This window comes from Brassica napus, chromosome C5, assembly GCF_020379485.1.
Source record: "Brassica napus cultivar Da-Ae chromosome C5, Da-Ae, whole genome shotgun sequence".
In the NCBI taxonomy this organism is placed as follows: Eukaryota; Viridiplantae; Streptophyta; class Magnoliopsida; order Brassicales; family Brassicaceae; genus Brassica; species Brassica napus.
In genome coordinates this window covers 30,760,603-30,832,691 of record NC_063448.1, presented here as the reverse complement: position 1 = coordinate 30,832,691, position 72,089 = coordinate 30,760,603, and the positions used below count along the sequence as shown (strand labels likewise).

At 37.9% G+C, this 72,089-nt stretch overlaps 2 protein-coding genes across 3 annotated transcripts; both read left to right on the top strand.

Annotated features, from left to right (window-relative positions):
• Nucleotides 1-47,857: 47,857 nt before the first annotated feature.
• On the top strand, nt 47,858-63,165 carry LOC106426443 (GDSL esterase/lipase At2g19050-like). 2 transcript variants are annotated; one of them, XR_002658605.2, is made up of 5 exons: nt 47,858-49,374; nt 49,810-49,934; nt 54,122-54,282; nt 57,467-57,703; nt 62,824-63,165. XR_002658605.2 is itself a non-coding variant. In XM_013867163.3 (2 exons), the coding sequence occupies exons 1-2, from the start codon at nt 49,176-49,178 to the stop codon at nt 49,887-49,889; spliced, it is 279 nt and encodes a 92-aa protein (XP_013722617.1). In that variant the 5' UTR covers nt 47,862-49,175; the 3' UTR covers nt 49,890-50,119. The 2 variants fall into 2 exon arrangements, 1 of the variants encoding a protein (XP_013722617.1); XM_013867163.3 differs by lacking the exons at nt 54,122-54,282; nt 57,467-57,703; nt 62,824-63,165 and having other exon boundaries at nt 47,862-49,374; nt 49,810-50,119.
• Nucleotides 63,166-63,940: 775 nt separating this feature from the next.
• Nucleotides 63,941-69,784, top strand: LOC125587889. The gene is made up of 2 exons (XM_048759189.1): nt 63,941-69,114; nt 69,190-69,784. Exons 1-2 carry the CDS (start codon nt 68,723-68,725, stop codon nt 69,329-69,331), a joined length of 534 nt encoding a protein of 177 aa, XP_048615146.1. The 5' UTR covers nt 63,941-68,722; the 3' UTR covers nt 69,332-69,784.
• The last annotated feature ends 2,305 nt before the right edge of the window (nt 69,785-72,089 follow it).

Below are 72,089 nucleotides of genomic sequence, written 5' to 3'. Positions count from 1 at the left end.
ATGTGTGAAACTTATTAGTTGTATTGTTACTTTGGATGTTGTCTTATTTCTTTGGATGTTGTCTTATTGTCCTGGATGTTGTCTTATGTCTTATGTCTTATGTGTGGAACTTATCAGTTGTATTATTGCTTTGGATGTTGTCTTATGCTTTGGATGCTGTCTTATGTCTTATTTCTTATGTCTTAATGTGTTAGTCTTCTGTTACATAATGCAGACTTCTTTTGTAGTCTTCTTTTGCAGAACGCATACTTCTTTTATAGTCTTTTTCTAAAGAAGACTAATGCGTAAGTCTCTTAGTTGTCTCAAAGTTGTATGTTTGGTCGAATATGAGCTAAAAAGACTAATATACTGATAAAAAGATGATGTCTAGATAGTAATCGAGTAGCAAACTTCTGTAAAAGTCTTATGTAAAAGAGGACTAATACTTAAGTCTGCTGCAAGCAAATTACATAAGTTTGTTACAACCAAAAGCGTGCTACATCAGCCTGTTACTCACAGCACAATACAATAGTTGTGGGAACCGAAATTCGCACTGTCGATTTCCGTTTAAATAAGGAAACTAGGAAAACCCTAATTTCCCAGAGGACCCGGATATCTGCTAATTACCACACGTCAAGCAATCAGAACACGAGAATAACAACGATAAAGTATAAGAAATCGAAAAAGAGAGCAAAGAAGATCTTATTCCGAATTTGCGTATGAGTGTTTACAACAAGGTATAAGCCTGGGCTCGAGAGCTGTCGGCGAGATTCCTAGTTCTAGCAACCCTAAGACGGCTAAACCTAATTGAGTCGCAGCTCGAAATAACAAAAAACGGAAAATTGCCTAAATTGCTCTAAGTGCTAAGTTTGCTCTGAAAAAGTTCTCTCCCCATGCTCCTCGCCTAGGACTCCTTATATACTAGCTCCAAGGACAGTTTACGCGTTTACTCTTCTGCCCTTAAGCCGTCATAGCATAAAAATAGAGATATTCCATTTTTCCCGATCTTCACAATTATCTTCAAAACTTCCGTATTTATCCGCGGAAACTTGACATTTATCCTTCCTTGTGGACCAAGCGTAAACCGTGCTGTGGTTTACGGGCTTTTGGTTAAGAAATCATAGGATGGGCCTCGAGTCGTGTTTTAGGTCCCTTTGGGCCGTCTTCCGACTCAACACGTTTACTACGAATTCTTTCGATAAAGAACGAACTTTCCGCGGTTATTAATTCGCAAAGTTTGATCGATGATTTAGAATAGCGGAAACATAGACTGAGCTTGCTACGGTCTTCGGGAGATAGCATTTGATGGTTTGACGAGAATGCATGGATTGATGTCTGTCGATGTTCGGAAGGGTTCAATCGCTACCCAGCGACCGAACTTTGGCTCGAGCCTGGTTGCTACGTAGCGACCGAGCGGGACGAGCGCTCAGTCGCTACGTAGCGACCGAGCTTGGCAGAGCTCAGTCGCTACGTAGCGACCGAGCTTGGCAGAGCTCAGTGGCTACGTCGCGACCGAGCTTTGGCTCGAGCTCGGTCGCTACGTAGCGACCGAGCGGGACGAGCGCTTGGTCGCTACGTAGTGACCGAGCTTTGGCTCGAGCTCGGTCGCTACGTAGCGACCGAGCGGAACGATCGCTCGGTCGCTACGTAGCAACCGAGCTTGGCCGAGCTCGGTCGCTACGTAGTGACAAAGCGGGACGATCGCTCGGTCGCTACGTAGCGACCAAGCGGGACGATCGCTCGGTCGCTACGTAGCGACCGAGCTTTGGCTCGAGCCCGGTCGCTACGTAGCGACCGAGCGGGACGAGCGCTCGGTCGCTACGTAGCGACCGAGTTTTGGCCTGAGCTCGGTCGCTTCGTAGCGACCGTGCTTTGGCTTGAGCTTGGTCGCTACGTAGCGACCGAGCGGGACGATCGCTCGGTCACTATGTAGCGACCGAGCGGGACAGATGTTCGGTCATTGCGTAACGACCTGTTTCGAGCTTTCGTCGGACGTCTCGATTCTTTCTTCCGTAAAGCTTTTTCGTAAGGAAGAATCTATTTCGAAAAGTACCCTTCGAAGAAATTCTTATTTTCTTCCTCGGACGTTTTGAATGTTAAATTTGTCGTAACCGTTTTTGACCCCAACAGTTAGACCCCCAGCCCGTTAGAGTTGTGACTCTAGCGGGCGGATAGATGACTTTGACAAGGTTAAGCGTATTGGACGAAATTCACATTTTAAACTCCGCGGACAAAAGTTGTCGAGACAATATTCCGTACCCATACTTCTATAAGTAGTGAGCTCTTGTCATTCATTTTCTTCACACTTTCCCTTCTTCATTCCTTCAAAAACCTCTCTAGTTTCATAACTTTCCTTTCAACATGTCTTCCTCCCAAGGTGATAAGAGAGATTCCGACGTCGAGATGGGCGAGGCCACTTCTCCGGCTCCAGTTCTAACTTCTCCGGCTGAAGCGCCGGCTTGTGTTGCCGATCATCTTTCTCTCCGAGAGAAACTAGTTCGTCGCCAAGCCGAGAAAGAACTAGCTCAAGCTGGCTCCGAGTTCCCGTCTTCTTCCGCGCAGGTCGTTGCCCCGTGTCAGGAGACCGAGGTCATGGCTTCTCTTCCGCAAGCCCTACCTCCGGGATCTTCCACGACTCCGATCCTTGTCGAGGACAAGGAGAAGGCCGCTGACTCTATGCCTCCTCCTCCAGCCAGGAAAGAAATCGTTCTGGCATTGCGTGCTCCTAGCGCTGTCCTGGCTACTCAGCCTAAGAGCCGCAAGAGAAAACTTGCCAAGAGTGGTGACGGGGAGAATTCGCAGCAAGGTGGATCGAGCCTAGCATCGGGACTTCGCGGAAAGGTTTGTCTCTTGTTCGAATTCTCGATCGTCTTTTGTGCATTTTTTCTCGGGCTTAGTCTTAAGAATTTTTTTTTGTTCGCAGTTCATATCATTGATCGATGGGATGATCAGCGAGTGTGGTTCTGAGACCTGTCGCCTTTCCGAGGAGTTGATGGAGCTTCAGGGCAGATGGTCTGAAACCGAGACCATGCTGACGGCTGTCAAGGACTCTCACTCTGCGAAAGTGTCGAAACTCGAGGTCGCGATAGGAGAGCTCGAGAGGGACCTTGGGAAGACGGCGAGTTCCTTGCTTAAGGAAAAGAAGGCCAGGAAGGCCAAATCCTCGGAGCTGCGTCGACTCCAGCGTCAGATCGAGGGTGACGCGGGACTAGCGAGCTGCGGGATCCAAGAGGCTACGGATGCCCTTCGCGCGGAGTTTCAAGCTCGCTTGGCAAAGATTTCTGCTTCCCTGGGTTCCCTCGAGTGTATCCAGAGCAGGGATCTAGCATTGGCGACGATTGAGGGCGGGATGGCCGTGGTTCGGTCGTTCCAAAGTGAGACTCCCCCGACCTTGGAGGCCGAAGAGGCCCGACTGTCCGGCTGCAAGGGAGATATGGCGGCCGAGGATGGAGATTTTGGTCTCATCCTGGCCGACCTGAAATCCGCGTGCTTCCTTCCGACGTGTTCAGAAGACCCAGAGGGGAATGACCCGATGGTCGGAGAAAACGGAGGTGGCGCGGCTCCAGGCTCAGACGAGGCAGCGGGTGAAGAGGGGGCGTGAGTTCTGAGGATGACTTGGGTTAGATCTCTTGCGAGAGATTTTTTTTATGTTTTTATGTTTCGGCCTTGAATGGCCTTGTTTGTATTTCGGGACTGGCCGTGTGTGGCTTTGAATCCCTGCTGCTCCGCGGCTTTCTTTTTATGGTAATCGGATAGCGCTTTTTATGAGTTTGTGAATAGTGGGGAGGAAGGTGATGAGTTGTCGTCTCATATCCTTCTTCGATTGTGAAATGTTTTATTCGAGATCTGTTTCAAGAGTTCTTCCGCGAGGTGTGAACTCTGCGGGGGTGCTGAAGATGTCGAACATAAACATAGAGGCATGGTTTAAGAATCTCTTATCTTTCGATATCATGCCTTCGAGATGTTAGAGACCAGTGCGCTGGGTTTTAGGGCAAGACCTAGGTTTACTTTCGGTTTAAGGAATGTGCGGTGACTAACCGGCTATCGTTTTTCCTGTCGCGATTTCTTCCTGATTCGTATCGATGTAAAGTCCGCGATAGGTTCTCGGCTTATACGACTTGTTTGATACGAATCGAGCATCTCTCCGGAGACCGGAAGTGCTAGACCAAAATTTCGGATTTCTTTTATAGCGCTATTATCCTTGTGTCGGATGTAAGAGAGTCATCTCCGTGAGATGGCTATGTCTGTTTCGGACGTTTGTGAATTCGATGTGATCAGCATCAGACTTGGTGGCGAGTGCCGTTGTGTTTGAATATTTTGCGCAAAATAAGTGTTAACGTGTGCATATATATGTCTTTTTTGTAACGGAGGATTCGTTTGTTCGGAGGAAATAACCTTTGAGGCATCTTTTACGACGTCTCGCGATGCTAAAGGTTGCTTCTCCCAAGCAGCCGACTAATTTCCGAAGACCTCGTTCTGATTTTACGGGTGAGGATGTTTTGATAAGTCGAAAACACAAAGAGAGTGGTAAGAAATTTTTTCGATTTTTGGGAGTATACGAGTATACGTACCCACTCCCCCCTTTTTAATGAGGGGGGGACAGCTGAATTTGCCTTTCGACAAACTGCCTACGTACTCCTTGCGGAGATCAAGCCGTCTCGTAGTTCAGTGATTGCGGGTTAGTTTGTTTAGTGATAGTATTTTTTGAGATGCATCGCGTTCCAGGTTCTAGAAATTTTTATGCCCTGCATGTTGGCTATTTCGTAAGAACCTGGTCGGACGACTTTTTCAATTTTATAGGGACCTTCCCAGTTTGCTCCGAGTTTTCCCGCGTTTTGTTCAGCGATGTTTTGGAAGACTTTGCGAAGGACCAGATCTCCCTGATTGAACCTACGATTTCGCACATTGGAAATATAGTATTTTGCAGCGGCGTGCTGGTAGTTTTGAATTCGGATGAGCGCTCGATCTTGGCGCTCGTTAATGAGGTCGAGATCATCCAAGAGCATAGCATCGTTGAGTTCCTCTCGTTCGGGTAATAACCTTTTTCGAACACCGGGAAATTCAGCTTCCGCAGGAATCATGCATTCCGTGCCGTATACCAGAGCGAAGGGAGTTTCTCCCGTTGCTCGCCTTGGGGTGGTACGGTGAGACCAGAGGACTCCCTCGAGTTCGTCGGCCCATCTGCCTTTTTTGGCCTCTAAGCGTTTCTTCAGTCCGTCGAGAATGGTCTTGTTGATTGTTTCAGCCTGTCCGTTGCACTGCGGATATCTGGGAGTTGACTTGTTGAGTCGTATCTTCCATTTTTCCCAGAATGCTTCGAATCGGGTGGAGATGAACTGAGACCCGTTATCGGTTACGATCTCGTAAGGAACTCCATGCCTACAGATGATGTTTTTCCATACGAAATTCTTGACTTGGACGTCCTTTATACTTGCGTACGAGTCCGCGTCTACCCATTTTTAGAAAAAGTCGGTAAGGACTAGAAGGAAACGCTTTTGCTTTGAATTATGCAGAGGTCCGACAATATCCATGGCCCAGCGCATAAAGGGGTAGGGCGATGTGATGGAGGAAAGAACTTCGGCTGGTTGTCGGATGGTTGGTGCATGCCTTTGGCATTTTTCGCATTTTCGTGCGAATTTTTCGCAATCTCCGATCATTGTCGGCCAATAGTATCCATGGCGTTTGATTTTCACGGCTAGTGATCTTCCGCCGGAATGGTTGCCGCAGGAGCCGGAATGTATTTCCTCCATTACTTTTCTCGCCTTTTCTCCTTCCAGGCACGTCATGAGTGGTCCGGAGAATCTCCATTTGTAGATTTCACCGTCCACTGTTACTTAGCGTGCGGCCTGTGTTCGGATCTTGCGAGCTGCCCATTTTTCGGCAGGTAGTTGCCCGTCGACGATGTAGTCTCTAATCGTCTGAAGCCATGGGGTATCACAGCCGTAATCAGATTGCTCTGATGGTGGTGGTATGATAATTTCTTCTTTGTCGTCTTGGCCTTCTATGAGATTGACGACGATTGGTGGTCCGATGCTCGGATGTTCGATGAACTCGACCGGAATTACCCTTTTGAGTCCTGGATCGGAACTTGATGCTAGGGCCGCGAGGGCGTCCGCCTGGACATTCTCGGAACGGGGGATCCGCGTAAGGGCAAAACAGTCGAAGTCTTGAGCTAGACCTTGGACCAGTTTGAGGTACGCGTCCATCCTTTCGTCTCTGGCTTCATAATCTCCGCTGAATTGACTGGCCACTAACTGGGAGTCGAAGTAAGCGTGGAGATTACGTATTTTTAATCCGTGAGCCAAATGTAGCCCTGCGATTAATGCCTCGTATTCAGCCTCGTTGTTCGAGGCATGGAATTCCAGCCTGAACGATTGTTCCAAGATCTCGCCCGTCGGAGAAGTGAGACGGATTCCGATACCCGATCCTTGCTTGGATGAGGATCCGTCGACGTGGAGGAGCCATGTGGAATTTGGTTCCTCATTGGTTATTGTTCCCGTTGGAAGTTCGACCAAGAAGTCTGCGAGCACTTGTGATTTTGCGCTTGTCCTCGGTCGGTATTCGATGTCATACTCGCTCAACTCGACCGCCCACTTAGCCAATCGGCCTGATTGACTTGGGCTATGCAAAATTGTCCGTAAGGGAAAAGTCGTGAGGATGACAATCGTGTGGGATTGGAAATATGGTCTTAGTTTTCGGGCCGATGTTACGACCGCGCATGCCAATTTTTCCATCAACGGATACCTAGATTCGGCATCCAGCAAGGTTTTGCTTATGTAGAAAATAGGTTTCTGCTCCCCGCGTTCTTCCCTGATGAGGACTCCGCTTACGGCCGTTGCCGACACAGCGATGTACAAGAATAAAGGTTCCCCTTCCACGGGTTTTGCGAGGACTGGAGGAGTAGCTAAATAGCGCTTAAACTGTTGGAAGGCGTTTTCGCACTCCTCCGACCATTCGAATTTTTTATTTCCTCGTAGGACGTCGTAGAAGGGCAGGCACTTATCTATTGATCGTGAAATAAATCGGTTGAGCGCTGCGATTCTGCCGGTCAGTCTTTGGACTTCCCGCTTATTCTTTGGTGAAGCCATCTCGATTAGTGCGTTGATCTGTTTTGGATTTGCTTCGATACCGCGGTATGTGACCAAGTAGCCTAGGAATTCCCCTGATGCCACGGCGAATCTACATTTTGTCGGGTTGAGCTTCATGTTATGGGAATTTAATTGTGCAAAGCATTCTTCGAGATGTGACACATGATCTCTTGCTTTGAGGGATTTGACGAGCATGTCGTCGATATAAACCTCCATCGTTTTTCCGAGTTGTTTGGAGAACATTCGGTTCACGAGTCGTTGGTAAGTTGCACCAGCGTTCTTGAGGCCGAAGGGCATTACCTTATAGCAAAAAGTTCCGCGATCGGTAATGAACGCAGTCTTCTCGCGATCGTCGGGGTTCATCCTAATTTGATTATAACCTGAGAAAGCATCCATGAAGGATAAGAGTTCGTTGCCCGCTGTTGCTTCTACCAATCGATCGATATGTGGTAGAGGGAAGCTATCCTTTGGACATGCCTTGTTTAGGTCAGTAAAATCTACGCAAACTCGCCACTTCCCGTTCTTCTTTTTGACTACTACGGGGTTGGCGAGCCAGTCCGGGTATCTTACTTCTGTTATCGACCCAACTTTAAGCAATTTTTCGACCTCATCGTTTACTGCGGCAGCACGTTTGAGTCCTAGCTTCCGTCTTTTCTGTTTGATGGGTTTGAATGTTGGGTCGATATTCAGCTCGTGACATGTTATGTTAATGTCGATCCCCGGCATATCTTCCGCAGCCCATGCGAAAGTATTGAGGTTCTTTTTAAGACAGGTTACGAGTTCTGTTCTTAAAGGCTCGCGGAGATTGGCTCCAATCTCGACGCAGCGTTCTGGGAAGGCTTCGTCGAGACAGATCGTTACCACGGGTTCGCATGTTGGCTCGCGTTTTTCATCTAGAGCTGCGATGCTGCGAGATTGCCAGAAGAGTTCCGCTGAATCCTGACTTCGCGTATCTTTGCTGGCGGTGTTTTTCCCCACTTTTCTAGGAGTGATTTCGAGGATCAGTCTCTTTCGTTTTAGTTCTGCGGCGAAACAAACCTGTGAAACTCTCGGATTTCCCCAAATTACCTCGACTCCGTAAGGGGTCGGGAACTTGAGGCAAAGATGGTAGGTTGATGGGATTGCGCGCATGGTGTTCAGCCATGGCGTTCCCATGATAACGTTGTAAGATGCGGGACGGTCAACGAATAGAAACTCTGTGACGTTCGTCACGGTTCCGGCTTTGACAGCGAGACTAATCGATCCATAGGCCATGGTTGTTTCCCCCGAAAGTCCTAGCAGTGGGCTTGGGCATTTCGTGACTTTGGATTGATTGATCCTCATCTTTTCAAGAGTGCCTTTGAAGATGATATCGGCCGAGCTTCCGGTATCGATTAGCACTCTAGCGACGTCGATATCTTGAATCATCAACTCGATAACAAGGAGATCGTTTCGAGGTTTGGCTCGATCGCCCGTTGCTCCCCCCTTGAATGAGATGACGTTCGCACACGTCGAATCTTGCATATCGTTCCTGATCGTTGAGTGGCTTTTGCGGGTTAGATTGATCCGTACCCCCCCTCCTTCTAGCGCCAAACTGTGGGAACCGAAATTCGCACTGTCGATTTCCGTTTAAATAAGGAAACTAGGAAAACCCTAATTTCCCAGAGGACCCGAATATCTGCTAATTACCACACGTCAAGCAATCAGAACACGAGAATAACAACGATAAAGTATAAGAAATCGAAAAAGAGAGCAAAGAAGATCATATTCCGAATTTGCGTATGAGCGTTTTCAACAAGGTATAAGCCTGGGCTCGAGAGCTGTCGGCGAGATTCCTAGTTCTAGCAACCCTAAGACGGCTAAACCTAATTGAGTCGCAGCTCGAAATAACAAAAAACAGAAAATTGCCTAAATTGCTCTAAGTGCTAAGTTTGCTCTGAAAAAGTTCTCTCCCCATGCTCCTCGCCTAGGACTCCTTATATACTAGCTCCAAGGTTGGTTTACGCGTTTACTCTTCTGCCCTTAAGCCGTCATAGCATAAAAATGGAGATATTCCATTTTTCCCGATCTTCACAATTATCTTCAAAACTTCCGTATTTATCCGCGGAAACTTGACATTTATCCTTCCTTGTGGACCAAGCGTAAACCGTGCTGTGGTTTACGGGCTTTTGGTTAAGAAATCGTAGGATGGGCCTCGAGTCGTGTTTTAGGTCCCTTTGGGCCGTCTTCCGACTCGACAAGTTTACTACGAATTCTTTCGATAAAGAACGAACTTTCCGCGGTTTTTAATTCGCAAAGTTTGATCAATGATTTAGAATAGCGAAAACATAGACTGAGCTTGCTACGGTCTTCGGGAGATAGCATTTGATGGTTTGACGAGAATGCATGGATTGATGTCTGTTGATGTTCGGAAGGGTTCAATCGCTACACAGCGACCGAACTTTGGCTCGAGCCCGGTTGCTACGTAGCGACCGAGCGGGACGAGCGCTCGGTCGCTACGTAGCGACCGAGCTTTGGCTTGAGATCGGTCGTTTCGTAGCGACCGAGCTTTGGCTTGAGATCGGTCGCTTCGTAGCGACCGAGCGGGACGATCGCTCGGTCGCTACGTAGCCACCGAGCTTTGGCTCGAGCTCGGTCGCTACGTAGCGACCGAGCTTTGGCTTGAGCTCGGTCGCTACGTAGCGACTGAGCGGGACGATCGCTTGGTCGCTACGTAGCGACCGAGATTTGGCTCGAGCTCGGTCGCTACGTAGCGACCGAGATTTGGCTCGAGCTCGGTCGCTACGTAGCGACCGAGCTTTGGCTTGAGCTCGGTCGCTACGTAGCGACCGAGCTTGGGCTCGAGCTCTGTCGCTACGTAGCGACCGAGCGGGACGGACGTTCAGTCGCTGCGTAACAACCTGTTTCGAGCTTTCGTCAGACGTCTCGATTCTTTCTTCCGTAAAGCTTTTTCGTAAGGAAGAATCTATTTCGAAAAGTACCCTTCGGAGAAATTCTTATTTTCTTCCTCGGACGTTTTGAATGTTAAATTTGTCGTAACCGTTTTTGACCCCAAAAATAGTCTGGTACAAAAGCCTACTACATCAACCTACATATATCCGATGAGGAAAGTCACCAAAAAATTTCATACTTTCTCTCACTTCTACCCAAAGAAGTGGATTAACCGTAGTCATAGACACTGAGATGCTTGTAAACATCTTTCTCTGTGTCGTTTTATGCTGGTCTCATCAAATATCTCACTCGCCATCTGAGACCTGATTGTCTTGATCTTCTTATCACACAGCTCCTGAGGTGGAAATGGCATGCCAAGTGCATAACATTCTATATACTTCAAGCAATAACTCCACAGTCACCACTTTGTTTGTTTTGTGGCACCCCGGATTCACGCTCATGTGTGAATCAACCGTGTACAACTCCTTCTCCCCACCGATAGATAACATATGCAGCATGTACAGTAGCATGTGTGCAATAGGCTTTACGGTCTTAGCAATTTCTGCATCCTCAGTGTAAGCAACATCACTATCCCAGATCACTATGTGTCTCCTCGGGATTGATATCCAGCAAGCTACCCAATGATCGTTCTTGACAAATAATGGCGCATATATATCATCAATCTCCAACGCCCATGTCTTATTTGATCTGTTATACGCTGTTTCCTCGCCTGTGTAGTAGTCTAAGGCGTCATGAGGGAGTAGTTTACCTAAGCAGTCAGGATTGGCAGGAGACGCCAGAAACTCTGAGTACTTTGCTGTCCACATTTGAGTACATACAGCATCTAATATGCAAATTCTGTCGGACCTAAACCATTCCGGGTGCTTTGTGTATCGGAAAGAGATTAATTCCAGCATCCATGTGCTGTATTTACAACATTAGAGACTCCTACATCAGAGAAATCTACATGCGAAAGAAGTCTACATGAGAGAGAATTCTACATACCGTGTCAATCAACCATTTGTAGGAGTTAGTAGTATGTAGAACCAATGACTTGAAGAACCAGGCACCTTCTGTCGCCATTTGCTGTCAATAATCAAATTTAATAAATAAAACACTACCAAGTCCTTTATATAAAGATAAATTATATGATGTTAGATGACTTACGGGTCAAGTTTCACCCAATCAAGAAGAGCATAGAGCTTTTGGCGATCAACACCAGCAAATGGGTTATATCCCTGGCCTCGCTTCGGCTGGTTAGGTATGATAACTTTTGCCGTGATGTTTCCATCAAAAGGAGAGTGCTGAGTAGCAGCAAGCCTACGTTGTCTCTCACTCTTAGCATGGGCCACAATGCAAGCAGCTCTCAGTTTACCAACTTGTTTCAGTTTTTTCACAGAACCATAATCAATGCGTGACTGTTCTTTATCTACTACAACAACACTTAAGCCTCCATTCTCATTTTCACTCTCACTCTGCATTTTTTATCAGCAGATAGAACACATTAATAACAACCACTAATAACAAAATGCATCCTTTTACAATCTTATACAAACCAAAAGAGAACAATCAAAATGCACACGTTTTTCAAACCAAACAAGCTAATATTCCAAGGTTCCAAAACAACATGAAAAAGGTTCCACCGTTCCAAATGCAAATGCAAACAAGTTATTTCTTTTTCACTGATTTTTTGCCCCTTTTCGGATTGATTGGTTTGGGAGATGTTTTGGTACTAACCACAGTGGCTTGGGTGTCTCAAGCTTTGGCTCTTGTTGTCATTCTGTTGGGTTTGGGAACTGTTTCCGCAGCTTTGCTTTCCTCAGATTTGCTTTCCTCAACTTTGCTTTCCTCAACTTTGCTTTCGTCGTCTCTGCTTTCTTCAGCTCTGTCCTTCTTAGCTTTGTCTCCATCAGATTGTTTGCCTCAGGTACATCAGTAGATGAACCAGCTTTGGTCTGGTCTTCCTTCCAACCTTCACGCACAATCTTCTCAACAGCTCCCATCTTCGCAGTAAGGCCCTCAATCATGCGGGATTTGTGTCTTCAGAGTATTCTCGCATCTGCTCAGCCCCTCAACCATATTAGAAGTCAGGCCAGTTAGCCAACGAACTATTTCTGCTTTCATGGTCTCCGTATCCACGCCAGGGGACTCACGAGCCTTCTTGCGTGATTCTGCCTCAGACTGTGCAAGAAGAGGACACTGTCTTCTTGCTTTGCACCATCTGGCCAGCTTCTGTCTTCATCGGATGGATCTCCACCTTCACATTTGTCAACAATTTTGTTCCGAAACACAAAACCCACACACAAATTTATAATATTCAAGCGAAGCCTAATTTTAAGACATAAAAAATTTACGCAAAAGGAACAACCCACACCCTAAATGGATAGCCAATGTTCATGCATAACTGATTTTATAATATAATAAAAATGATTATTTCTATGTGTTTGGCTAAATTTATTGAAATAGAAAGAGTTTTTTTATTTAGTAAAATAATTATATTGATTGAAAAATTAAGTGACAAAAAATGTAATACATTTTTATTATTTTAATTTAAGTTACTATTTTATTCATAAAAACATGTTTTTGAATTATGTTTTTGGCTACGTAATTTTTCACCAGTTAAAACTAAAATTTTAAAAACAAATTAGTAAAAAAAAACCAAAAACCGAACGTTTAACCATAGGCAAAATCCATTATTTTACATTTTTTATTTTATAATTGGCACAAAGTTAATGTTTAAAACTAATAAATAAAAATATGCACTATTATTATTTTGATAATATAATTAATGATGTTATGTATTGTTAAGGTAATATAATTAATGAACTTCTTAAACTGAATGAAATATGAAAAGACAATTAATGTAATTATATTAATAAAATTACTAAAATGACAATTTTTTGATCAAACCTTTCATTCATTCAAATAAAAACAGAGTTTACTCCATTAAGGAGAAGTTTACAGACGGAAGCAAAGCTGATTTTGCCACTAAATCAGCAACATAGTTTTCTAAACAAGGGAAAATTTAAAAGAGATAGATACCAAAGGTTTAACTAGAGCATAAATGTCATAGAGAACACTTTGGAGCTTAAAGTCAATCTTCTTCGCGTTGGTTCCAGGATAGAGAGGTAGCTGCCCAAGTGATGGTGAATGAATAAGTTTTCACTGCTTAACTGTCCCTGTAGATCTCGGGTGCATCACTGGTAGTCTGGTGAATCTGGGATTTCACTATTTTTACTTCCGCGGCTATCTTCGTGATTTAATCACAGAGGTCTCGAATTTCATCGAGATCGTCGCCAGCAGTTTTTCGCGTTTGTCAGCATTTGCTGCGAGTGATTCAAGCATGTTCCTCGACGAGCTTCTATTTGTTCAACCAAGAAGACGTTTTATTCTTCCTCGGATGAACGAAGAATCCATCCGATTCGTGCAGCTCCAGGTCCTTCTTGGATGCACGTCTGCGTACTCGTCCGAATGATCGGACTGATCGCTGGGATCCAAGTTGACTCGTTCGATTTCATTTTCGTCGGCATCCTGCTCGTGAGGCGGAAGATTTTCTGAGTCTTTCCGTGTTGCGACAGAGGTTATCTCGTTGGAATTTTGTCATGACGTGTTTCCCTGTTTGTCCACCGGAGTTGCGAAATCGAGTCTTCTTCTGTGGACTCTGGTGGATCCATGTGGAAGGACGACCCTGGTTCTCGCTGTCAGGGTTTCGACATGTTTAGAGAGAGTGCTGATGACCTTATCCTCTTCTTCCGACTTTCTCGAAAAAGTCGTGAACATCTTCTTAAACTCGTCGAGCACTGTGGTGTTGGTATCAGTGTTGACCATGGAGATGTTCGCTGCCGGAGTTTGATTAACGTTGTCGCTGATAGTGGTGTCGTTGCAAGTTTGTTGATTCTTTTGATCGTCTGTAGACATACTGACCAAGTGTTTTGCGGCTGTGAGTTAGATTGATCTGTATCCCCTCCCCCCTCCTTTTAGCGCCAAACTGTGGGAACCAAAATTTACACCGTTGATTTCCGTTAAATTAGGAAAGGTAAGAGAACCTAACTTTCCTAGAGGTCCAGATTTCTGCTAAGCCAAACGTCAAGTAATCAGACAACGTAAACAGACGAAATCATAAAGTAATATTCCGAATCTGCATGTGAGTGTGTACAAGAAGGTAAGAACCTTGGCCACAAGAGCTGTTGGCGAGTTTCCTAGTTCTATCAACCTAAGACTGCAAAAACCTAATTGAGTCGCAGACGAAGAGTTGTCTATTGCTCTAAATGTTAAATTTGTTGTGTCTCAAAGTTCTCCTTTGCGCTCTCACCTTGGCATCCTTTATATATTCCTCCTAGGTCGGTTTGGGCTTTCCTTTTCTGCCCCCGGGTTGAGTTTATCTCCTTGCAAAAATATTCTATTTTTCTCGATCTTCACAAGTATCCCTTCAAATTTGACATTTATCTTCAAACTTGACATTGTCTTCTTTGGTGAATAAGAGGTAGACCATCATAGTATCCTTGGGCTCAATTTCGTCCAAAATCGTAAGTGGGCTTTTTAGCCGCGTCTTAAACCTTTTCGGGCCGTGTTTCGACTTAACATTTTTACGATTTTTTTTGAAAGATCACCTTTGGTATGACGTCGGTTCTTTTAAGAATAAGTCAAATTAATCGTATAGTCGAGAAATTAATGTGTTAAGTTAACCGTCGACGTTTTACACGATCGATTTGAACTCATACGAGAAAACAAGTCTTGACGATTTTTATCGCAAAGTTCCAACAGTAATTCCAATCGAGACGAAACAAGAGACAGTGTAGCCGAGGCTCGAAGAAGAAAGTTATGAAGACGAGACGAGAGTGCATGACGTCAATGTGCGGTCGTGCTCGCCATATGGCGAGCGAGACGATGCTGTCCTGGTCGCCGTATGTCAAATTGGTTAAGCCCGAGGTTAAATTTTGGCTATCTTCAGGTGATTCGGATTGTTGGGATATGATGATCGGCCTTTTTCCCGTTTCAATGTTTGTCTCCCGGAAGCCACTTGCCAATATATTGGACTATATATTCCGAAAACTTCTCATATAACTCTTTTTAAACTTGTACGAGGCTTTTAGTGTTGATTTTCTACTTCTCTTTTTAGATGAAATATTTTTCGGGAATTTTCAGACGTTGATTTCGTAGTGACCGATTTTAAGCCCAACAAGGAGTTGATTTACCATGAAGTTTACCACTTTTAGACCATCATATATGACCTTTTTAGAGTAAATTATATGTGTTTGGACTTTGTCTTAATTTTCAGATCCAAGTATGCTTTAGAGAACTTTGATGATTATGGAGCTATTTGAGGTGTTGAACTGCACATATACTTCATAAGTTTAGCTATGTATGGAGACCTTACCACTGTGAGATTGAGCCCATATGCTGACGCAAAGTATATCTTTGAGTTAGCTTTCGAATTCTACCGGTTTGAGGTCAATCATAATCCTATAACATAAGTTATTCATGTTTTACTGAAGAGTGGTACTTCTGGCTCGCTAGAGGAAGCTGTGGAAGATATGAAGGAGTGTCTATCGACGACAAGCCTTTGGTGTCAATCCACACTGATGCGAGAAGACGAGTCGAACTTATTTCATGACCGACTTGGGCCTAGATGTCACCAGATAATACCAGAATGCCCCTGGACGACCTAAAACTCTATTTATGTGTTTTGTTTTACTTTCTATTGTTCTTAGTTTTATATATGTTAGGAGGGAGAGGAACCCATTTAGAGTCCTCTTGGAACTCCAACTGGTTTTGGTTTTATATTTTATATTTTATATCTATTATTTCTATAATTTTTTGTGCAACTATCCTGTCTGAGTAGATCCACCTCCTAGATCTAGGTTTTCTAGGGGTTCTAATGAACTTCTAAAATATAGAATTGCTAGGATGATTTATTGTATCCTTCACAAGATTTTTCTCATTGCTTGTTTCTAGAGTAATTAACTAGAAACCTGATCATAGGATAGTTAGGCGCACGCGACATCATGGTCAATTACCTGAATTGAATCATGATGTGCTAGGTTGTGAGATGCATGTGAAAGCTGGTTTAGTTAACCTAGTGAACAAATCGAATTGGTTCTTAACGCTTGTGTAGAATAATTGTCGATCGATACTAACTCTATAGTATCGATCGACACTCATTCATATGTTCACATGCAAGAGCTGTAATCACATGATTTCAGGCATCTGATTAGTAAGCGCATGCGAGAGTTGGTTTACATGCTTATATGAATTTGAGATCTAGGATTAAACCCTTAGCATCTATAAATTGTAGTTCTAATAACCTGAATGAAACCCAAAGTCTAGCAACCCTCATTCCATCACAAACAAACTCCTAAATTTACTTTACTACTATTTACTGCTTTATATTATTTAACCTAGCTTGATCTGAAACTCAAATCTATCGTGTCAAAGATAGAGTCTCTGTGGATTCGATCCTCAAGTACTACATTGAACCTCTTATTTGGGAGAGTAGCTTGAAGATTAATTTGAGCATATCAACCACTTATCCAATCGATATGTACTCCCATTTTGTTATTCTGGTGGTTTTTATAAGGAATTAATAAGTTATGTATTATTAACATAATTTTATATTTTAATAATTATCGACTTTTGTGGACTTGTTTGGAATGGTTGGTAAATTTGGATCAGTCTGTCGATAATCCTTATGAGGAGATTTTTGGTGTACCTCTAACTAAAATTAATTTTAAGCTGATGGATGATAGCTAAGTACTATTCTTAATTTAAGTAACTCATAAACATCAAATAAACATTTTTTTAAAATTAATATTCATCTTATATGTATGTTATTAATTAACAATACTACACAATGGCTGTGAGTTGTAATTCGAAGCTTCAAGACAGCTTGCCTGCTAATTGGATATGAAAAGTTGATGGTTGTAAATACCACAAACCTTTCTTAGCTTTGCGGTTGTGGCGAGTAAATTACACTACTGAGCAAGGTGAAATTTTAAATCATTTAAATATTATTGACATCTATTTAACATAGTCTATTCTTTTTTTGTCAACCCTTAGCATAGTCTTTAAAAGATTTAAATTGTTGTCAATGTTCAGGAAAAGTCATGATTACATACAGTAGGCAATGTGCTAAATTCGAATTCGATCCAACATGGATAGTCCTTTTATGGTCGAACGTGGTGAAAAGTGATTGTCCTTTTAAAACCTCCTTACTATAGACTAACTTATAATATAACATATCTAAAGTTTTGTTGAGTACATGAGTTTGCCATTTAAACATATGCAAATTGAAATCTAATCATTTCTACCTTTATTTGCGTGATAAGATTGGCTCATTGCGGTAACACTCGTGCGACTAATTAACAATTAAATAACTCAAATTTTGATATATCAGATTAATTAACTTTATACTTATACACATACATGATATAAACATAATATAATTCTTCATGATCGGTAATATCATATTCTACGTGATATACTGGTTGTCATACGAGATGTATAATAAAACACGTAATATACGAATAATATAAACAACTCTTCATGAGGAATCATAGAAATGTAAACATCAAATTAAGTGGAAAAAAATCTGATACAAACATTTGATTACTATTTATCAACATGTATGAATTATTTATTGCATACATATATATAATATAACTTTAAACATCAATGTTGAATAAAAAGTAAATAATATTTTGAAAAAAAAAGAAGTAAATAATATTTAGAAAGCCAAAAAATGCTGAATCATAAAACTGTATTTATCAAAACTACAAATATATATATATATAAGTAATAAAAGGAGAATATAAGGAAAATCAACTAATCAGAGAGCCCGAAGTTGCCACGTCGTCTCATTTATTTTTTTCATTTTTTCGTAAAAAATGAAAAAAACAATGCGAAGGAAAGGATCGAACTCGGGTTAGTATGACATAAATATAGGACGGTTACCACTAAGCCATTGAAACTTTCTTCGACACATATACAAGAATCACTAAGTATGTACTCACAAACTCTTTTGTTTTGTAAAAAAAGTAAGTAAGTGACTAAGCTAATATATTCTTTGAGAGTGTGAGAACATTGACAAATATGAAAAATCATAGATTTTTGTTTTCGTGACAAAGTTAAGAACTTTGTAAAAGTAAGTTTAACATATAAATTTTCGTGACAAATATGAAAAAGCATAGATTTTTGTACAATTTTGATAAAACAACTCAAAACATAGTTCTCTAATGTCTTAATAAAATATTATTTAAGGATGCAATAATTAAATATATCAATTCAATAAATTTTGTAATTTATAGAAAAAACAATAACACTACAAATTTTGAAACATTTGTTTAACCTATCGATTTCTTTTCATGAGAATCCAACGAAACAAGATAAAAACAATTAGATTTACAAATATTTAATTACCATTTTATTCAATTTTTATTAATTTCAAATGGTAATAATATATCTCTTTGAAGTTACAAAAAAGAATGTTCTTTCTTTATTACACTAGCATTATATATAGATTTTATATACAAAAATAAATATAATATAACAACATAAGCTTGCTTTCCCCGATTCATATGAAAACTTTTTAAGTTATCAACCAAAGCAAATTAACTAAATCAATCAAATTGTTAGAATACAGCAAATTAATATATAATTTTATTTTAAATTAAATTATTTAAAAAGTGTATTTTCATTAAAAAAATAATACATAAGTAAAACTGATTTGAAGGTAATTTTTATGACATATATATATATATCAATTCTGCGAAAGAAATAGAAACTTAATATGTAAAAAAATCTTAAATACAAAAAACTCTAAAAGTTAACAAAAAAAAAACTAATAAAAATTAAACTATAATATTGTTGGGGTTAAAAACGGTTACGACAGAATTACCACCCGAAAATCCTCAGAGATCGTATTTCCGAAAGAGATAGTAAAAAGAAGGATACAACTTTCGTAAAATATAACCAATACGAAGTTTTTACGAAGAAGTATCTTTGAAGATTCAAACCAATCAAACCAAGCTCGGTCGTTGCGTAATTACTGCACATACACGCCGTCCGGTCGCTACGTAGCAACCAAGTCCGGGCCGATATCGGCCGCTGCATAACGACCGAACGTCCGACCTACTCGGTCGCTACGTAGCGACCGAGCTCGAACCAAAGTTCGGTCGCTACGTAACGACCGAGCTCAGCCAAGCTCGGTCGCTACGTAACGACCGAGCTCAGCCAAGCTCGGTCGCTACGTAGCGACCGAGCGCTCGTCCCGCTCGGTGGCTACGTAGCGACCGAGCTCGAACCAAAGCTCGGTCGCTACGTAGCGACCGAGAGCTCGTCCCGCTCGGTCGCTACGTAGCCACCGAGCGCTCTTCCCGCTCGGTCGCTACGTAGCGACCGATCTCGAGCCAAAGCTCGGTCGCTACGTAGCGACCGAGCTCGAACCAAAGCTCGGTCGCTACGTAGCGATTGAACCCTTCCGAACATCGACAGACATCAATCCATGCATTCTCGTCAAACCATCAAATGCTATCTCCCGAAGACCGTAGCAAGCTCAGTCTATGTTTCCGCTATTCTAAATCATCGATCAAACTTTGCGAATTAAAAACCGCGGAAAGTTCGTTCTTTATCGATAGAATTCGTAGTAAACGTGTCGAGTCGGAAGACGGTCCAAAGGGACCTAAAACACGACTCGAGGCCCATCCTACGATTTCTTAACCAAAAGCCCGTAAACCACAGCACGGTTTACGCTTGGTCCACAAGGAAGGATAAATGTCAAGTTTCCGCGTATAAATACGGAAGTTTTGAAGATAATTGTGAAGATCGGGAAAAATGGAATATCTCCATTTTTATGCTATGACGGCTTAAGGGCAGAAGAGCAAAAGCGTAAACTGACCTTGGAGCTAGTATATAAGGAGTCCTAGGCGAGGAGCATGGGGAGAGAACTTTTTCAGAGCAAACTTAGCACTTAGAGCAATTTAGGCAATTTTCCGTTTTTTGTTATTTCGAGCTGCGACTCAATTAGGTTTATCCGTCTTAGGGTTGCTAGAACTAGGAATCTCGCCGACAGCTCTCGAGCCCAGGCTTATACCTTGTTGTAAACGCTCATACGCAAATTCGGAATAAGATCTTCTTTGCTCTCTTTTTCGATTTCTTATACTTTATCGTTGTTATTTTCGTGTTCTGATTGCTTGACGTGTGGTAATTAGCAGATATCCGGGTCCTCTGGGAAATTAGGGTTTTCTTAGTTTCCTTATTTAAACGGAAATCGACAGTGCGAATTTCAGTTCCCACAGTTTGGCGCTAGAAGGGGGGGGGGTACAGATCAATCTAACCCGCAAAAGCCACATTACTCTCAATCAGACATGTCAAATAACGACGCAGATAACGTGCAAACCCCTCTTAACGGAGGCAGCGGCACCGATCTCCACACTCCAGTAGTGGACGTATCCGCGGCCAACGCAAAGCCAACGCCGCAACTCTCGAGGAGTTTAAAAAGATGTTCGCCACGTATGAGAAAAGGTCGGAAGAACAGGATAAGCTCGTGAATACCTTGACCAAACAGGTTGAAACCTTAACGGCAAGGACCCAAGCAATCCGTCCCCGCGGAACAACCAAAATCCGCGGGAAGAGGCTCGACTTCGCTACCCCACTCGACAGATCAGGAGTCGCGCGGGAACGACCTTCCGGTCAAAACCCTAGCGAGAAATCTCCCATCGAAAAGGGGAACCCTGAAAGTCTTCCGCCCCCTGCAAAGGACTCTGAGGATAACGAAGCCGAACACATTGACCTGGATCCTAGCGATGTCTCCAACGACACCGACGAAAAAGTCGATAGACATCCAAGAAGGACAAGAAGCCGATCCGCTCGGGAAGGCTCCCCGTTCGAAAAACCAATGACGGAAGAAGAGGAAGTCGCCTATTGGAACGAACAAGAGGAGCTAGCTGAAAAGCAAACCGAGCTCACTTGCAGTAAACGCCGACAAGCTCGGAAATCCACTGACGAGACATCGGATATCCGCGATCTTCGTGACTACATCACCAAGACTGCTACTAGTGCCGTAAAGTCTCAAATCCATCATGCTACTAGTGCTGCCCCCGAGATCGATCGACTGCTGGAAGGAGCTCGAAAGACCCCCTTTACCAGTCGCATTTCGGACATGAGATAGTTAGGCGCACGCGACATCATGGTCAATTACCTGAATTGAATCATGATGTGCTAGGTTGTGAGATGCATGTGAAAGCTGTTTTAGTTAACCTAGCGAACAAATCGAATTGGTTCTTAACGCTTGTGTAGAATAATTGTCGATCGATACTAACTCTATAGTATCGATCGACACTCATTCATATGTTCACATGCAAGAGCTGTAATCACATGATTTCAGGCATCTGATTAGTAAGCGCATGCGAGAGTTGGTTTACATGCTTATATGAATTTGAGATCTAGGATTAAACCCTTAGCATCTATAAATTGTAGTTCTAATAACCTGAATGAAACCCTAAGTCTAGCAACCCTCATTCCATCACAAACAAACTCCTAAATTTACTTTACTGCTATTTACTGCTTTATATTATTTAACCTAGCTTGATCTGAAACTCAAATCTATCGTGTCAAAGATAGAGTCTCTGTGGATTCGATCTTCAAGTACTACATCGAACCTCTTATTTGGGAGAGTAGCTTGAAGATTAATTTGAGCATATCAACCACTTATCCAATCGATATGTTTTCCCATTTTGTTATTCTGGTGGTTTTTATAAGGAATTAATAAGTTATGTATTATTAACATAATTTTATATTTTAATAATTATCGACTTTTGTGGACTTGTTTGGAATGGTTGGTAAATTTGGATCAGTCTTGTCGATAATCCTTATGAGGAGATTTTTGGTGTACCTCTAACTAAAATTAATTTTAAGCTGATGGATGATAGCTAATTACTATTCTTAATTTAAGTAACTCATAAACATCAAATAAACATTTTTTTTAAATTAATATTCATCTTATATGTATGTTATTAATTAACAATACTACACAATGGCTGTGAGTTGTAATTCGAAGCTTCAAGACAGCTTGCCTGCTAATTGGATATGAAAAGTTGATGGTTGTAAATACCACAAACCTTTCTTAGATTTGCGGTTGTGGCTAGTAAATTACACTACTGAGCAAGGTGAAATTTTAAATCATTTAAATATTATTGACATCTATTTAACATAGTCTATTCTTTTTTTTGTCAACCCTTAGCATAGTCTTTAAAAGATTTAAATTGTTGTCAATGTTCAGGAAAAGTCATGATTAAATACAGTAGGCAATGTGCTAAATTCGAATTCGATCCAACATGGATAGTCCTTTTATGGTCGAACGTGGTGAAAAGTGATTGTCCTTTTAAAACCTCCTTACTATAGACTAACTTATAATATAACATATCTAAAGTTTTGTTGAGTACATGAGTTTGCCATTTAAGCATATGCAAATTGAAATCTAATCATTTCTACCTTTATTTGCGTGATAAGATTGGCTCATTGCGGTAACACTCGTGCGACTAATTAACAATTAAATAACTCGAATTTTGATATATCAGATTAATTAACTTTATACTTATACACATACATGATATAAACATAATATGATTCTTCATGATCGGTAATATCATATTCTACGTGATATACTGGTTGTCATACGAGATGTATAATAAAACACGTAATATACGAATAATATAAACAACTCTTCATGAGTAATCATAGAAATGTAAACATCAAATTAAGTGGAAAAAAATCTGATACAAACATTTGATTACTATTTATCAACATGTATGAATTATTTATTGCATACATGTATATAATATAACTTTAAACATCAATGTTGAATAAAAAGTAAATAATATTTTGAAAAAAAAAGAAGTAAATAATATTTAGAAAGCCAAAAAATGCTGAATCATAAAACTGTATTTATCAAAACTACAAATATATATATATAAGTAATAAAAGGAGAATATAAGGAAAATCAACTAATCAGAGAACCCGAAGTTGCCACGTCGTCTCATTTATTTTTTTCATTTTTTCGTAAAAAATGAAAAAAACAATGCGAAGGAAAGGATCGAACCCGGGTTAGTATGACATAAATATAGGGCGGTTACCACTAAGCCATTGAAACTTTCTTCGACACATATACAAGAATCACTAAGTATGTACTCACAAACTCTTTTGTTTTGTAAAAATAGTAAGTAAGTGACTAAGCTAATATATTCTTTGAGAGTGTGAGAACATTGACAAATATGAAAAATCATAGATTTTTGTTTTCGTGACAAAGTTAAGAACTTTGTAAAAGTAAGTTTAACATATAAATTTTCCTGACAAATATGAAAAAGCATAGATTTTTGTACAATTTTGATAAAACAACTCAAAACATAGTTCTCTAATGTCTTAATAAAATATTATTTAAGGATGCAATAATTAAATATATCAATTCAATAAATTTTGTAATTTATAAACAAAACAATAACACAACAAATTTTGAAACATTTGTTTAACCTATCGATTTCTTTTCATGAGAATCCAACTAAACAAGATAAAAACAATTAGATTTACAAATATTTAATTACCATTTTATTCAATTTTTATTAATTTCAAATGGTAATAATATATCTCTTTGAAGTTACAAAAAACAATGTTCTTTCTTTATTACACTAGCATTATATATAGATTTTATATACAAAAATAAATATAATATAACAACATAAGCTTGCTTTCCCCGATTCATATGAAAACTTTTTAAGTTATCAACCAAAGCAAATTAACTAAATCAATCAAATTGTTAGAATACAGCAAATTAATATATAATTTTATTTTAAATTAAATTATTTAAAAAGTGTATTTTCATTAAAAAAAATAATAAATAAGTAAAACTGATTTGAAGGTAATTTTTATGACATATATATATATTTCAATTCTGCGAAAGAAATAGAAACTTAATATGAAAAAAAATCTTAAATACAAAAAACTCTAAAAGTTAACAAAAAAAAAACTAATAAAAATTAAACTATAATATTGTTGGGGTTAAAAACGGTTACGACAGAATTACCACCCGAAAATCCTCAGAGATCGTATTTCCGAAAAAGATAGTAAAAAGAAGGATACAACTTTCGTAAAATATAACCAATACAAAGTTTTTACGAAGAAGTATCCTTCAAGATTCAAACCAATCAAACCAAGCTCGGTCGTTGCGTAATTACTGCACATACACGCCGTCCGGTCGCTACGTAGCAACCAAGTTCGGGCCGATATCGGCCGCTGCATAACGACCGAACGTCCGACCTACTCGGTCGCTACGTAGCGACCGAGAGCTCGTCCCGCTCAATCGCTACGTAGCGACCGAGCTCGAGCCAAAGCTCGGTCGCTACGTAGCGACCGAGCTCGAACCAAAGCTCGGTCACTACGTAGCGACCGAGCGCTCGTCCCGCTCGGTCGCTACGTAGCAACCGGGCTCGAGCCAAAGTTCGGTCGCTGTGTAGCGATTGAACCCTTCCGAACATCGACAGACATCAATCCATGCATTCTCGTCAAACCATCAAATGCTATCTCCCGAAGACCGTAGCAAGCTCAGTCTATGTTTCCGCTATTCTAAATCATCGATCAAACTTTGCGAATTAAAAACCGCGGAAAGTTCGTTCTTTATCGATAGAATTCGTAGTAAACGTGTCGAGTCGGAAGACGGCCCAAAGGGACCTAAAACACGACTCGAGGCCCATCCTATGATTTCTTAACCAAAAGCCCGTAAACCACAGCACGGTTTACGCTTGGTCCACAAGGAAGGATAAATGTCAAGTTTCCGCGGATAAATACGGAAGTTTTGAAGATAGTTGTGAAGATCGGGAAAAATGGAATATCTCCATTTTTATGCTATGACGGCTTAAGGGCAGAAGAGTAAAAGCGTAAACCGACCTTGGAGCTAGTATATAAGGAGTCCTAGGCGAGGAGCATGGGGAGAGAACTTTTTCAGAGCAAACTTAGCACTTAGAGCAATTTAGGCAATTTTCCGTTTTTTGTTATTTCGAGCTGCGACTCAATTAGGTTTAGCCGTCTTAGGGTTGCTAGAACTAGGAATCTCGCCGACAGCTCTCGAGCCCAGGCTTATACCTTGTTGTAAACGCTCATACGCAAATTCAGAATAAGATCTTCTTTGCTCTCTTTTTCGATTTCTTATACTTTATCGTTGTTATTTTCGTGTTCTGATTGCTTGACGTGTGATAATTAGCAGATATCCGGGTCCTCTGGGAAATTAGGGTTTTCTTAGTTTCCTTATTTAAACGGAAATCGACAGTGCGAATTTCAGTTCCCACAGTTTGGCGCTAGAAGGGGGGGGGGTACGGATCAATCTAACCCGCAAAAGCCACATTACTCTCAATCAGACATGTCAAATAACGATGCAGATAACGTGCAAACCCCTCTTAACGGAGGCAGCGGCACCGATCTCCACACTCCAGTAGTGGGCGTATCCGCGGCCAACGCAAAGGCAACGCCGCAACTCTCGAGGAGTTTAAAAAGATGTTCGCCACGTATGAGAAAAGGTTGGAAGAACAGGATAAGCTCGTGAATACCTTGACCAAACAGGTTGAAACCTTAACGGCAAGGACCCAAGCAATCCGTCCCCGCGGAACAACCAAAATCCGCGGGAAGAGGCTCGACTTCGCTACCCCACTCGACAGATCAGGAGTCGCGCGGGAACGACCTTCCGGTCAAAACCCTAGCGAGAAATCTCCCATCGAAAAGGGGAACCCTGAAAATCTTCCGCCTCGTGCAAAGGACTCGGAGGATAACGAAGCCGAACACATTGACCTGGATCCTAGCGATGTCTCCAACGACACCGACGAAGACGTCGATAGACATCCAAGCAGGACCAGAAGCCGATCCGCTCGGGAAGGCTCCCCGTTCGAAAAACCAATGACGGAAGAAGAGGAAGTCGCCTATTGGAACGAACAAGAGGAGCTGGCTGAAAATCAAACCGAGCTCACTCGCAGTAAACGCCGACAAGATCGGAAATCCACTGACGAGACATCGGATATCCGCGATCTTCGCGACTACATCACCAAGACTGCTACTAGTGCCGTAAAGTCTCAAATCCATCATGCTACTAGTGCTGCCCCCGAGATCGATCGACTGCTGGAAGGAGCTCGAAAGACCCCCTTTACCAGTCGCATTTTGGACATGAGGGTGTCCGATCCGGGAAAAATCAAAGTACCGAAGTACGATGGTACGGCCGATCCAAAAGCGCACCTTCAGGCTTTCCACATCGCGATGGGAAGAGCAAGACTGAAGGACGGCGAAAAAGATGCCGGCTATTGCCGCCTGTTCGTCGAAAATCTTGAAGGAGCAGCGCTCGAATGGTTCGCACGCCTTCGTCGCAACACCATCGGGAGTTTCCGACAGCTCGCATCGGAATTTCTCAAACAATACTCTGTATTCATAGACAGAGAAACTTCCGATGTTGATCTATGGAGTCTCTCCCAGAGGGAAGACGAACCCCTCCGCGAGTTTGTCAGTCGGTTCAAGCTGATAATGTCAAGGGTCAGTGGGATAAGCGACAAAGTAGCCATCGACGCGCTGAGAAAAACGCTCTGGTACAAGTCGAAATTCAGAAAGTGGATAACTCTCGACAACCACGAATGATCCAGGACGCCCTCCACAAAGCAACGGACTACATCATAGTAGAGGAGGAAACTAAAGTCTTATCGCAAAAACATAAGGCGGTAAGACCATCCTCGAAAGACGTGGATCCGAAAGGGAAAAAGAAGAACTCTCGTAACGACAAGTACGTCCATCACGAGGGGGAAGATCTCCAGGGGGCGCATAACTATGCGATCAATTTGGATCAGGGCCGGACCACGGGCAACACATGGACTTGCAATCAAGGGTATGACGAAAACACCTTCTGCGAGTTCCACCAATCCCGAGGGCACTCCACGACCAACTGCAAAGTCTTGGGAGCAAGACTGGCCGCGAAGCTACTCGCTGGAGAGCTCTCGGAAGTAACTAGCGTCAAGGATCTCATCCTCGATTCTGATCGCCCTCCAAAGACGGACAGAAATCCGCCCGCTGAAAAATCCCTCAACAAAACCAGCCTGGGGATAAACGCGGTAGGAGGCCAGACGACAAGGGAAACGATAACAATCGTCGCAGAGTCAATATGATCATCGGAGGATCACAATACTGCGGCGATACTGTGTCGGCCATCAAGGCTTACCAACGGAAGGCAGAGTCGAGTGCAAATTGGCCTACATGGTCTCCCCCTCGAGATGGCCAAAATTGCTCGATCACCTTAACAAAGGAAGAAGCTGGCGGTATCGACCAACCTCACTGCGACCCGCTCGTCATAGATCTCGTCATACGTCACTCTCAAGCGGATGAGTATCAAACTCGGAGAAGTAATTCCGACGCCGAAACCACTCACGGGTTTTTCAGGCGAAGTATCGATGACTCTTGGATCGATCCAATTGCCAGTCATGGCCAAGGAGATCACGAAAATCATCGAGTTCGCGGTAGTCGATCATCCTACTATCTACAACGTGATCATGGGAACCCCATGGCTCAACGCCATGCAGGCAGTTCCGTCAACTTACCACCTGGGTCTCAAATTCCCAACCCCAAGCGGAGTCGCGGCCATCTGGGGATGCCAAAAACAGTCGCGGCTATGCTTCCTCGCAGAGCACAAGTTAAGGCAAATCACGACTTCTGCAGCTGTAAACGGCAAGCGCACAAAGATAGACCGATCTTCGGCCAAAAGCGCCCCAGGAAAAGACGAGTTAAAATCATCTACCGACGCAAACGCATCGGACGTCGAAGCTCGACACAAGTTCGAAGCCCACGCTACAACTCAACCGGAACATCCGGAAAATAGCGTTGACCCAGCCACGATCGACATGGCCACGGCAGACATCGCGACGTCTACCGCCGAGTAAGAACACTCGCGGCATGAAACAGAACTACGAGATGGCTTGATCCTCGAAAGGGGTACGTAGTCAGCTCGTCAAAAGACGAGTTCAGCTATCCCCCTCTCTAAAAAGGGGGGGGGGAGTGGGTGCGTATACTCGTATACTCCGACTTAGAAAACTCTTCATTATTGTAATCGAGTTTTTAGAAACTTCAAAAACTTTTACTACAATATATGTTGTCCCTTTTATCGAAAACGCTTACGCTTCAGTAAAACATAAAAGAAACTTTCAGGACACGCCTGGAAACATTAAGACTCTTGTCTGCAGCCTCATCCGGCCCAAAAATCGTAAAATCATCATATTTCAAACATTCAAAGATACATGTACAATCCTCGAAATAACTGCGAGACGTCGCAAAAGTTAAAATTCGAGGATAATACTAACAAATTGTCAGAACGCGACCACCAAAACCTTACACCCCGTTCGTCGATTGGCCCCGACGAACACGCTAGCCGTCTTAAACAAACGCAATTCGATTACTCTTTTGATCTTCAAAACGTCCAGCACAAGGACAAAAGCGCGCTACAACAAAAATCCGAAATTTTGGTCTAGCACTTCCAGTTGACTCTGAGAAGATGCTCGATTCGTACTATACAAGTCATATAAGCCGAGAACCTATTGCGGACTTTAAACCAGTACGAGTCAGGAAGAAATCGCAACAGGAAAAACGATAGCCGGCTAGTCACCGCACAAACCTTAACCGAAAGTAAACCTAGGTCTTGCCCTAAACCCAACGCTATGGTCTCAAACATCTCAAGGCATGATATCTAAAAGATACGAGATCCTAATCCATGTCTCTCCGTTCGTATCTCAATGTTCTCGAAAATCGTAAAGATAAGTAATTCTTACGAAAATCACGAACGAACCAACAGATTGAACGTCTCATCGGAATTAAATATGAGACGACAACTCATATTTACTTCGAACCTGCTCAGGAAAATTCGAAAAACGAAACATTCATCATATAAATAACCGCGTAAGGCGGCAGGGGATTTAAAGCCACCAACAGCCAGTCCCGGTAAATACAAATACGGTCGTCTAGGCCTAAGCAAAATCCAAATTCAAAAGGCCACACTCGGCCGAAAACAGATAAAATGATAATCGAACTCAACCATCAATACAAAGACTTCGAATGGTAAAATCAGTTCAAGCGGGACAGATCAAGCAGATCATGCATATCAAGCAGGACAAGTGCAAATCAAGCAGGACAAGTGCAGATCAAGCAGATCATGCAGGAGAGAACCAGATCAAACCGATCAAATAATTTATTATAACTTATGAATGACAAAATCATTTAAAAACTATATATCATATATTAAAACAATAAAAATGACACCTAGATATCTAAACAAATATCTTAGATGTTATAGTATCGCCCGAAATACCTGTAAATGTTTTATAAGATGCTTATACTTCTTTTATTTTCTTATTTAAAAAATTAAAAATTATATGACAAAAAATAATAAGTAGAAAATAATAATTTTGTATTGTTAAAGTTGTAAATAAAATAAAAATATTATATTCATAAAATTAGATAAATATATTTTTAAAGTTATGTGTTGTAACAAAGTTATTTATTGACCAAACAAAAAAAAAAGCAGATCAACACTACCAAATGTTGGCGGGTGAGATCTGCATGCAGATCTCCTGCTTTTTCCACAAAAAGACAAAAAATATTGAACTGCATGCAGATCTCCCGCTTGAACTGCTTTTACAAACAGAAAAGAGTGAATGGTAAATGCAGTGCGGGAGAACTGCATGTGCAGGAGAACTGCACTTGTCCCGCTCCTCCATTCGGACACAAAGGATCAGTCCATCCAAACAGGATCCTCTACGGTCGGCTCTCCGTCTTCCTCAGCGTCAAGCGACCCTCGGCCGCTGCTCTGCCCAGTGGCATAGACAGCGGACGAGGAGGTATCTTCAAAAGAAGCCCCCATAACATTATCAATTGATGAGCTGAAACGAGATTGGTGAGCCCCGACCGCCGCACGGACCCTCTCGGGAGAGAAATGACCCCAAAACAGCGGACCACCACGGAGAAGGTCTCGGACAATGCACAAATCTTCCGGAAAAGGAGGAAAGGGGTTGTGTACTGCAAAATGGACGTAGTTCAGATATGGAAGAATAAAAAAAAGGGTAGTAAGAAAACAACGAGCGATCATTCAACACGTTACCTCCTACCCCCCACAGTCGCCTAAACGAGGGAAGGCACTCTGCGGCGACCGAGGCTTGATCCAATCTAACGTAGAAAAAGTAACTCTTCCATCCACGGTCGCCTTGAGGGAATCCTTTCAGGACTTCCATAAAATTACGCGGTTTAAAACCATACATACGACAGGGTAAGGAAAGCTTCGAGATAATCAGCAGTGAGCTCCATGCCTTGCTCATATCCCAAAACTAGCAACCCGACGAGATGCTTTATACCGCGGGGAGAAATCTGACTTATCGAAACGTCCAAACGGTTCAGAAACTCTACTATGACCGACGGAATGGGAAACCATTAACGAGTGTGCATCAGATGCTCCTCGTACAAAGTAAAAAAGCCTTCGGGAGGCTCGTCAGTCCTCTCCCCCTCGAGGGGTAATCGAAAGTCCACGTTTTCTGGAACGTGACAGAAGCTGCGTACGGCTCCAAGAAACGGAAGGGTACACCTGCTCGGTCTCCCAACGACCCTTTCCGAGAAAGGCCTCATGGGAACACACGGCTCGGGAGGCGGTTCTTCCACATTGCACATAGCCACCAAATATGCGCCGGCTCGGCGGGATCAACGGAATGTGCCACGAATTCGATCTCTCGGACAACCTCACTGCGTCCATCACGGACAGTTCCGCGATTGAAGATAGTAGGCCGAGCGTTTCCCGAAATCCCTTGAGACATTCTCAACAAGGAGGAAAAGGAAAAATCTCAACAATAAGAGAGAGAAAGTTGAAAGGATCTCTTCACTCTAAAAAACTTTGAGAAGACAAGAAAGTGAAAAAATTATGAAACAAGTTACCTCCCTTCTTATAGACATGAGGATTTACTATTCAAGCTCGGATTTTCGGATATTAATTCCCTCCAACACGCCTAACTTGCCAAACATGCCTAACAGCACGCTAGGATCCTACGATGCATGATCCTAACGGGCTGGGGGGCTAACTGTTGGGGTTAAAAACGGTTACGACGGAATTACCACCCGAAAATCCTCAGAGATCGTATTTCCGAAAGAGATAGTAAAAAGAAGGATACAACTTTCGTAAAATATAACCAATACGAAGTTTTTACGAAGAATTATCCTTGAAGATTCAAACCAATCAAACCAAGCTCGGTCGTTGCGTAATTACTGCACATACACGCCGTCCGGTCGCTACGTAGCAACCAAGTCCGGGTCGATATCGGCCGCTGCATAACGACCGAACGTCCGACCTACTCGGTCGCTACGTAGCGACCGGGCTCGAGCCAAAGTTCGGTCGCTGTGTAGCGATTGAACCCTTCCGAACATCGACAGACATCAATCCATGCATTCTCGTCAAACCATCAAATGCTATCTCCCGAAGACCGTAGCAAGCTCAGTCTATGTTTCCGCTATTCTAAATCATCGATCAAACTTTGCGAATTAAAAACCGCGGAAAGTTCGTTCTTTGTCGAAAGAATTCGTAGTAAACGTGTCGAGTCGGAAGACGGCCCAAAGGGACCTAAAACACGACTCGAGGCTCATCCTACGATTTCTTAACCAAAAGCCCGTAAACCACAGCACGGTTTACGCGTGGTCCACAAGGAAGGATAAATGTCAAGTTTCCGCGGATAAATACGGAAGTTTTGAAGATAATTGTGAAGATCGTGAAAAATGGAATATCTCCATTTTTATGCTATGACGGCTTAAGGGCAGAAGAGTAAAAGCGTAAACCGACCTTGGAGCTAGTATATAAGGAGTCCTAGGCGAGGAGCATGGGGAGAGAACTTTTTCAGAGCAAACTTAGCACTTAGAGCAATTTAGGCAATTTTCCGTTTTTTTGTTATTTCGAGCTGCGACTCAATTAGGTTTAGCCGTCTTAGGGTTGCTAGAACTAGGAATCTCGCCGACAGCTCTCGAGCCCAGGCTTATACCTTGTTGTAAACGCTCATACGCAAATTCGGAATAAGATCTTCTTTGCTCTCTTTTTCGATTTCTTATACTTTATCGTTGTTATTCTCGTGTTCTGATTGCTTGACGTGTGGTAATTAGCAGATATCCGGGTCCTCTGGGAAATTAGGGTTTTCCTAGTTTCCTTATTTAAACGGAAATCGACAGTGCGAATTTCGTTTTCAACAAATATCACTTGAAAGCTTCTTAGACAATATTAATAAAATATTAAAACGATATTTAGACAAATTTGATATTTTTTTTGCCAGCCAAAAGTTTATTATTAATTAGCATCAGTTATTTAAAAATGTTTAAGAAATGATGGACAAAAAAATAGGATGAACACATAAATGATATATGAACTATTACTATTATAAAGCTGACTTAGATAACACATCTGCACATCCATTTCCAGTCCTTTTAGATGCCTAAATTCAATTTCTTCAGAGCAGTTATTCGACAAAGAGATCGTATGAGATATTGTTTTGATATTCAGATTTGTTTCTTGAATATTAAGAAGATTAATAATTGTAAAAATGTCTCCTTCGAATATGATATGTCTATAACCGAGTCTCCAACATGAGACAAGTTTGTTTAAAAAGTTAATAATTTCATTTTTCTTATATTATATAATAAATATATATTATTTACTGATAATAAAAATATAGTTATTCATCTATCACAAATATCTATGCAAATATGTGAATCACGTACAACAATCAAACAACATAATGATTTTCACAAAAAAAAATCTAAAATTTATATTTATGTTATGTAGTCTTGTTTTATATTCTTTAAATAATATAATATAATATTATATATTATTTTTTTTAGAATTGAGAAATACATATAATATCTTGCGCGCGTAGCGCGGCTAAAAATCTAGTCATATTAAAGTCCGCATAGGCATGCAAACCGTCAACCTAGTTGTCAATAAAATACAATCAATGTATAAAACTATTATCTTATATACATCATAGAATTCACAAATTTTATTTTAAAATATCTTCAGCCTATAATTTCAGCTACAACAAATTTAACTACATCAAATGTATCTGCAAAAATATCTACAGTAACAACATTACAGCTACAACCGATTTGTATACGGCTAAACTTCTACAACTAAATTTTTAAAGTCAACCAATCATCACCTATATGGAGCCATGAACATTTTTTTTTTTAATATTCAATTATTCTCTATTACGAGAAAGGTAACAGCTACAGCTTATGAATTTCATTCTTCAGCGGAGATGACTATCTTGCCTTCACGTCTTAACCAGAATCAAGTGTTTGTTGCTTCTTTGCATATTAAAAGAAAAACAATGCAACTAAATCCCTAGTTTTATGGGGTTCATGACGTGTGTGAACTTTATACAAATAAACAAACTACGTACAGCTCATTGTACAAGTTCTCAAAATATTAACTAACATGGCCAAATGTCCAATGCGTAGTCATTTACATAAATCTTTCTTTTCTGATAAGATGTGATCTACATACATTTAAATAAAATAAAACACAACAAAGAGAAATATAAATTGATCAATCCTAAAATTCATTGGTAAATAATTTATGAATAAAGAAATTTGTCTAACAATTAAGCTTAAAATAGAAAAAAAAGAACTACGATTGACTAAAAATGGAAATTTGATTGATGATTTAAAGACGAATACATGGAGCGCTTGATAACAATGGAGATTATATGTAATTAGAGTATAGTTTAGCCATCAAGAATTCAGAGTTTTTTGTCTTTGGCTCTTTCTTCATCTGTTATAGATTTTCTTGGCGGATAGTAACAGTGGAACGATCTCCGGCTTGGACCGGACGTTTTGATGAAAATCTTTAATGCACTTGATTTATTTACTTTTTCAGTTGACTCTTTTGAGCTTGGCGTGTTTAACTCTTTGAGTTCGGGGTGGTTTTGATCTTCGTGTGCCTATATTTCCTTTTTTTGGACTTTGATGATGATCGAATTTGGATTTTTATCGTATTCTGGGTGAGATCCTAAATCGGATCTGGAACGGGGTGTAATCCGGCTCCACCGATCAAATTCAAATTGAAAATGATTGTTAAATATTAATTACTAGCTTCAGATTCAGATCCGCACAATTGGGCGAGGTTAATGTTATATATAAAAATAATTTTTATCTATTATTATTTATTTATATTCATTATTTACGTATTATGTATATAATTAAATTAGACTAAACACATAAATCATAACAATACTTCTTGTTTATTTACGATATTCTTTTAATAAATAATTCAAAACAATCATTTTATTTATTTTATATGGTATATAACTAAATTTCAATGAAATTGACATAGATATATAATATATTTTAATATAAATATTTATTATTGAGAATTCATACTCATGTGATAAACACAAAATTTATAATGTGCGATTTTTAATGCAAATATCAAAATTTAAATATTAAGGTTACAATACTTTTTCAATACAAATTTAAAAATTATCATATTTAAATATTTTTCTATGTCATATAGTTTAATTTTAAACTATATTAATATATAATATGAATGTCTAGTAATTGAGACTTCATATTCATACGATTTATGATCATTTGTATCTTGTATTAACAAAAAAGTTAAACCACTGATCAAAAAATTTTAGTGTGAGACATTTAACGTTTTTAGTAATTTATAGTCATTTTAAAAATTCAAAATATAACATATAAAAAAAATATTATATTATTATATAGTTAATGTGGTTGTTTAATATCTTTTAATAATATAAAATTAAACAAAAAAAGCTAAGATACAAAAATTATTATCAAATATTTATTATTTATAATCTTTAATTGTCATATATATGTTAACCATATTAGGCAATTCCGTAGATTTTGTTTAAGGAAAATACGAGAATATTCTTTTGTATACTATATATCAAATTAATAGTTAATTTAATAAAAAAAATATAATATAAGTTAAGATTGGACTAACCTATTTACCTAAGAATTTTGAATTTCATTCTCATAATGATACGTGGATGTTTCTCAGTTAATATATAATGAATAAAACATATTGAGGGTTTTCTTGTTCAGATTACTTATATTTTTTTATCATTCCAACTCACGGACAAGTTGACTATTGAAAAGATCTTTCAAAATAAATAAAAATATCACATACAAATTGACTATTAAAAAGGTAAATTAATTAACATCCCTTAATTATTATTATTTTGTGGAAGAAAACATCCTACCTCTTCTGTTGAATAGACTTGAAATATAATTTTAATTATATATTTCTCCCCCTGCTTATATAAAGAGTTTTCTCTCTTTTCTTCTACGTTGCCATTTTCAGTTTTCTAGTATTTGCTTTTCAAAAATGGCCGAGTGTTAAAATATGAATGATTATCCAATAACACTTGTCATGGTCTCATATCATCCTCATCACTTCCACATGTCATATGTTCCAAGAGGTTTTTATATTATCAGCAGTGCAGATGTCAGATATATACTTTTGTCATTTTCTTATCAGTTGGTGAAATAAACCGATTCTTCCTCTCTATAAATAGAGTTGTAAAAGAAAAAAGGAATTGAATTAAAAATCTGAATCTCTTTCAACATCTCTCTCTCAATCGTTGTCTCTTCTCTCTCTCTCTTTTTGTCTTGTCACTTTTACACACCCACTAACAAATATATATACAATAATAAATATAAACAGATTTATTATATAACACGCTATCAGCACGAAGCTCTAACTAACTGAGGTTTATCAATCCGAAAGTTTTTAAACCAGACGAGGTAATATTTAAATTTATATATTTCAATATACTTAATTTATTTAAATTTTATTATTGTTCCGGAGTGAGAGGCTAGGCCTTCTCCGTTTATTTTCCAGGATGATAGGCATTGCCTTTCCCGACTAATCGTTATGGTAGGCTATGCCTTCACGATCAGAGAAACACGTGGTAGGCTTTGCCTCCGTGAATTGAAAAAAGAAAATTTACGTGGAATGCTTTGCCTCCGTAAATAAAAAGAAAAGGTCAAAAATGGTAGACTAAGTCTCCTCGGACCTTGAAATAAGTAAAAGTCAAAATGGTAGACCATGTCTCCTCGGACTTTGAAAAAGATCAATATGGTAGTCTATGACTCCTCGGATCATGTGGTAGGCTGAGCCTCCCGATTTTATTTATGCTATTTAAATTTCTGCAATTTAATTTATGCATTTATTTTATGCTTTTAATTTATGCATTTAATTTCTCGTCTTTATTATAATATTATTCTATGAATAATGTTATCAAGTGAATTTTGACAAAGCTCGAAATAAATGCCCTTGATATTACGAGAAATAATTATAAAACTTGGGCAATGGGTGCAAAGATGCACCTGAGAAAAAATGAGCTTTGAGAAATCATCGATATAATCTAATATCGGATGAGAAAAGGATAAAACCATGATAATTTACACCACTTTAATGATGGTTTATAAGATGAGGTGTATCATGAGAAAAGATCTAGAAGATCTTTGAATAATTAAATCCTTGAAAGAAAGGATTCAATAAATAGTTGGAGTTGATGTAAATCCTCATTGAAAACTGAAAAAAAAAAAATGAAATCATGATACTAAACCATCAAGTCGGTCCTACTAGAAAAGGACGAGGGTGTAGATGCGATTGAAACCCCCTTTCGTGGTCGTGGAAGTGGACGAGGAAGAATATTCCGTCCATGCGAAATAATTAGAACTTCCACGAAAATGAAAGTGGTCGGGTGATAAAAGGCAAACATAAAAGGTTTGCTATAGATACGGCTATAAAGAAAATTGGATATGTAGTTGTCGTATGCCAAATATTTAGCCGATCTATATTGAGAATCAAAAAGAAAAAGAGAAAGGAAGTATATTAAACTTCGTCTCTTATGAGCCCGAACCATCTTTCATAGCTTGAATACTCATCTTGATGTGATAGACTTTCTGGGTGAACCAGAGAGTATCGGTGATATAATGATTATCTTCCTGATGAAGATTTTGAGATTCAGGATGGAGATAGAAATACTTGGCAGATATTGGGTCATCGTACATGACTAATAAAGGTAACAAATATTTCTTTTCTCTCAAAATAAATAAGTATAGTATCTAGTAATATAAAAATTACTATTGGCTCTAGAGGAGCTTGTGATGAAAAGACATGCATAAGAAAAAAGATGGCAAAATTATAAATGAGTGGTAAACCTGAAGTTTACTGATATATAGCCCTCTCCAATAATGTTATCGACATTATTGTTAAATGTTGAAAAACCAGAAGTTTTTCACATATAGCATGTCAAAGAAATAAGAGAAACCATCATGGTGATGAATCATCAAACAAGTTCACAATATGTAATTTCTTTAAACAGACCCCAAATTAATATCTCACTCTAAAGGATTTGAAACATAATTCATCCCAAATGGGAAAACTGAATATGTTATTGGTTCTAGAGTGGGATTCATTACGAGATTTTAGACATGGAATGTCATCATCTCGAGGGGGAGAATTAAAGAATCCTAGTGAGTGGAACATTGAGAAATTATGTTCGCACTTGAAAAAGAACTTGATAAAGTAAATTCAAGTAAGATGATCCCCATGATCGGGTGTAAACATGCAGTTGTGCATGTAATAAAGGCATATACAATACAGAGGGATAAAGTATACACTACAAGAAAACATAATCTTAACGAGAGCGGTTTTCCTCGTTAGTTCGTCGTAAAAGAGGCTTTACGACGAATTAGCGAGGAATCGCGTTTGCTCGTTACTCATCTGTCGTAACACATATTTCCTCGCTAATTCGTCGTAACTTAGCGAGGAATATATTTCGTCGTAAAGACGAAGTAGAGCTTTTCGTCGTAAAGACCACGTCAATATTCCACGTAAGGACGTCGCTATATTTCCTCGCAAATACCTCGAAACGAGTTCCTCGTAATCTATACGTAAATACCTTGAAAGCGTTTCCTCGCAAAATACACGTAACAACCACGAAAGGATTTCCTCGTACAATACTCGTTTATCTTTCCTCGTTATTTTCTCGTAAATGTTTCCTCGTAAAATACTCGTTTACTATTTCTCGTCATTTCCTCGTAAGGTTTCCACGTAAAGAGTTCGTACATTAGCTACGAATTTACTTCGTTTTTATTATTTTACAGAATTTAAAAATATAATTAAAAAATAATTAAAATTATTTAATTTAATAATAAATTAAAATTTAAAATAAAAATAAATCAATATGAAAATATTTTATATATAAATAAGTTTTGAATTTATATAATACAACAACCGAAAAAAAACTAAGGGTCGTTCATCGCCTGGTAGAATTCATCACTCCTCCTCGTAACATCCGCCTCGTTATGTACGTCGGATGACTCGCCTTGAATGGGATGTTGTTGTCGCATGTTCCTCAACATGGACTCCCATTCCGGATTTGTGGCCGCAATAACGTCCAAGAAGCCCTCGACTCCACCCATACGAGATTTTGTCGCGGTCAACTCGTTACGCAGCTGAGCGGACTCTCTACGCAGCTCAGTGACTTCATCATCCCGTCGCTGACCATAAGACGATGTCGCTCTCGGAACATCGTTGACGGAACCAATCCCCAACGTCCGTCCCTTTTTTTTAGGGACAACGTTAAAAACAAAAAATAAATATTGTAAGTAAAAATTTAAAGTTATATTAAATGAATAATAAAAAATTAAATTTTTTGAAATTTTACCTCCTCGTAAATCTTATCCACTTCAAGTGTGGATAAGGTGACGAGTAATCCGTCGGTAGACTGCTGGGTCAGCTGAGTCTGGCGGTCTTCAACCCGAGCAACTACGTCGTTGTAGATTTGCTCGGACTTGCCATCTACAAATACACCCGCCTTGTTCTTGTGGGTCCTCTCGTAAAGTTCCATAAGAGACGGGAGATGTCCCGTCTCTTTGGCCTAAAAAACATTTAAGAAAGTTAGAATAAAATATATATATTAAAAAAATTATTTAATAAAATATTTAATTACCATTTCCAAACGGACACCGGCGTGGGGTTTTTGGCCCGTAGTGTGAAGCATCGGCCCGTTTCCGTGCTCATCGACCGTGTTACGGGAGTTAGAGCAAGCCTGGGCGATTCTAATGGAATCAGGAAGGCGCCAATAACGGATGAGGCCATCCCACACATCTGTGGTGAGCTCAGCGGGTTTGCCACGCTCATACCCCTTCACGATCCAGTCACCCTTCCAGTTGGAGACTGTGTCCAACAAGCGAGCTTTCTCCTTCGCGTTAAACTTCTTCCTCACCCTCTCAGTGATCCCCAAGGCCCAATTATATTTTTGCTGTTGGAAAAAATAAATTAACAATTAGTTTTTTAGAAAGTATATATATAAATCATGAAAAAATTAAAGTATATATAATTAATTAATAGAAACTTACAGCGTAAATTTTAAACCATGTCTTTCTGACGTAGTGAGGCGTCTTACTCCAGTTTGGATGTGGCATGGAGAAGTAACCCTTGATCGTGTCGGTTACGTCCGATGCAAGACATCCGTCAACCCCCCACCTGGAAAATACAAATTTAAAATATAAATTATTTTTTAATGTTATAAAAGAAATTTAAACGAATTAAAAAAAATTAATGCAACATACCACAAAGTTCCGTCCGGTCGGTCTGGGTCGATGACTGGTGAACCTTCTCTGCCTGGCAGACTGAGAATGTCCTCTACAGTGTACTGCGAGTAAGGAGCACTCGGAGGCACCATCAAATCAGGATGAATATCGGCGGCCATCGGAGGTGCCATCGGAGGAGGCACAGGAGGAGGCATCGTCGGATGAGCCATCGAGGAAGGCACATGAGGAGCCGATGGTGCACTAGAAGAAGTAGACCCAGAGACTCTCTGAGTGTACTGAGTCTCGGGGACAGTCTCCTGACCCGAAGAACCGGGAGCGGAAGAAGAGGCCGGGTCTAAACGACTACCCGGCTCACCGAAGATCTCTCTGTAATGGGCAGTAAGTCTTCCTTTTCGAACCTGGGAAAAAAAATTAAATTTTTAAAATTAACATCAACAATATATTTCCCAACATTATCCACCTAATCAACACTAAATAACATAAAATCCGCAAACCTATCTAAATTCCCTATACTAACCACCTAATCTATCCTAAACTAACCAAATTAGAGAGGAATCAGAGAGGCTTACCATTGCTACGAAATGGAGAGCAAGTAGAGAGGAAGTAGAGAGGAAAGAAAGAGTGACCGCTCGGGTGTATATATAAGATTACATATCGTCGCAAATTCCTCGTAAGTTTACGACGAAATCGCGAGCAGTTACAAAGGCCCGTGTTTTTTTATACGAGGTATTAACGACGATTTAGCTTACGAGGAATTAACGAGGCTTGCTTTCCTATAAATATACCCACAACTCTCATTCTCAAACCACACACAAACTCCCAAATCACACCTTATCTCAAATCACATTCCTCAGCAAAATCCTATTCAAATTATAAATATTTGAAAAAAATAAGAAAAGGAGAAGATATTAGAATTAATGTGGGCGAGACTTACGTATTATAATTGCTGGAAGTCTTGCCACATGTTAATCTGGTATTTCTCTCCTTTTCCTTTTTTTTCTTGTTTTTACACTACGAGATATTTACGACGATTTGTACTTACGTGGAATTAACGGGTTTTATGTTTAAATCCTTTTACGTGGTGTTTACGACGATTTCTGCTTACGTGGAATTAACGAGTGTTTTGTTTAAATCCTTTTACGTGGTATTTACGACGATTTCATCCTACGTGGTATTTACGACGATTTCATCATACGAGGACTTTACGACGATTTGTGCTTAGGTGGAATTAACGAGTGTTAGGTTTAAATCCCTAGAATCCGAAACCCGAAACCCGAGACCCCAAACCCCAAACCCGAAACCCGAAACCCGAAACTCGAAACCCCAAACCCCAAACCCGAAACCCGAAACCCCAAACCCCAAACCCAAAACCCCAAACCCTAAACCCAAACCCCCAAACCCAAAACCCCAAACCCGAAACCCCAAACCCCAAACCCGAAACCCCAAATCCGAAACCCCATATTCCTTAATTTCTACTTCATATATTCCAAACCCCATCTTTATTTTTAAGTTTCGTCGTTATTTTTAACGAGTGTTATGTTTAAATCCCTAGAACCCGAAACCCGAAACCCGAAACCCCAAACTCGAAACCCGAAACCCGAAACCCCAAATCCGAAACCCCACATTCCTTATTTTCTACTACATATATTTCAAACCCCATCTTTATTTTTAAGTTTAGTCGTTATTTTTAACGAGTGTTATGTTTAAATCCCTAGAACCCAAAACCCGAAACCCGAAACCCGAAACCCGAAACCCCAAACCCGAAATATGAAACCCGAAACCCCAAACCCAAAACCCCATATTCCTTATTTTCTACTTCATATATTCCAAACCCCATCTTTATTTTTAAGTTTCGTCGTTATTTCCTCGTTGTCTTACGTGATATGTACGACGATTTCATCCTACGTGGTATTTATGACGATTTCACCCTACGTGGTATTTACGACGATTTCATCCTACGTGGTATTTACGACGATTTCATCCTACGTGGTATTTACGACGATTTCATCCTACGTGGTATTTACGACGATTTCATCCTACGTGGAATTAACGAGTCCCGCGTTCTTTATTTTTATATTTCGTCGTTATGTCCTCGTTGATCTACGAGGACTTTACGACGATTTGTGCTTACGTGGAATTAACGAGTGTTATGTTTAAATCCCTAGAATCCGAAACCCCAAACCCCAAATCCCATATTCCTTATTTTCTACTTCATATATTCCAAACCCCATCTTTATTTCCATTCCAAACCACAATTCCCACATTTGCTTATTCATAAAACAAACTCCCACATTACCTTATTCATAAAAAAAACCCCACATTATCTTATTCATAAAACAAACTCCCTCATCTTATTCATAAAACAAATACATCAATCGGATACATCGACATTCTCGTCATCACTAGAAACATCATCATTTTCATTAAACTCGTCTTCAACAGCTTCGTCTGTGGCATCATCGGTAAGATCTTTGTACTCGTGATTATGCGGATCAATGAGAAGGATGTCATCAATTTCTTGTTCAGGTTCCTCGACTTCATTTATCTGTTCTTCTTGCAATGGTGGTTCTTCTCCACTGATGATTCGTCCTCGAGGTGTAACTTTGATCACTGCTAACCAATTTATACATGAATCTCTCATCCGAGGGTATGGAAGGAAGCTAACTTGGTCTGCTTGTGAAGCTAAGATGAAAGGCTCGAATTTGTTGTACCTTCGTCCACCGTTGACATCAACTACACCGAATTTGTTAGAACGAACACCTCTGCTGACGACGGGGTCGAACCATTCACATTTGAAGAGGACACATTTCAGCTTCAGTATCCCTGGAAATTCGACTTCAATAATCTCCGTCAAGATCCCTTAGAAATCTGTTTCCCCTTTCACACATATTCCATAGCCTCGTGTGAAATACATTTGTGATGTGGTGACCTTTACAAGTGGAGATTGAATTACTTCGTGTAACCACTTAGGATAATATGCATCGTCGTCGTCATAATCAACCTGCAAAAATAAAGAGAATGTTAATGAAATACAGATCATGTATGAAAAAGAGTTTGAGTTAATACCTGATTCCGCAACCACGTAATGAAGTGTTGATCTTTCCTTTTGTCTACGTCACTTGTGGATATACCAGGAAATGTTTCTTCGACTTGAGAAACAAATAGGCTGTAAAATCACATTTTATAGGAATGAATCTCTCGCAATTATACAATTAATTATACTTATATGTGTTTCGAAGTGTCAATATATGTTACCTTTCAAAATAACGCATCAATGGATCTTCGCAATTGAGTAGAATATAGGTGTGTGCACTATGAGCGTCTTGTTCACTCGACCACCAAACCTCTTTAGACTTCCCACCGAGTCGCCCAATCTGGCTAAAGATGTCTGGAACACCAGCAACTGCATATGTTGGCGCAACACCACCATCATCATATCTTCTTGGAGCTCTTCTCCGGGTACGTACTTTTGACGCAAAGTAGTACGATGTGAAGTGAGAAACTTCTTCCGTCAAACTTCCAGCAATTATAGAACCTTCAACTTTGGCGAGGTTCTTTGCTTTTCCCTTCAAATATTTCATGGCTCGCTCATACTGATACATCCATCCGTAATGTACAGGTCCACGAAGCAATGCCTCATATGGGAGGTGGACAGCTAGATGCTCCATGACGTCAAAAAATCTGGGAGGAAATATCTTCTCCAAGTTGCACAATAAGATGGGAATGTTCTCCTGAAGCTGTTCCACAACTTCTTCTTTAAGAGTGCGTGTGCTCAGATCCCTGAAAAATGCTCCAATGCCTTTTATATTCAAAAAAAAATTAAACACATTGTTAGTCATATATTATTTTGTAAATTATTGTGATATAATACACTACGTACCTGCAAGTGCTTCATGTACGTTTGTTGGAAGTAGCTCCGCAAATGCAAAGGGCAGTAGTCGTTGCATAAAGACATGACAATCATGACTCTTCATCCCGGAGAACTTTTGACCCTTTTCAACACATCAATAGAGATTCGAAACATACCCATCGGGGAACTTCACTTCTGATGCCACCCAGTTGAACAACACCGACTTTTTTTCTGAAGATAATCTGAATATCGGAACGGGAACTTGTCCATTGCTTTTAATATGTAACTCGCTTCTTGAGCAAATATCCGGCAAGTCCAACCTCGATTTTATGTTGTCTTTTGTCTTCCCTGGGACATTCAATATTGTATTCATGATGTTCTCAAAGAAATTCTTCTCTATATGCATCACATCGAGGTTGTGGCGCAGAAGAAGATCCTTCCAATATGGCAACTCCCAAAATATACTCTTCTTGTGCCAGTTGTGATGAACACCGTAAGAATCTGGCATATTACGAGGGACATGCCAATTACCACCCCAACGAACTGTTTCGTTAGCTCCGTAGTAGTCGATTTGCGCTTCAATTTGTTCTCCAGTTAGATATGGAGGAGGAGTGTCTCTCACAACCCTTTTGTGCCTAAACAAATTCTTGTTTCTTCGGTAAGGATGGCCAATGGGAAGAAATCGACGGTGACAATCAAACCAACTTGTCTTCCTACCATTCTTCAGTTGAAACGCATCTGTCGTTCCATTACAATATGGACAAGCTAATCTCCCATGTGTAGTCCATCCAGACAACATCCCATAGGCAGGAAAATCACTTATGGTCCACAAAAGCATCGCTCGCATCGTAAAATTCGTCTTCGTTGAACAGTCATACGTTCTCACCCCTGTTGACCACAAATCCTTCAACTCTTTTATCAGTGGTTGTAGGAAAACATCCAGGGACCTTTTTGGATGGTTCGGACCAGGTATTAATATGGTCAAGAATAGTAACTCCCGTTGCATGCACATCTCCGGTGGCAGGTTGTATGGAGTAAGAAAGACTGGCCACAATGAATATTGTCTCCCTGACATTCCGAACGGTCTAAATCCATATGTGCATAATCCAAGATACACATTCCGGATATTGCTAGCGAAATACGGATGTACTTTGTTGAAATGTTTCCAGGCTCTTGCATCTGATGGATGAGTCATCTCACCATCCGTCTGAGTATGCTCGGCATGCCATCTCATCTTTCCAGCAGTCTGCTCTGATTGATACAATCTTTTCAATCTGTCTGTAATTGGTAGGTACCACATCCTTTGGTACGGTACCTTATTACGTCCCCGTCCTTGCGGCTTGAATCGTGGCTTCTTGCAGAATCGACATTCTTCTAGCTTCTCATCATCTCCCCAATAGATCATGCAGTTGTCGATGCAAACATCTATCATCTCCGAAGGCAACCCAAGACTATAAACCAGTTTCTGAATCTCATAATAAGAATCAGCAGACACATTGTCTTCCGGCAAATACTCTTTAAACAAGTCCGCCCATTCGTTCATGCAACTTTCAGGTAGATTGTGATCAGTTTTAATATTCATCATTCTAGCAGCTAACGACAATTTAGAGAGACCTTCTCTACAACCACTGTAAAGTGGTTGATTCGTCGCGTTTAACATTTCGTAAAACTTTTTTGCATCTATATTAGGTTCTTCATCTTCATCATGAGCTACGAATGCATCAGCTACCATATCATGAACCCTATCATAATCTACCATCTCCTCCTGATGGTAACTATGTTCATTATGCAAATGATGATCAACCGGTTCTTTTTCCTGAAAATTGCTATTACTACTACTAGCTTCGTTCTGATCATAATTAAAACCTTCTCCATGTTGAAACCAAATATAGTAATTTGGCGTGAAACCTCAATTTATTAAATGCTTCCAAACATTTTCACGGTTTGCCAGTTTCGAATTGTTGCATTTCCGACAAGGACAGAACATCTTACCACTTTCTTGGGCGAGCGGTGTTGAATATGCTTGATGCATAAATGTCTCCAGACCCGCAAGGTATTCTTTCGTCACTCTCCCATTAGCATCTCTATGCATATACATCTACTTCCGCAACTCGTAAATAGTCCCGGAGCCAGCCATTTTTTTTCTTTCACGTTTTTTGTTGTTTGTGTGTTTAAAATGATGTTCAAACATCCATATTTATAGGAAATTTCGAATCTGGTAGTTGCAAGTTTCCTATGAATTTACGACGAAAATTAATTAGGTGGCCAAAAAAAACGTGTAACACCTACAAAGTTGGTGGGTTCAAAAATTTCCTCGCTAAATACACGTAAACTATTTCCTCGTAAATAACACGCAAATTTTACGTCGTATTTACGAGGAAATAGTTTTTCCTCGTAAAATACTCGTAAAATTACATCCACTTTACGACGAAACACTTTTGTCGTTACGTTACGAGGAAATAACGATGACTTTAGTTTTTCACTTAAATTCCTCGTAAACTCGACGTAAATTTACGAGGATTATTTTTCCTCGTTAAATTTCGTCGTTAAGCATGTGTTTTCTTGTAGTGATATGGATACTTAGAAATATGCTCGCAAGTTTGCTAGAAGCATATGATAACCTGATGGAATGAGATATGTGAAATGGAATACAATGAAAAGTAGAATAATCCATTTACAAAATGCCTGCCAGACATTTTGATGCAAAAATGATATCTCATATTCCAGCTGAAAATGCTCCAATAAGAAAATAGTGTCCTAAACGGACGATATATGAGTCTATGGCACGCTAGAGACGTGATAGACCACTTTGGTTCTAAAGAGTCCTCGAAATGGAGCAAAAATATAAATAGAGGATGAATCTCATGATGAGACCGTTGATATGGTTAATATAACAGTCAGGTACCTGGGTAAATCATCGATGATGATAAAGAGATCTCGATTAACCATATCAGTACGGGTAAAAAGATAGAACCAAAGAGAAAATAGATTGTCGACAATAATGAAAAAGCGCTATATTATATAAAAATAAAGATTATGAATCTACCTCTATGTATGAGGGTAGAGTGAATTGATTGGCCATCAATTCGATATAAAGCTCGTTAGAATAACGAGAGATTTTTGGAATAAAAGTCCAAGGTATATATTTCTCCAAAGAATGAAATGAAAGATGACCTTGAGGTATGAAAAGCGGCTTGTTCCAAGGTCACTGGAGAAAATTTAAAATAGATGCAATATAGTGAAATGTCTGGCAGGACAAAAATAACTTGAGTTGCATCTTGATGTTTAGTAGTCCCTGGAGAGTTAAAGATACTCTCGAGAATATATAAAACTATGAAAGAGTTAGAACAAGCCGTATATAAGGTATCTTGAACCAGAAACTGGTGATATGTTTACGGCACGATTTACCGGAGGATGAATTTCCAGCGTTAGGGGGAGGAATTTGAGAAATTCCTAAAGAGATTACATGGTGTACACAGTTGTTGTTACACTTTGGTCCCCTACGAATCTAAGAGGGCTGGAAATTCAGGAAATTGTGCATTTGCATAATTTGGCATACCAGTTACTAAGTGTGTTCACAGATACGACATGATATACCCGCAGAAAATGTTCCATCCAGAGTTGATGTTCCTAAAGAACAAACTGATGGTAACAAAATGAATGAACCTAGGGTTCAGTTAAAGAGGGGGAGACTAGCGGGTTCTAAAGATAAAAATCCCCAAAAGAAAAAGAAATTTGTTGAGCAAAGCAGAAAGGTTTCAAAAGAACCTGATATTGAAAGATGTCTGAAAGAAGGCATAAGTGGAAAGCTTCCAGAACAACCTGATATTGAAAAATGACTGAAAGAAGGCATAGATGAAAAGGTTCAAGATGAACCAAATAAAGATGATCCAGATAACGAAAAGGGAACAGAGAAGTATGAGATTTCCATCAACTACACCCTTGATAAAAAGTTATAAGATAAAAGATGTTGATGGAATGTTCTCCTTTTCTGTGTCCAAAGAGATCGATCATAAAAGTGATTATCCCGATCCAAGGTCCATTAAAAAGACATGATTGGGAGCAGCCATTCAAATTGAATTATTCTCCCTAAATAAAAAGAATGTCTTTGGACCTATAGTCATAACGCCTGAGAATATAAATCTTGTTGGGTATAAGTGGGTATTCGTGAGAAAAGTAACACGATATAAAACCTGATTAGTTGCCCAAAGATTTTCTCAGAGACCGGGAATTGATTTTAAGGAAACGTATTCCCCGGTAATGGATGCAATTACGTTTAGATTTTTGATGAGCTTAATGGCATCTAAAAATCTTGAAATGCATCTTATAGACGTTTTGACTACATATTTGTATGGATCGTTGGATAACGATATATATATGAAACTCCCTGAGGGATTGAAAATGCCAGGGGCATTGAAAGAAAAATCCAGGGAGATTTGTTCGTTCAAGTTACAGCGATCACTTTACGGATTATAACAATCCGGACGCATGTGCTACAATCTCTTAAGTGAATATGTCTTGGAAAAGGGATATGTGTATAATGCGATATGTCCATGCGTTTTTATAAAGAAATCGTCATCTGACTTTGTGATCATTGTTGTATATGTAGACGACTTGACCATAATTGGAACTCAAAAGGAGGTTGATGATGCTCGAACTCATATGAAAGAAGAGTTCGAAATAAAAGATCTCGGCAAGACAAAGTTTTGTCTTGGGCTCCAAATAGAGCATCTCCGAGAAAGAATAATTGTGCATCAATCAATCCATACGAAAAGGTTGTCGAAATGCTTTGGTATGAATAAAGCGACTCTTTTGAGTACTCCAATGGCAAATAGATCTCTCGATGAAAGAGATGTTTAAAAGATCCTGGTAAGATCTTACATAAATAAGTACTTTGAAGATGCTAATGGTAATAAAGCATATATGAGCTTACATATCTTGCGAGTTGTGTTTGATTAAATATACGTTTAGACACTAATATCTTTGCAAGATATAGCTCATTTCCTATTTATGGAAATTAGAACGGCGTCGAGAACATATCCGTTCTCTCCAAGGTACGTATTGATTTAGGATTGATTTATCCTAGAAACCCCGAAAACACGTCTACAGTATCGGAATGCGGCATTTGCGTGACTTTTGAAGAAAAAGCTAAGTCCACTATTCTCATGGGGAGATTACGGCAGTATACTATTTTTCCCTCTTCACGGTTTTTATCCCAAAGGGTTTTTCCGTGATTAGGTTTTTAATAAGGCACTACATAATACATGATTGGATAATCAAGGGGGAGAGTTAAAATATGAATGATTATCCAATAACACTTGTCATGGTCTCATATCATCCTCATCACTTCCACATGTCATATGTTCCAAGAGGTTTTTATATTATCAGCAGTACATATGTCAGATATATATTTTTGTCCTTTTCTTATCAGTTGGTGAAATAAACCGACTCTTCCTCTCTATAAATAGAGTTGTAAAAGAAAAAAGGAATTGAATTAAGAATCTGAATCTCTTTCAACATCTCTCTCAATCTGTTGTCTCATCTCTCTCTCTTTTTGTCTTGTCACTTTTACACACCCACTAACAAATATATATACAATAATAAATATAAACACTACCTCAGATTTATTATATAACACCGAGGTAATTTTCAAGGCATTGTTGTGGGTTATTGCGGCAATGGCGCTTATAATGGCCGAGGAGGCTCGTACACAGCTAGTGCCTTGCTATTTCGTTTTCGGAGACTCAGTCTTCGACAACGGTAACAACAATGACTTGAACACTACCGTCAAAGTTCATTATTCACCTTATGGTATTGATTTTGCTAGAGGTCCTACCGGCCGGTTTAGCAATGGCCGTAATATTCCCGACTTTATCGGTTAGTCCTCGGCCTGGTTTATTTCTGTGCCAATATGTTGTCGATGAATCTGCTCATAGAAACAGCCAAAAATTACAAGTTTTTTAGTAACTGGAAGATTCTAATGGATGTGTCTCTAGCTGACGTTTTTAACGAATAATACATCAATAATAATGGTATATATAAAAAGAAACGGAAACATTATAACTAGATAATGATAATATGCAAAATAGTCACTACTTCTGAATAATATACTATTTTAGTTTTTTTTAGTAGATAGGTAAATATACTATTTTAGTAGATAGATAAAGTTTTGTATGTATATTGTGTATCAAGATTCAGTTTTTTTAAGGAAATTTAAAATTTATTCTGTATCATTTTTTTTTGTAGAAAAATTCTTGTGCGTATTATTCATAATGAATACTTGTGTAATATGAGTTTGGTTTATGTTTTTAGCTGAACTAATGGGATTCAGTGATTACATTCCACCTTTTGCTGGAGCATCTCCTCAACAAGCTCACACTGGTATAAACTAAGCTTCTGGTGCTGCCGGAATTCTCGAAGAGACTAGCTACCATTTGGTAAGAACTTACTTAAAAGCAAGAGAGATTAACTTGAATTTATTTTCATGCTTTTTCCTCAAGTGTTTCATTTTCATTAATACTACTACACATTGGCCAAATGTGACACAAGCTAGAGTAATTAAGTAGATTTCCTAAACGAAATTCAGTTTCATCTTCAGACTTTACTAATAGTTTAATTGATTTGAAAATATGTGTGGTGATCATTTGTTCTCAATTATTAGCTATGATGTTTGTATATAGTTTTAAATAAGGACTTTGTGTAGTGAAAGTTTGAGGCTCAAATCGATCTGGCTTCGAAAAAGACTAGTTCAAATGTTATGAATCCCGGGTTAATATACGGGCAAATATCTGAAAATTATCATACAATTATAGACTTTTAGGTAAATCTCTATAATATTATTTGAGAAATCAGTTTCGTATGTGTCGTGCTCACATTAATTCTCCGGTTGATTACGCTGATATTTTTAATGAATTAAAAATGATACATTTATATTATTGAATTTTTTATTTAGTTTCCTTTAAAAAAAAAATCAAATAGCATATATAATAAAAATGAAACGTTTATAAAGTTTAAAAAACAAATTTAAAAACGAAAATATATTTATATATTATGATTTCATTAAAAAGAAAAGTTCACAAAAAGAAATATTTCATTTAAAAAATATTTTAAATAACATAAAAGTACTTTTGAAGTAAAAAAATATTTCTTTATATCTATATTTTCTTAAATGAAAATATATATTTGCATATAATATGATTTCATAAAACAACATTCACACACATAATCTTGATATTAGAAAAAAAATATTATTTTTAATACATAATTCTGTACAATACAAAAATATATATTTTCAAAGTAAAAGAAATAATTTTTATATATCTATCTATTTTCTTAGACAATTACATAAAATAATTAAGTAACATGAACTAACATATGTTTAATTGACTAGAAATAGTTTATAATTAGTAATATTGAAATGTTTTATTTATTTTTCATATATTTAGTTGAATATAATATCTTTCAATTACAGCAAAAAAATCTATAAATTATATATTTTTCTTATATAGTATGATTTTTAAAATACAACCACACAATTTTTTTAAACTACTTATTTTTAAGAGATATTAAAAAAAGAATTAACAATAAACATCTTTTGATCAAATAATTACAAAATATTTTTAATTGTTACATACTTTAACGAGGTAGATATATTATATTTTTATCATTATTAAAAATATTTGTTTTCAAAATATTACATTTGCTTTTAAATTTTATTTTTTATATTTGTGGAACTTAATATGACTATAATTAAAATACGAACGAAAATTTGAATTCTCATTTTTAAGATTATTCAAAATAAATTTCAGTTTACCATTTCAGTTTAATTATTGTAAATATTTATATGTGTTTATAAGGTTCCAAAAATGTATTAGTTATTTATATATGTAACTTCATATTGATCATCGCTTTATTTTCTATTCTTTTTTAAAACAAATCAACATATAATTTGATAAATATTATAAAACTACATTCATATTTAAACGATAAATAAAATTAATTTGATTTTACTTATAATAATAAAAACAATTATACTTCAGTTTGAATTTGAAAAAATATATATAACTCAATATACTCACAACATGAGTTACTCGACTAATCCAAATTATATCTAAAATCACATATTTAACTGCAATAAGTATATAATTTTATAACAATAATTTATTTTATGACATGTAAATTATAGGATGACTCAAAAAATATTAACATATGAAAATAAAATAATTTAGTTCTTTTGTAAAATTTATATATATGCATGAGACTGTAGAATATTATCGTTATATTAATTTACATAATTTGGAATTAGACACTTTAGTTTATTTTCTATTTCATTCTAAGACCAATATATCTTAAGTTATACATAATCTTCCTCAAATATATTTACATATCTAAGCCAACAACCAACGTAAATAAAAATAAGAAAATTAATCATAATTTTAATATCTATACTATTAAAGCATAATCATTCTTAGGATTATGCCCCTGACTTTTTCAATTAATTACAAAAATTTCCATTACCTTTTTCAATTGTTTTTAATGGTTTTCGGAAATTAAAAGCCCAACAAATTAGAAAATAGCATATTTATGTCTAACTAAACAAAATAGCCCAATAATTTAAACAATATATCCATCATTTTTTAAGCCCATTTAGTGTATGTTTACTAACCCATTCATATTGGTTTTTGTTCTAACCCTATACCTTAAAACTCCATTCAAACCCTAACTCTATTCAAACCCTATTAACATCATCAAAAACCCATTGTCCAAAAAACTATACCAAATATATTGGAGTTTATTATAATGCCTATGTCTTATTTAAAATTTTCTTATATGAAGTTCCCGAAATATATTAAATATTATCTTTCAGTAATATTAATTATACTATTATAGTATAGGGTTAGCATATTTCGAAATCATTGGTTTTCAATGTTATTGACCTTTTAAACAGCCAATAATATGTAAATATTTATATTCACCAAATTTGGTATACAAATATAAATATAAAACGTAATAAACAGAAACTCATAGATTTTCGGATTCAAATCAAACAAATTCCAAGAATATTCTCTATAACATCCATTTTCGTAATTGCTACATACAATAAATTCAAAAGATAATATATATAAACAAGATTTTCCGATTTAACTAAATTAACTTGATGAACACGCAGAGAATATGAATTTTCCGAATACTAATCTTAAAAGATAGATATATTCGATAATAAAGAGAAGATCCCTCAATCTTTTCCTAAAACCTAAGCATTCTGTTTTGTCAGTTCTAGGATACTTAAACATGTTTTGGGTTGGGTTATAGAAAACAAAAGTTGGTCGTTGATTTGTAAGCCCAATTTACCAGTAACCTTTCATGTAATTTTTGATCCTATAGGCTTTAAAGCTCAATTTTTACTTTTTTATATTCGTTAACTTAAACATGGATAATTTTGATTTTATTAAAAATGATTATTTTTATGAATTAATTTAAAATGGTTCTTATTTTGTATTATAAATGTTAATTTTAAAATAAAAAATGTTGATAGTTTTCGGGAAGTTATTATATATTGTAAGAATTTTAAATATAATTTATTTTCATTATTAAAATCAACTTCAATATAAATAGATTTACAAAAGATAAGAAAGATTACTATGTAAGATACGGATTTCGCAATACAATGAAATCACAAGAATATTATATGTTAAATATTTAAATTTATCCGATTTTGTTCTAAAAATACAAAAAATGTGATTTTTAACCGTATTATCCAAAAACAGGTAGTAAACCAGTACCAAATTAAACTCCAAAATTTATCGAGTTTTTAATATTTTTATCCCAATCAAACTAAGAGCTAAACTAATTAATCCGAAACCAAACCTAAATTCACAAATAATCGAACGGTTCCTATATTTTTTAATTCGGAAAAAAAACAAATTCACAACCAAAACCGAAAACCAAAAAAAAAAAAACAAATTACAGTCAAACTGAAAATTGAACGCACATGCCTAAACATATTAGTGAACAAATAGATGGATTAATAAATTTTTCAACAAAAAATATCCCGCGCTTTCAAAGCGCGGATCAAAATCTAGTAGTATTATTAATACAAATTATGCATACAAATTATAAATTGATTTAAAATTAAAAATAAATAACAATTAATTATTATAGTATATTTATTTTCTAAATATTTATACCCGTGCATGAACACGGAAAAATCACCTAGTTAATATTAATCGACGAGTTTTCTTTCCAGCAAACGTAACTTTTTGTGCACCTTAAAGAATTTTAAGTTAACTAATCATGTGCTGATCACCTTAAGGAAGCCTTAATCTATTCTAAGGCTCCAAATAGGCAACATGAATTACAAGGATCAGATATAAAATAATACTATATACATGTTATAGGTGACTAAAAAGAACAATTTATTAATTTCTTTCAAGGGATGTTCAAAAAAAAAATTCTTTCATGGGAAGTAACCATTTGTCTTTTTTATTGATTATTATTTTCTTGCTGGGAGCCTAATTAAATATGACTCGTTTACAGAATTTTTTTTTTCGAGAACTACAATATTTGGTATTGTTTCGGTTTAGAACACTTAATTATTATGCATAATAGTATTTTTGTCTCATAGGGCGATAAAATCAGTTTTGAAAAGCAAATAAAGAATCATCGGACGATTATAATGACGGACGATTATAATGACGGCGAATGTGCCATCCGAGAAGCTGGAGAAATGCCTATACACAATTAATATTGGAAGCAATGATTATCTCAACAATTATTTCATGCAAGGTGATAAGTACAATACTAGTCGCACGTTCACTTACGATCAATATGCTGAATTCCTCATTGGACGTTATCGCTAGTATAGCCAAGGTTTAAAAAGAAAAATAATAAGAGAATTATAGACCCTCAAATCTGATTTTATTAAAACAAATTACATAATAAATAGTTTATTAATTTTACAAAACCTAAAAATAAGTAGAAGTGTTTATATAAATTTTATTCATAACAAGATATAAACCCGTTGCAACGGGTTTTGTTTGATGTTTTAATTTAATAAAAACCATAAAATAATAAATTTTTTTATTATAGTATTATGATTTTTTTTTGCTTATGTTGTTTGAGATTTATTTTATAATTAAAACTTATTTTCACACATAAGTTCAAGTTAATATTTGTATTTTATAATCATGATGTATAGATGAGTTGTTATAAACTTTATACTAAGGATTAGAGAAAATAATATACATAAACACTTAAACTGAACACAATCTGAAATAAGAAATGAAAAGTAAAAAGAAATGAAAATTAAATACACCAATCGAATCAATGACAACATTATACATGTTCTTATGTATTAATTTAATATTTTATTAAATATGTCTTTAAAGTTTTATTTTGCTATGATTCTTTTAAAAAGAAAAACATTATATTTTATAAATATCTTTTTTTATTTACAATTAAAAAATAAAATAAAAATATTAAATACTCTTTTACAATTTTTATTAAGATTAAAAAAAGGTAAATTACTGTCATATAACCTTACAATTATCTCTTCTTTAGAATTTTCTGAAAAAATATTGCTATCAAATAATTATTTTTAGTTATTAATAAATATTTTTAAAATTGCTATTTTTACAATTCGTATCTACTAATTTTATACTTCTTTTGTTAGTTAAATAATTGTTATCAAAATATTCATCATCAAATACTCTCTTAAAATAATATCAAATAAATTTTTACAATTCTCTTTTGGTTAGGACTAAAAAATATTATACAAATTTCTTTTGTTTAGGATTTTTTTTTATAAAAAAGGAAAACAACTATCAAATATTATTTTGCAGTTTTGTAGGATTTTATAAAAGAAAATTAATATTATATAATCTTTTAGAATTATATTTCGTCTAGGATTTAAAAATAAATAAAATTTCTATCAAATAACTATTTTCAGTTAATGTTAACTATTTTTAAAAGTTGCAAATTTTAAAATTCCTTTTTTTCAATATCATTAATATTTTTACAATTTTTCTTGTTAATTGAAGTAAAAATTATTATCAAATAAAATTTTACAATTCTCTCTAGTCGCGATTTAAACAAAACGAAAAGTTTTTAATTGGTAAGATTAGAAAATAATTTTCTATTAGAAATCTCTTTTATTATGCTTTTAGGAAAATAAGAAGTTATTTTCACATAATGAAAGTTTTTATTGACATATTCACAATCTAATTTTTTAATTGACACATATCACAATCATATCAGGTGAAATATTTAAAGTTAATTTTAGTTTATATTTATAACACAAAATTATTAAAAAAGTAAATTTAGTTAATTATAAGAAAAATAAGATTACTTTTACGTTTTTATTTTATTTAGACTTTTAAAAAGAGATTAATTTTTTTTTCTTTTAGATTTTTATACAACTATTTTATTTTTAATAGAAAAATTCTGTTTAATTATTTATTTATTTTGCTTTATACATACAAACACATATTTATCATATTCACACATACTCATCTACGCCAATAACATCAAAATTAAAAGTTGAGTTGTATCAAGAAATTAAAAGAAAATACTCATATAATACTTTTCATGTAAATACTATTATTTTTTGTAAAAATAATATGTGGAAGCTTAAACCTAAATATAGATATGAAATAGTTGTAGCTATTTTGTCATAATTGTTTAACATACAATTATCTATTAAAAAGGAAATTTATTTACTTATAAGAAAATAATAAGATTACTTTTACAATTTTCTTTTAATTATGCTTTCAAAAAAGTAATATTATTTATTTTAAAATTAGTTTTTCTTCATGTTATTATTAAATAATTTATTGTACTCATAGGATTTTACAATTCGTTTTTGTTTAACATTTTTTTTTAAAATTTAATGTTTATCTTTTATAATTCTCTATCTTTAGTATCTTTTAAAACAAACATTATAATAAAAATAATAATAATAATAATAACAATTATAACAATAATAGTAATAGTAATAATAATAATAATAATACTGTAAAAGTTATTAATAGTAATTATCCTTTTTAAAACTTTTAAACCAAAAAATTGTAAAAGAGTGTTTAGTGTTAATTTTCTTTTATTAAAATCTGATTTTTAATACTATTAAAAAAAATTGTAAAAGATTGTTTAATGTTAATTTTCCTTTATTGAAATCTGATTTTTTTTAAATAAGTTATATAATTTTTCGTTTATACAAATCCTATACCAAAAATGATTTGTACCAATAATTTATTATTTTACTGTATATATTTTTATTGAATATAATTTTATCTAAGTTTTAATGAAAATATAATTATAAAATATTATATTGAGATTGGTTCTTCAAAATTGATGATTAACATGATTGTTACACATGGTCATTATTTTTCTAAAAACATTTATATGTTAAACTATATCATAATCAAAAATACATATACTAAAATAATAAAAAGGAGTTTTCTTAAAACTAAGAAAAAAATTATATTAAATAATTTGTTTTCAAATCTATTTTTTAGGATTTTGAAAAAAGGAAATTTTCTAAAACAATTACTACTAAATATTTTTAAATCGTTTTTACTATTAAGTAATTTTTAAGTAGTTTTTTTCAAAAATCGTTTTATTCTCTTAATATATATACTTTTAATCATTGTATATTTAAACACATGTCACAATATTAGAAGAAAAATTATTATCAAATAATCTTTTGCAATTATCTTTTGAGTAGGATCTTAAAAAAAATTACTATTAAATAATATATATAATAAGATTTTTAGTAAATTCATTTTTGTTAATATCTTAGTATATATGTTTTTAATTATGAGATAAATTAACGCATGTCACAATCTTAAATATATTATTGACATGTGTCGCGATCATGTTAATTAGCAACTTTGAAGAACCAAGCTTTATATAATAAGATTAATATGTATCTTTTTTAAAAACAGATATATTACGAGACTTTGTTTATGTACAGTTATTATATGTCCAAGGAGCAAGGAAGGTGGGGTTGTTTGGGGTCAGTAAGCTCGGATGCACGCCGCGAATGATCGCCTCCCATGGTGGTGGTCTAGGCTGCGCTGCTGAAGTGAACAAAGCTGTTGAATCATTCAACAAGAACCTCAAAGATCTGGTCAGTGAGTTTAACACAAACTTCAACGATGCTAAGATCACTTACGTTGATATCTTCACCAGTCAAACTCCTCTTGCGTAGGTAAGTAGATTTAAATATATTGAGCTCAACATTTTGATCCAAGAGGAAATCCGTTTTGCCAATTCTTTTTGTTGCTAAACTGATTTTGTTGGTTGTGTGTTTTCTTTGCCGAACTAAAAACATATGGTAATGTTGTTGACAATTAAGCTTAAGCTTGAAAGATAACTTAGGTTATAGGTTATTCTAATGAGTTTAGGATTAGGAAAAAGAAAGTATTTTCTAATGAGTTTAGGAAATTATGATTGTTATATAAAGAGATACTATGATGTGGTATAACTTATGAGATTTGAGAGGGCTTTAGTTTTTGAGTTAAGCTTTCTAAAGCAATGAGAAGGTGTGTTCTTACTCTTGGATTTGTGTCAGTTTGATTTCAATAATTGGTATCAGAGCTTTATTGAGATCAATAAACAAACCGAGAGAAGATAACTAAAAAAGCTTTGTTGAGAAGACAGAGTTATGGGGGATCTAACCGTGACGACCAAGGCGAAGGAGATCAGTCCTTCAAATATACAATGTCCGATTCTCAATACTACAAACTACACAGTATGGAGCATGCGAATGAAAGTTGCACTAAAGGTACATAAAGTGTTGGACTCGATAGAACCAGGCACAACCAATAGAGACAAGAGTGATATGGCAAAGCCTTTCTATTCGAATTGCTACCTGATTCTCTAATCCTACAAGTTGGCAACCTCGATACATCCAAAGAAGTTTGGAAAGCAATCAAGGCATGACATGTAGGAGTGGATAGGATTCGAGAAGCTCGACTTCAGACCTTAATGGATGACTTCAGTCAGATGAAGATAAAAGAAACTGACACCATTGACAATTTCTCAGAAAAACTTGCATAAGCTTCCTCAAAATCGACAGCTTTGGGAGAAGTTATTGATGAATCTAAACTTGTGAAGAAATTTCTAAACAACCTCCTCCGAAAGAAATACATTCGTATAATCGCTGCGCTCGAGCAAGTCCTTAACCTAAACACAACTAGTTTCAATGATATTGTTGGAAGGTTAAAAGCTTATGAAGAAAAAATCCAAGATGAAGATCAACAAGAAGATCAAGGGAAGCTCATGTACGCTAACATAGATTCTCCGACACAACATAATAGCTACGGTAGAGGAAGAGGATGGGGAGTACGGTTTGGAAATAGAGGAAGAGGACGTGGGAATTATAACAATCAACGTGACTGGAGACAAGGAAGGGACATGTCAAGAGTAGTCTGTTATTGGTGTGATAAAACCGGTCACTATGTCATTGATTATCCTGATCGATTTCTCAAACTACAGGAGACACAAGCGGGTGAGACTGACAGCACACATGTAGCAGAGGAGTTGATGATGCACGAGGTAGGGAGTTGATGATGCACGAGGTAGTATACCTCAATGAAGAGAAAGTCATGCCACGCAAGTTTGAGGCACACTCTGAGATTGATAACATATGGTACTTGGACAACGGAGCAAGTAATCATATGATTGGGAATCAAAGCTATTTTACGCGGATAGATGAGAAGATTACGGGGAAAGTGAGGTTTGCTGACGATTCTCGTATCGATATAAAAGTAAAAAGATCTATTCTCTTCACAACCAAAGATGGGAAGCGCAAAGCTTTAGATGATTTATACTTTAAACTTGAAGAGTAATATCATAAGCCTTGGACAGGCTACATAATCTAGTTGCGACGTTCGAATGAGAGAAGACTACCTAACTTTATATGATCGAGAGTGTAACTTGTTAGTAAAGTCAATTAGGTAAAACAAAATCGACTATACAAAGTCACCATGGAGGTAGAGAGCACTAGACGTCTTCATGCCACAAACCTCAGTGATTCAGATACTTGGCACACAAGACTTGGACATGTTGGTCTTGTACTATGAGATCGATGATGAACAAGGAAGTAATCAAGGGAATGCCTATGATCGATATTGATAAAGATACTTTCGCGTCTTGTCTTATGTGAAAATAAACAAGAAGATCATTTCCAAAGGCAACAACATATTGAGCCTCACATATCCTTGAGCTGATCCATGGAGATATTTGTGGACTGATAACACCATCAACAACAACAAGAAATAGTTATATATTTGTTTTGATTGATGGTCTTTCTCGGTACATGTGGTCAATCTTGTTGAAGGAGAAAAGTGAAGCTTTTGAGAAGTTTAAAAGCTTTAAGCAGATTATTTTAAAAAGAGACAGGGTCTACCATCAAAACTTTACGGACGGATAGAGGTGGTGAGTTCACTTCTCACGAGTTTCAGAGCTTCTGCGAAAGCCATGGAATAAAGAGACATCTAACCGCACCTTACTCGCCACAGCAGAACGGAGTTGTTGGACGATGCAACAAAACTTTAATGGAGATGACTAGAAGCATAATGAAGCATGTGAGTATTCCAAACTACCTATGGGGAGAAGCGGTAAGACACTCAACATATCTCATCAATAGAATTGCAACCCGTAAGCTGAAAGAGAAAACTCCATATGAAAGCTTTAAAAAAAAGAAACCGAACGTGGAGAACCTACGCGTATTCGGTTGTGTCTGCTATGCCAAGATAGAAGCACCATATCTCAAGAAGCTTGATGATTGGTCGCAAGCATTAGTGCACCTTGGAACAAAACCATGATCAAAAGCATATTGGTTATTTGATCCAAAAGCTTCGCAAAGTGATAGTAAGCAGGGACGTAATCTTTGATGAACATAAAAGTTGGGGTTGGAATATAATAGGAAAAGAGTCTACCGAAGAACAAGGAGCACTAACTTTCCGGTGCACGGTTACGAAGAGGAGAGGCAAGATAAAACAGATGAAGAAGGTAATGATAGCGAGCAAGGTAGCGATGGTGAATGCAACGAAGAAGAGTCTTATGAAGAAACAGAGAACCCTGAAACGGAGTATCCGACTCAGTTGAGAAGGTGACAAGAGTAACCACGAGATCTAGCTACCTCGAGGATTATATTTTGTTGGCTGAAGTAGCAGAAACTGAGAGGATACTTCTTTTGATGAAGAACCATGGGACTGGAATGCGGCAAAAAGAAATAACGTTAGGCGAGACGCCTCTAAAGATGAGATTTCTTTGATAAAGAAAAAGAAGACGTGGACTCTGGTTGAGCTTCGTTTCGGTTGCAAAACGATTGGTTTGAATTGGGTTTTTTAGATAAACCGCAATGCAGATGGGAGTATTATCAAATACAAAGCCATGCTCGTCGCTAAGGGATATGTGCAACGTCATGGCGTTGATTTTGAAAAAGTGTTTTCTCCAGTAGCAAGAATAGAAACAGTCCGGGTTATCATTGCGTTTGCCACTTCTAATGGATGGAAAATCCACCATCTCGACGTTAAAATAACGTTTCTTCATGGAGACTTGAGTGAAGAAGCTTATGTTTCACAACCTGAGGGTTTCAAGATCAAAGGTAGTGAGAACAAGGTGTATAAGTTGCATAAAGCTCTCTATGGTTTGAGACAAGCACGTAGGGCTTGGACCATCAAGCTAAAGGCGATTCTTAAAGAACTAAACTTCTCTAAGTGCTACAAGGAGCCGTTGCTGTTCAGAAAGGAATCAAAGGGGAGTGTTCTTTTGGTTGCAGTCTATGTAGATTATCTAGTTATAGGTTCGAGCTTAGAGGTTACACAAGAATTTAAGGTTGAGATGGCAACCAAATTTGAGCTGAGTGATCTTGGTAAGCTCAGTTATTACCTCGGTATTGAAGTAACTCAACTTAAAGATGGTATAATTTTGCATCAAGAGAGGTATGCAAGTAAGATACTAAAGGAAGCGGGTATGAGTGATTGCAATATGGTTCATGTTCCTATGAGAAGGAACCAATGAGAAGGATTTCAGGAGAAACATTGGTTGTCTACGATATTTGATCCATACTCGACCTGATAGAAGCCATTGCGTTAGAGTGCTTAGTTGATACATGCATGAACCGAAGGTATCACATGGTGTGGCTTTCAAACAAGTGCTACGGTATCTGCGAGGAACTTGCGCACTTGGACTGTACTTTAAGTGTGAAACCAAGAGAGGACTCATAGGCTACAGCGACAGTAGTTATAGTGTAGATCTTGACGACGATAGAAGGATGACGGGACACATTTTGTTATCTTAACGAATGTCCTGTTACTTGGTGCTCACAAAAGCAGGATACTGTTGCACTATTCTCATGTGAAGTTGAGTTTATGGCAGCAACGGAGAATGCAAAGCAAGCGTTATGGCTGCAAGAGTTGCTTGAAGAAATCACAGATAAGGAAGCTAACAAAGCAGTGATTTGTACATACAATAAATCAGTCACTATTCATACCAAAAACCCGGTGTTTATGGAAGAAGTAAACACAAACACAAGAAATGTCATTTTATTAGAGAATTTGTTGAAGAAGGTTTTGTGGACATTGATTTCGTCGCTGGCAAGGAACAGAAGGCCGACATATGATATTAACTAAATCACTTGGAAGAATCAAATTCAAGGAGATGAGAATTCTCATTGAAGTTCAAGATGTGAAGAAAGGAGATTTCAAACTATGGAGGAGAATGTTGACTTAAGCTTGAAGATAACTTAGGTTATAAGTTATCCTAATGAGTTTAAGATTAGGAAAAAGGAAATATGTGTTTTCAAATGAGTTTAGGAAATTATGATTGTTATATAAGGAGGTACCATGATGTAGTAGTATATACTTATGAGATTTGAGAGAGTTTTAGTTTTTGAGTTAAGTTTTCTAAAGCAATAAAAAGATGTATTTACTCTTGGATTTGTGTGAGTTTGATTTAATAAATGCTAAAAAATGTTTTTTAATAAGGCATTCTAGAAAATATTTATATTTTGTAATAATATTAAGTTTCGTAAAACCACAATAACCTCTTTTGGGAAAATTATGAATCCTTCTTAAACGCCTACTAATTCTGCAGTTTTACGAAAGCTTTTTCGAAAAGTTTCATAAAAATATAAATCTTCATTTTACTACAAATTTACAAATATTTGATCCGTTTTTTTTTTTGAAACTAATATTTGATCCGTTTTGGTTGCAGTAAAATCACAAATTCTTTTATTGGATTAAGTTCCTATAAATTTACCTTGCGTATATATAAACAAAAAAAAATAACAGTCACGCGTAAAATTTTACATGTTTGTAGGGTTTACGGAAACACAGAAGAATTGTTGTTCGGTCGAATCAGGGGCAGAACTATGTGCGGCAAATAAACCGGTTTGTGAGTTTCGAAGAAGGTACGTGTACTGGGACAAAGTCCACAGCACTGAGGCGGCCAACATGTTTGTGGCAAATTCTGCGTTTGCTGGAGTCACTGCTTTTCCTTATAGCCTTGCCTTACTTGCAGAACTATAGGGACAATATACTCGAAAACATCATTCGCACATATATATATATATATTTGGGAGATATTGGTAAAATAAGCCATAGTGATAATACTTTTGTCTGTTTATACATTTGTATTAATTGATCAGTTTTGGACATAATTGCTCTCATGATAACAAAAATAATTATTAAAAATTATATATATATATATATCTATGATACTTTAATTAAAAATAATTCCTTTTTCCACGTTAACTTTCACGGTGGTTGATTACTATGATACTTTTAATGAATTAAAAATAATTACATTTTAAATACTATTATTTCCTTCTTAAAATTTTCTAAATAACAATATAAAACAGAAAGGAAATATTTATAAAGTTTAAAAAAAAAAACGAAAATATATGTATATATAATATGATTTCATAATAAAAGGAAAATTCACAAAATACTAATATTTCATTTTAAAGATTTTTTTTTAATTGTGAAGTAATAAAACACTTTCCTTATATCTATATTTTCTTAGATGAAAACAAATATTTTTTATAATGTGATTTCATTAAAGAAAGATCACACAAATGATCTTGATATTAGAAAAAAGGAAAAAAAAAAATTTAGTTTTGAAGTAAGAAAACACTTTCCTTAATTATATCTATATATTCTTAGATGAAAACAAATATTTGTACATAATGTGATTTCATTAAAGAGAGATCACACAAATTATCTTGATATTAGAAAAAAATTTATTTATCTTTTAAAACATAATTTTACACAATACAAATATATATTTTTTCAAAGTAATAGAATTTTTTTTTAAATATTTATCTATTTTCTTAGATGATTGCATAAAAGAATTAAGTAACATAAACTGATATATGTTTAATGGACAAAAAATAATTTATAATTAGTATTATAGAAATGTTTTTTCATATATTTAGTTGACTATAATATTTTTCAATTACAGCAAAATATATATATTATATTTTACTTATATAATATAATTTCTCAAAACAATCACATTTTTACTGCATATTTTAAGAGATATTAAAAAACTTAAAATAAATTTTAACAATAAACACCTTTTGATCGAATAACTACAACATGAGTGACTCGACTAATCCATTTTATATCTAAAACCATAGATAGAACTACAGTAAGAATATATAAATTGTAGGATGACTTAAAACATATCAACAAATGAAAAATAAAATATTAACTCTTTGTTACAATTTAGTTCTTTTGTAAAATTTTATATATGCATGAGACTTTCAAATATTATCATTATATTAATTTATGTAATTTGGAATCACACACTTTAGTTAATTTTTTTATTTCACTCTAAGAATAATATATCTTAAGTTATACATAATCTTACTAAAATATACTTACATATCTAAAACAACAACCAACCTAAATACAAATAAGAAAATTAATCAAAAAAATAATATATTTAAAATAAAAAATATTATAGTTGAATTCAAAGAAATAGATAGAATCCAATATGTCCAAATGATAATTAAATTGATCAAAAAACCTAAATAAAAATTAGAAAATTAATCAAAAAATAATATATTTAAAATAAAAAAATATTATAGTTGAATTCAAAGAAATAGATAGAATCCAATATGTCTAAATGATAATTAAATTGACTGTAAAACTGAAAATATTGGCAAAGTGGGTCACTTTCGAGTTTATAATTCGGGCTTTGGGCCGCGCGGAGTTTTAATTCGGGAAATGGGTCGCCTGTATTTGTGACCCTATGCGACTTGAAAGCAAAAGACGAAACGATCCTTACTCCAGCTGTGGAATATCGGAAGTGCCACTCCTCTCTCGAACGTGAGAATTGCAGCGACTTTCCCGGTTCCCGAAAAACCCGGGTCATTAACTTCGTCGTCTTACCTACACTGGGCGGTAAACGACCTTCTGGTAAATTCATTTACTGTGAAAGTCTGAGAGGACTGTTCGTCTTTCGACCTAGATCCACCAGTGTTCCCTAGCCTGTCGCAGCCGTTGGAGAATCTTCCCCGGCGATAATTAGACCCCAGACGACGCCTGCAGTGATGATGAAGTCCAAGCTAAGTCAGACAACCGTTCGTCGTCAGACCAGATCCTCTGGCGAGGAGCTCCCGGAGCGCCCTATTGTGAAACAGCACCGCTATCCGGGTATGTGTTTCGTCCACCTCCGTTCATGTGGATTCCGTCTTTGCATGTCATCGGACAGATTCTTTAGTAATGATTACTCGACACCGTTTTCTGTTCGAAGCCATTTATTTGAGTTATCGATTTTTCTTCTATTTGTAGATTCTGGATCTGAGGACGGCCCCGGTGATGGTGATTCCTCAGGGGGACAATTCTCTGATGGGGTGCCCTCATCTGTGTTGCCCCGAAGACTGTTCGCATATGGTGCGTACCCGACAAAGTTGCGAGTAAACATCTACTCAAAATCACACGTCATCGGTTCTGTTGCTGCTGCTCTAAAGGGGACGGATGCGATGGACACTTTGATGGCTTCCCAGTTTCGGGGGCTGTTTGAGCTTCCCGTTGTACGCTGTCAGAACTCTACGAAGCTCATCGGCTGCCTCCTCAGCCGACAGCTCGTTACGGCTCGCAGACACGAGTTCTGGTTCACCTTCGGGCCCGATCCACTATGTTTCTCGCTGGATGAATTCCGAGATGTTACAGGTTTGAACTGCGGAGCTTTCGATGTTCAGGATTCGGAAGCATCTGAATCTCTTCCTCCGACGATGTGGAACAAGCTCTTTGATACGGCTGTCGGTAAGTTAACAGTCCTGAGTGTACTGCGCATGTTGGGAATGAATATCTAGCTGTGGAGAAACGGCTCCCTTTGGCTCTGATCGCGTTGGTTGATGGTGTTCTCTGCCCCAGTAGCAAAGATCTTAAACTAACGCCCAGGTACGTTGAGATGCTGTCAGACGTTGAGAGCTTTTTAGCGTATCCGTGGGGTCGAGAGTCGTTCTTGACGACCGTGCCGCGTTTCCTGCCTCCCCTTGTTGTCGCACCAGGTGAGAACCCACTGCAAGTGATGCGTGATCGGCTATCGCAAAAGACAACAGTTTGCTATGGGTTTCCACTTGCTCTGCAGTTGTTCGTATTTGATGTTGTGCCTCTGCTATTGGAGAAAATTCCCGACGCAGGGAACACCGCCACTTTCATTGATTCCCCCGGAGCTTGCTCTTCGCCGTCCACTATTCTCACAGTCAACGGAATAGTCGCTGTCGAGGAAGACCCAGACGTAAGTTTGTTTTCCCTTTGTTTTAAATACAGCGGATGCAAAAATACAGTGAAGTTAAATGGTTACGGCTTTTGTGGTTCACGTGTCTTCCATTGCTTTTTGCTTGGCTCCAGCTCTCTGTCCACTTCACCGTGATTCCTGATGAGGAACGGCTGCTGTTGGTGGACCAGAATGAAGATAGGCAAGTTACTTCTTTGGTGCAGAAGTTACTTTGTGGGGAAACATTCAAACCTGAGGACTTTCCAGGTGGTGACCAGTCGTTTTCCCCCAAGTTTAAGGTTCCAGATGCTGCCCATGAGGAGGGAGCTCTTCCCACTCCCGTACGCCAGAGAAATTTGCGACCGCGTAATACAGCGCCCATTGAAGTTGAAGATATTTCTTCTTCTGGAAACAGCGGAGAAGAGAATCGTCAATGCTCAGAGAGGTGTACGCATGAAAATTTAAAACATTGGATATCCCAGCGGTTTGAGGGGATTGAGAACAATATTGAAGAGTTGCGGACACTGATTTGCAAGAGTTTGGGTCTGCCCGAGGGGAGCAAACGCAACGCTAGGAAGAGGAAAGCGATGGATGATCCGCAGGTGCGTCGCACTCCGTCTCCTGATGATAGTATTGTGAGTGAAACCGAGGGGCGAAACAGGAAGGGGGAAAAAAGGAAAACGGTTGGCACTCGGCATGTTGGGAAAAAAATGTTGCCTCGGCGTCGATCTGGAGGTGGAAAGGAGGTGACAAAGGTTGTACGCCGAAGTTATTTTTTGCATAATATACAAATTCGTGGTCATTTACTGTCCTGACACCTTTGCCGTTTTCCAGGAAGTGAGCAGAAAGAACACACCCTCATCAGAGAGAGAAAGTGGTCACCAGAATGATGATGATCATGCAAAAGAAAACGAGTATGACAATGCACGTTTTCCACCATCCGGCGGAAACAAAGGCGATCAGGTAATGTGATAGATAGTTTTATTGTTGTGTTATTGCTTAGACTTCTAACCCAGCGCTGGGGGGGATGGTCAGCAGCAAGAAACACAATCGAATGCCCTCGTCCTGTTTGGAGATGTATTAGTTGTTGAGCCTGAGTCCTATGTGTTACCAGCAGAGGTTCGTTTGCATCTTAATTAGTTGTGTAGTGTTTGGCTAAGTAGTGGTAATAACAATAGTTGTGAATATTTGCGGATTTCTTCTACCTTCCAGCATGCGGTAACCTCCCCGGGGGCATGGCAGAAAAGAAACCCAACGTACCGGTATGAGCAAGGCTCCCCAGTCGCATGGGAGAAAACAAAGCCGAACTGTTACAGTTCGGTTGGTAGTGTACGCTCCTTTCATCCTTCATGGGATGGAAACCCCTCCTCGAAATCTAAGGTTGCATCCACCGGAATTGAAACGTGTCCGCTACTGATTATATCATAGATAGTAGTTATATCTGTCACATTAAGTTTGGTCTGTTATTGTTGTACATTACTTGAAGTGCGTTATTAACGGATCTGATGCAGGAAAGAAGTGCTCCAGAAGGTGGAGAGGGCCATAAAAATGAGTAGGTGCTCCACCGGTGGGCTATGAGTCCGGTCAAACATCAAATCAGAATGATGGAGAGAGGCTTGAACAAGTTTCTGCTCCTATGGGGATTGTTGAGGCACTTGTGAAGGAGATCAACTCTGAAATCCCGGGGGCGGACGAGGTAGTTATATCTTAGGCAATGGTTTAGGTCTGTTGTTGTTCGACAATTCTCAGAGAGCGTAATTAACTGATTTGAAATTGCAGGAAATAAGGGCAACGAGGGGTGGGGAGGGTGCACAGCCAAAAGAAAACGAGTTGGTGGCTGCCCGCATGACACCAACGGCCGGGATTGACTTTGCGCAGGTGATGTGCATTTTATTATTGGTGTACACATTCACATTTTATTTTGGGTGTACACCTGTTGACATAGGTTACTGACTCCATCTAGAAAACGGGTGCCGACAACGGTGGTGAGTCCGGTCAAACATCAAATCAGAATGATGGAGAGAGGCTTGAACAAGTCTCTGCTCCTATGGGGTTTGTTGAGGCACTTGTGAAGGAGATCAACTCTGAAATCCCGGGGGCGGACGAGGTAGTTATATCTTAGGCAATGGTTTAGGTCTGTTGTTGTTCGACAATTCTCAGAGAGCGTAATTAACTGATTTCAAATTTCAGGAAATAAGGGCAACGAGGGGTGGGGAGGGTGCACAGCCAAAAGAAAACAAGTCCGTGGCTGCCCGCATGACACCAACGGTCGGGATTGGCTTTGCGCAGGAGGTGTGCATTTTATTATTGGTGTACACATGTACATTTTATTTTTGGTGTACACCTGTTGACATAGGTTACTGACTCCATCTAGAAAACGGGTGGCGACAACGGTGGTGAGTTCGTTGAGGAGGATCCTGACGGTGGTGAAGAAGCGAGGACGGCAGACAAACAGCCCCAATCTGTTGACTCCGTTGAAACATCAAATATGGAGTTTCCAAAGCCTGTGGAGGCGGTTGGAAAAGTTGCTCCTCCCAAGGCGGGTGGTGAGGCAAGTGTTAAGGAGATCAACGCTGAATTACAGGGGACGGAGGACGAAGAGAGATATGACAGTTGTAAAGACGACATGTCCACTGATAGCCAGATACAAGAGAACCCACGTGATCTGTGTGGTGAAACGGATGCGGACTCTGAAGATGTGGGCAGTGGTGGTAAACGGCATCGCATGAGATCCAGCAAGATTTCTGGAGTGTACACCCCTGACCCAAGGGTGAAAAAGTTGTTTAAGAGCGAGGAGAAGGTTGAGTATAAGCCCATTGCCAAAACGAATCGAACACAGTTTAAGAAGTTTGCCGAAATTTTGAGGGAAAACCCCGAGCAGTAAGTTTCTAACTCTTTTTAAGGTTATATACATACACTCGTGCATAAGTTCCTGATTGTTGGTTAAATTTGCAGGATGTGGGATATCGCTACCGGTCACTCTGTGTGTAATCACTTCTTCCTTGAAATTGCTGAACCGGGGAAATGGATGTCTGACGAGGTACTATTAAGCTCTGCATCGTCGTCACATTATACCTTTGACAGTCACCTTATGTAACTAATATTTGTTACATATTTTTTTGGGACAGCACATGCATGTGATAATGAACATGTTGTGGAGGCGTCGCGGGATTTATCTACAGAAGGAGAGGATGGTGATCTTGGATCAGTACTTTATAAAAACCATTCAGTCAAACTGGAGTGCCTTTAGCGCAGACAATGATAAGCTGCAGTTCGAATGGGGGAAAAACGTAGCACAGTATGTGACAGGAAAGAGCAAGGGGCAGAAAATGAAGTTGGGACTTGGCCGCGATGTCGACACCGTGTACACCCCGATGAATTGGGGTGGAGATCACTGGGTTGGTCTCTGCATTAAGCTGACTGAAGGTCATGTGACGGTATTTGATTCCTATGTTCCTCATACTGAGATCGAGGTTGCGGAAGGACATATGTGTTCGGTTGTACAGTCGTTGCCTTATATATTAGAAAAATATGCGGGGCATAAATGCTATAAGGTGAAGGAAGGTCTTCGAATTTACTCTTGGAGCCGCGCAGAAGGCATTTATCACAACAAAAGGGGTGGCGACTGTGGGCCATGTGCTGCCAAGTTCATAGAGATGCATGCTGCCGGCTTAACGGAGGAAATGAGTCGGATTACCGACAAAGATGTTGACAGATTTCGAGAGCAGTATGCAATGGACTGCTATGAAGAATTCGTGGGCGATGCTAAAGTAAACAATGAGTAAACTTGAAGTTGTTTTCTTTGTCAGAATGTTGTTCGAACCCAATGGTACTTATGTTTGTGTGAACGAAATGGAACTTAATGGTATATTTATGGTGTGTTTGTGTGATTATGCGTTTATGATCATCGAGAAACAAAAAAGTTTATCGGTATTGACTTTGGTATTTCTAGATATGTACACCTGAGTTAAAACGCTGCACACCAACTACATGTGTTGACTTTGGTAGACCTTGTAACCCTCGTACACCGTTGTTGTAATGTTGTTGTAACTACGTGAAGGTATACATCATTGAACAAAATGATTGCGAATGTTATTGTGTTATAATTAGAATTATTCGTGATGTTTGATTGTATTATATAAAGTCACATCATTGAACAAAATGAACTACATGTATTGTCGGTGCTAGACCTTGTAACGTTTGGTGTACAATATAAAGTGAAACGTTTTGTTTGGCCTTTTAAAATCGTACACCATTGGCGTAATGATGCACACCAAGTCTGACATTTCACATCAACCATATGTATTGACTTTCTTAGACCTTTTAACGGTGGTTGTATTATATTATGTAAAACGCATTGTTTGGTTTATAAATCGTGTACACCGTTGTTTTAATGTTGTACACCTAGTCTTATCTTTTCATGATAATTGTATGAGTAAAGAAACGATAAACCGATGTTGGAGTTTGTCTCCTAGCTTTGATGGTATACGTCACCTTCCAAAATAACAGCTAATGTTATACTCGAAAACGGAATTAGAACAATGCTTAATGTGGTAAATGCATTACAACAAATAATAATTACTGCCAACTGTCGAAGGGTGGAAAACTCGTGGCGCAACGAAAATCCCGGAGGAAAAGACCAACCTCTTTTATCCAGAAGCATCGGTTACACATGTCTTCAGTCTTGCTTAACTCCATCTGCCACAGATCCCAATCGAAATCCAACGTAGGTGCACAGGGGCAATTATAAAACAAGAGTCGATCTGTTGACATGAACATGAACTTCTTTGTTAAGAACCCCTCGCTAACGACCGGCACCCACGGAACATCATCCATTCTAACAAGCCATCCAATTGTACCAACTGCTTCTCTCGTAAAACTAGCGAAGTATTCCTCATCATCCCAGTAGAGTTTGCGAGTCATTGCATAGGTATACAACGCTCGTTCGTATCCAGCATCCGCTGCTCTCTTCATCAAAGCAAGACCTTCTTCGTGGCATTGTAGGGTGTAGAAATACTCAACACCCTTGATGTAAAGAGTACTTGGGTTTCCGACATCGTAGCATCTTCTCAACAACGTATCACGCAAGCCTGTTCACCAAGGGTATTTATACAGATCAAACGAAGAATAGACGTCAGGCGTGTCTGCCAGCGCACGCATTGACTTACAAGTAGATCTGAGTCTATACAGATCTTGAAAGGAATTTTTTGCGACGCAGGAGACAATCAATTGTTGGATTTCTGAAGGGAGATCTAGAAAAGTCATCTCTGCCATTATAGCCAGATTGTGTTTTCAGCGTTGTGCAAATGATGTCCAAAATTCAGTAATTATAGTGAGCGGACGGCGGCAAGCGAAGGGTCATGCCCGTATAAGTCATTATATCGAGGAGACGCATTGAACCTATACCGAGCCAAACGAAATAATTGATTTTTTATTGACCCTTTAAAACATGATTTGACAGTGTTAGGTTTCAAATGTAGGTGGGACAGTAAATTCTCGTATTAACCTCACACATTTTCTCTACAAACCTGTCTATTAAATTTCTATAATCCCTCTCATACCAACCATAAAACAGACCACAAAAAAACTCCAACAAGTAACCCCAATAGTATGGAAGCTCACGTACTCCCTAATCTTCCCCAGGAAATTGTGTGCAAAATCATTGAGCTTGTCGGAGAGGAATCATTTTACAATCTTGGCCCTTTTCTGCGGGCTAGAAAACGCGGTTACGCCCTCGCACACGAGCCCTCAGTCTTGAAGAAGTGCGATGTTAGTGAAATGGAGGACGGGTTCGTCACATGTCAAATACGCCAAGGTTGTCAGTTCCGAGAGTTTCATCTCAAATGTGTCAGTGC

Bases quoted from the DNA above. Each gene is read 5' to 3' on its own strand.
- LOC106426443 (XM_013867163.3), top strand. From the start codon at position 49,176: ATGGCGCTTATAATGGCCGAGGAGGCTCGTACACAGCTAGTGCCTTGC. The intron at 49,375-49,809 runs GTTAGTCCTCGG...TTATGTTTTTAG, and splicing joins TAATATTCCCGACTTTATCG to CTGAACTAATGGGATTCAGT.
- LOC125587889 (XM_048759189.1), top strand. From the start codon at position 68,723: ATGGAGTTTCCAAAGCCTGTGGAGGCGGTTGGAAAAGTTGCTCCTCCC. The intron at 69,115-69,189 runs GTAAGTTTCTAA...TTAAATTTGCAG, and splicing joins TTGAGGGAAAACCCCGAGCA to GATGTGGGATATCGCTACCG.